The sequence below is a fragment of the Procambarus clarkii genome, chromosome 37, assembly GCF_040958095.1.
Source record: "Procambarus clarkii isolate CNS0578487 chromosome 37, FALCON_Pclarkii_2.0, whole genome shotgun sequence".
Lineage (NCBI taxonomy): Eukaryota > Metazoa > Arthropoda > Malacostraca > Decapoda > Cambaridae > Procambarus > Procambarus clarkii.
In genome coordinates, this window is record NC_091186.1 from 28,138,890 (window position 1) to 28,210,978 (window position 72,089).

At 50.5% G+C, this 72,089-nt stretch overlaps 1 protein-coding gene across 1 annotated transcript; it reads right to left on the bottom strand.

Annotated features, from left to right (window-relative positions):
- Positions 1–2,025: 2,025 nt before the first annotated feature.
- Positions 2,026–41,945, bottom strand: LOC123765996 (peptidyl-prolyl cis-trans isomerase-like). Its single transcript, XM_045754859.2, has 3 exons — positions 41,803–41,945; positions 5,856–6,035; positions 2,026–5,751 (listed from the first exon to the last, which is right to left on the bottom strand). The coding sequence occupies exons 1-3, from the start codon at positions 41,917–41,919 to the stop codon at positions 5,239–5,241; spliced, it is 810 nt and encodes a 269-aa protein (XP_045610815.1). The 5' UTR covers positions 41,920–41,945; the 3' UTR covers positions 2,026–5,238.
- Between the last annotated feature and the right edge of the window lie 30,144 nt (positions 41,946–72,089).

Below are 72,089 nucleotides of genomic sequence, written 5' to 3' on the forward strand. Positions count from 1 at the left end.
ACAATATAAAGTGTAAATATATACATGTGTATCAAAACTATGTCTATGTGGTATACATCTCACAATGCCAAAATCTAATTTAATGTTAGAGGACAATGTAATGAACAATAATGAAAGGGAAATTACACAGTATACATGACAGTAATACATCCGAGACCTAAATTTATACATTCTCCATCATAGTTCACATAATATTTCCTATACAGCATTATGTAACATTCCATAATATAAGCATACACGGATGTTTTTCAAGCTACATGACATTAGGCTACTGCTATTCACTAGACTTCTAATATATATCCACAAATACATGGCAAGGACTTATAGTACAGATATATAATATACATAGATATATGTGAAATACATTGGCAATACACATTTAATATTAGTGTGTTGTCGAAAAAAGAATAACTACATAAATTAATATTAATGATACTAGGCTAATCAGTCAAGATATCAGTATACAGTTTGAGCACATCATACACCAGCTACAGTATGATCATATTGGTGTATGTGTGGTCATAACACCACCTCACACCCATATGGTAATATCACAACACACCATGGTCCAGTATGGTAATATCACAACACACCATGGTCCAGTATGGTAATATCACAACACACCATGGTCCAGTATGGTAATATCACAACACACCATGGTCCAGTATGGTAATATCACAACACACCATGGTCCAGTATGGTAATATCACAACACACCATGGTCCAGTATGGTAATATCACAACACACCATGGTCCAGTATAGTAATATCACAACACACCATGGACCAGTATGGTAATATCACAACACACCATGGACCAGTATGGTAATACCACAACACACCATGGTCCAGTATGGTAATATCACAACACACCATGGACCAGTATGGTAATATCACAACACACCATGGACCAGTATGGTAATATCACAACACACTATGGTCCAGTATGGTAATATCACAACACACCATGGACCAGTATGGTAATACCACAACACACCATGGTCCAGTATGGTAATATCACAACACACTATGGTCCAGTATGGTAATATCACAACATACCATGGACCAGTATGGTGATATTACAACACACCATGGACCAGTATGGTAATATCACAACACACCATGGTCCAGTATGGTAATATCACAACACACCATGGTCCAGTATGGTAATATCACAACACACCATGGACCAGTATGGTGATATCACAACACACCATGGTCCAGTATGGTAATATCACAACACACCATGGACCAGTATGGTAATATCACAACACACCATGGTCCAGTATGGTAATATCACAACACACCATGGACCAGTATGGTAATATCACAACACACCATGGACCAGTATGGTAATATCACAACACACCATGGTCCAGTATGGTAATATCACAACACACCATGGACCAGTATGGTGATATCACAACACACCATGGACCAGTATGGTGATATCACAACACACCATGGTCCAGTATGGTAATATCACAACACACCATGGACCAGTATGGTGATATCACAACACACCATGGTCCAGTATGGTAATATCACAACACACCATGGACCAGTATGGTAATATCACAACACACCATGGACCAGTATGGTAATATCACAACACACCATGGTCCAGTATGGTAATATCACAACACACCATGGACCAGTATGGTAATATCACAACACACCATGGACCAGTATGGTAATATCACAACACACCATGGTCCAGTATGGTAATATCACAACACACCATGGACCAGTATGGTAATATCACAACACACCATGGACCAGTATGGTAATATCACAACACACCATGGTCCAGTATGGTAATATTACAACACACCATGGACCAGTATGGTGATATCACAACACACCATGGACCAGTATGGTGATATCACAACACACCATGGTCCAGTATGGTAATATCACAACACACCATGGACCAGTATGGTGATATCACAACACACCATGGTCCAGTATGGTAATATCACAACACACCATGGACCAGTATGGTAATATCACAACACACCATGGACCAGTATGGTAATATCACAACACACCATGGTCCAGTATGGTAATATCACAACACACCTGAGTGATTGTGAGGTGATGGTGATATAGCAGTGATAACAATATAATACAGATAGTGTGATAGTGATACTGAGGTGATGATATGACAGTGATAGTGAGATGATGGTAATATAGCTGTGATAGTGAGGTGATATAGCAGTGATAGTATAGTGGTGATATAGCAGTGATAGTATAGTGGTGATATAGCAGTGACACTGAGGTGATTGTGATATGACGGAGTGATGGTGGGGAGATGGTGATATAGCAGTGATGGTGAGGTAGTGGTGCTGTAGCAGTAATATTGATATATCAGTAAATGTAAGGAGGAAAAATATCAGTGAGGTGATAATGCAATGAAAGTGAAATGATATTGGTGTAGCAATGATAGTGTTATGTGATAGTGAACTATTGGTGATATAACAGTGACAACAGCTGTCATATGGTGACACCAACAATTTGTTACTCAACATGGTCAGTATATTTATTTATTTATTTATTTATTTATTTATTTATATATATACAAGAAGGTACATTGGGTTTGTGAGAATACATTGGATAGTACAGTATTTACATTCTTGTAAAGCCACTAGTACGCGCAGCGTTTCGGGCAGGTCCTTAATCTAGCAGATAATTTTAAGTAGGTAATTTCTATCAGAATTGATAAATGATAAAGACACATTACAAGAGAAAAATGAGATGAGAGAGATAAGTATATTAAATCACATTGTTATATTAAAGCTCTGATTGATTACATTGACAGCTTGATTAGTAATTTAAACAAGATTAATAGACCCCATACAGCAGATTGACAGCACATATAAGACAGCAATGATCACAATGGTAAAGATGTTCAGAATGGGTACATAAAGATTGGGAGACTGGGTAGCAAAAGATACAGATAAACAAGATTTATAAACACCATACAACAGATTGGCAGCACATATAAGAAAACAGCAATGATCACAATGGTAAAGATGTTCAAATTGGGAACATAAAGGTTGGGAGATTGGGTAGCAATTGATAGAGTGCAATTTTAAGGCAAAAAGTGAAAAACTATGAAGATGAAATTAGGTACTTTTTAGTATTGATTTTGAATGATGTAAAAGTTGGACAGCTTTTCAATTCAGTAGGGAGTGAGTTCCATAAACTGGGTCCCTTTATTTGCATAGAGTGTTTACACAGATTAAGTTTAACTCTGGGGATATCAAAGAGATATTTATTTCTGGTGTGGTGATAATGGGTCCTATTACATCTGTCCAGGAAGAGTTTCAGACAAGGATTTGCATTTAAGAACAGGGTTTTGTAAATGTAGTTGACACAAGAGAATTTGTGGAGTGAGATTATGTTTAGCATGTTTAGGGAGTTAAACAAGGGGGCTGTGTGTTGTCTGAAAGCAGAATTTGATATTATTCTGATAGCAGATTTTTGCTGGGTGATGATGGACTTGAGGTGGTTTGCAGTGGTTGAACCTCATGCACAGATACCATAGTTGAGATAGGGATAGATTAGTGCATAATATAGAGAGATGAGAGCAGAGTTAGGAACATAATATCTGATTTTGGAGAGTATACCAACTGTTTTAGAGACTTTCTTAGTTATGTGTTGTATGTGGGTACTGAAGTTGAGTCTCTTGTCTAGGAATATGCCAAGAAACTTTCCATCATTTTTATTGCTAATGTTTACATTGTCAATCTGAAGCTGAATTGCATTTGTAGATTTGCTTCCAAATAGGATGTAGTAGGTCTTTTCTATGTTAAGTGTTAGTTTGTTGGTTGACATCCATAAGTGGACTTTTTTTAGTTCATTATTAACAACATCATTTAGTGTATGTGGGTTGGGATTGGAGTAGATGAGGGTAGTATCATCAGCAAACAATATGACCCTAAGTGTAGGACCTGAGGTGATGGTGATATATAGAGGTGATAGTGAAGCTATAGTGATACAGCAATGATAGGTTACAGTACTGAGAAGATATAGCATTGATGGTGATACAGCCATGTTTGTCAGGTATATGATACCAAGGTGTTAAATACCAAAGATAGTGAAGTTATGACGATATAGTGATAAAAGTCTGTCCTTAAATTGCTTTGGCATCAAAGCACGCTGTCCATGGTGATGCAGGAGTGATGGTGATGGTGGTGGTACAGTGAACTAGAGTGGCAGCACAACACCACAGTAGTGATGGTGGTAGTACAGTGAACAAGAGTGGCAGCACAACACCACAGTATTGATGGTGATGGTACAGTGAACTAGAGTGGCAGCACAACACCACAGTAGTGATGGTGATGGTACAGTGAACTAGAGTGGCAGCACAACATCACAGTAGTGATGGTACAGTGAACTAGAGTGGCAGCACAACACCACAGTAGTGATGTGATGGTACAGTGAACAAGAGTGGCAGCACAACACCACAGTATTGATGGTGATGGTACAGTGAACTAGAGTGGCAGCACAACACCACAGTAGTGATGGTGGTGGTACAGTGAACTAGAGTGGCAGCACAACACCACAGTAGTGATGGTGGTGGTACAGTGAACTAGAGTGGCAGCACAACACCACAGTAGTGATGGTGATGGTACAGTGAACTAGAGTGGCAGCACAACACCATAGTAGTGAGGGGCCTCGTAGCCTGGTGGATAGCGCGCAGGACTCGTAATTCTGTGGCGCGGGTTCGATTCCCGCACGAGGCAGAAACAAATGGGCAAATGTTTCTTTCACCCTGAATGCCCCTGTTACCTAGCAGTAAATAGGTACCTGGGAGTTAGTCAGCTGTCACGGGCTACTTCCTGGGGGTGGAGGCCTGGTCGAGGACCGGGCCGCGGGGACACTAAAGCCCCGAAATCATCTCAAGAGAACCTCAAGATAAGATGGTGGTGGTACAGTGAACTAGAGTGGCAGCACAACACCACAGTAGTGACGGTGATGGTACAGTGAACTAGAGTGTCAGCACAACACCACAGTAGTGATGGTGATGGTACAATGAACTAGAGTAGCAGCACAACACACAGTAGTGATGGTGGTGGTACAGTGAACTAGAGTGGCAGCACAACACCACAGTAGTGATGGTGGTGGTACAGTGAACTAGAGTGGCAGCACAACACCACAGTAGTGATGTGATGGTACAGTGAATAAGAGTGGCAGCACAACACCACAGTAGTGATGGTGATGGTACAGTGAACTAGAGTGGCAGCACAACACCACAGTCCACCACAGTCACCTCTGTAATGTCACTGTGGTTGACTGCTGCCCTCACCACATCCAGGCCGCTCACCACATCACCAAACACATCTGGCCACTGGCGACCATCCTGGCGGTCCCTGGTGGCGATGACGAACTGGGCACTCCTGGGACCCCCCAGCCCCCACCAGGACAACACAGCTCCTGCCTGGCCTGACTCCCGGTACTGCCCCTGGAGGTCAGGCAGCAGTGGGGCTCCTCCCTTACCATCATTAGTCTCGTAGTCTCCGCCCACCACACGCTCCCCCTGCCGACCCTTGTTCCACATCTGCAACAGTTTAGTGTTGCGGTAGGTGTGGCCCCGCTGGCCCGTACACAACAACACAAACTGTCTGGCCAGCGGAGTGTCAGGGATCAGCCGGATGGTGACCCGCCCTCTTGTTGACCCCGCCCACCCGAGGTCAAGGAACGCCAGGGTGCAGGAGGGCTCCAGCATGCCCACAACCTCACTCTCCTGCAGGAAATGAAATAAATCATGCTGACAACTGTATAACAAAATGTTATCATAACTCACTAAGTCAGTAATGTCAGTAAGACTAGTGGGTGTAATAAAGTAACCTGGAGGGTGTGGGCGTGGGCGGGCGTGGGCTGACGCAGGAGTGAGTAGAGGTACAGCTGTCCGTCTTGTAGAGTTATCCTGGCGGAGCGGCGGCCATCTTGGTCTTCCTGGACGGCCACCACCCGACCAGCCTGCACCAGCCTCTTGACGGGCTCCCTCATCCTGCGGAGGTCCTCAACCTGTGGACAGTGTCAGCCCCATTATCACCTGTGGTCAGTGTCAGCCCCATTATCACCTGTGGACAGTGTCAGCCCCATTATCACCTGTGGTCAGTGTCAGCCCCATTATCACCTGTGGACAGTGTCAGCCCCATTATCACCTGTGGTTAGTGTCAGCCCCATTATCACCTGTGGTCAGTGTCAGCCCCATTATCACCTGTGGTCAGTGTCAGCCTCATTATCCAGCCCCCCTTTACTGGCAGGCGATTGTTGCTGAACCTGTAGCTCCAGCCCCCCTCTACTGGCAGGGAATTGGTGCTGGACCTGTAGCTCCAGCCCCCCTCTACTGGCAGGGGGTTGGTGCAGGACCTGTAGCTCCAACCCCCTTTACTTGCAGGGGGGTGGTGATGGACCTGTAACTCCAGCCCCTCCCTCTACTGGCAGGGAGTTGGTTCTGGACCTGTAGCTCCAGCCCCCTTCTACTGGCAGGGGGATGGTTCTGGACCTGTAGCTCCTGCCCCCTCTCTACTGGCAGGGGGTTGGAGTTGGACCTGTAGCTCCAGCCCCCTCTACTGGCAGGGGGTTGGTGCTGGACCTGTAGCTCCAGCCCCCCTCTACTGGCAGGGGTAAGGTGAGGTAATTATCAAAAGAAGGCACCAAACCGGGAAGGCTATGTAGCACCATCAAAGTGCAAAATAATCAGAAGGCGCTAAATATCACCAAGAATGCCAATACGATTACAAAAATGCATAAGGCGAACGATATCAAAAGTATCCGATAAACCTAGAATTCTATCGAGGGACAAGTGACCGCGAGGGACGGTCGGAAAGCAAGACACGCTCGTCCTGGAAGTCAGGACATTCAACAAGTATATGCACAACTGTAAGAGGGACAACGCAGTTCGGACAATAAGGAGCAGGGCGGCGCTCCATTAAGTGACTGTGGGTTAAGCGGGTATGACCAACCCGCAGCCGTACCAAAGCAGTTTCCCATCGCCGGCTACGGTGGTAGGAGGAAGGCCACGGGGACACACTATGTTTGAGAGTACGCAGCTTGTTACCAACCACAGAGGACCAACAACCCTGCCAACGGGCAAGAATGGAAGAATGAATAACAGGATAAAAGTCGGAATAAGGAATACTTTTACGGGAGATGGGACAAGAACGGATTGCTTCCTTAGCGGCAGCATCCGCACGCTCATTGAAAGAAACACCAATATGGTTGGGAACCCAGCAAAACTCTACTGATTTAAATTTACTAGAAATAAGAAACAGCAATGTTGAATCTCGATGACCATCGGATGGACAGGATTAAAGGACCCTAGAGCCATGAGGGCACTACGAGAATCAACTACAACCACAAAGGAGGAATGAGAAAGCAAGAAACGAAGAGCATAGAGAATAGCATAAAGTTCTGCCGTAAAGACGCTAGCCTCTGAAGGGAGGCGACACATATAAGTACGGTCAGGAAAAACAACAGAGTAGCCCACACCGTCCGCAGACTTAGACCCATCAGTGAAGATGGAAATAGAGTGGGAGTGCAAAGAAAAGTGCTCAAGGAAGAGGCTTTTCAGAATAGTAGGAGGGGTAAAGGCTTTAGTAATACAAGTCAAGGACATACAAAACTTGGGAAGGGGAACTCTCCACGGAGGTAAGGAAGGAACAATACGAGGAGAAACATTAGAAATATGAACAGAAAGAGAATCTTGTAAGCGAGATAACCGGACAGATAGTGGGAGACAATGAAGAGGAACAGGAACCACAGGAGGAGGAAAAGTCAATGCACGACAGAGGCGAGAGGAAGGATGTTGGAAGGACCGCGCAAGATAGCGAAGACAGTAGCGATCACGGCGGTCCTGAAGAGAGAGAAAGCCAGTGTCAACATACAAAACTAAGGGCGGGAGTCGAACAAAAGGCACCAGAGCTGAGACGCAACCCAGTATGGTGCAAAGTATCAAGACGGCGAAGAGTAGAAGGAGAAGCAGAAGAGTATGCAGGGCAACCATAATCGAGTTTAGACAGGACGAGAGAGGAGTGCAAATAGAGGAGCGTGCGCCTATCCGCTCCCCAAGAAGTATGGGACAAAACCTTAAGGAGGTTAAGGGCCTTAGAGCATTCAACTCGGAGGTAAGAGATATGGGCTGACCAAGACAAACAAGTGTCAAAGACTAACCCCAAAAGCTTCGCGGAATCCCTGTACACAAGGGGATGACCATAAAGCGAAAGAGGAACAAAGAACGACATGCTTCCAAGTAAAAGTCATAGCACAAGTCTTAGACGCAGAGAACTTGAAGCCATGATCGATGGCCCAAGACGACACAGCATCAATCGCAAGTTGAAGCCGCTGTTGAAGGAGAGGGGAATCATCACCCCGACAGCAAAGGGTAAGATCATCAACATAGAGAGCAGAGAAGACACCAGAAGGAAGAGAGGATAGAAGACCGTTGAGGGCGTGGGGCCCTCTCACACCCAAAAATCGTGTTTTGGGTGTGAGAGGGGAAGGGCCACGCGGTGCGAGCTCCGCGGAAAACAATATATATCTAGGGACATTTCAGTGATACAGGAACTAAACACAGTCAGATAACTTTTAAAGTGTGTCTCAACATATTAAGCAATATATCATAGTGATTACCATCCGACCGTTTGTGTTAAAGGAAAAATAAGTGAACTTCGTGTGTAGTCAAGGCCTGCCCTCGTGGTGCCAGGAGGCCTTAGGCGATAGTTGCCAAGTCGTCAATAAATCACATCTCTCGCTATTGAAACATCAAGTAATCAGTGCCCATAGTGCAAAGCTCTCTATGCAAAACCTGTGTCTATTATAACAAATTAAGATAACATAGTCTAATATCAAGTGAACAAATTACACACAAAATAAGTCCGTCGTGTGTGTGTAAACAAGGGCCACTTGGAGGTAGGCCCACCCCAGTACCCTCTTGTGTGTGTATTCTTTCAAATAGTGTAACGTACTCAGGTAACTAGTGCCCAGACACAGAAACTAGATGCCTCTACTGTATGATAACTAGTGGGAAAATGCAAGTAATGTAATCTAACAAGTGAACAAAACAAATTAAGAGTGCGACACGTGGTAGCAACAGTGGCCGTCCATACAGCCTCTTCCAGGCCTATCTCAAGTTGGTAAACACCCACGGTCAACACCCACGGCCAGCTCCCACGGCCAGCACCCGCGGTCAACTTCCCCCACCGGTCAACACCCCACCTTGTAAGACCATCACCACTGAACAGAAGTGTTCAAAAAAATGGCTTTGATAAAAACGTGCATAGAATGCAACATGAAGGTAGATTACCAACAGAGCTTTCAATGCCAACTCTGTTCAGCAGCCATACACAAAAAATGTGCCAACATGACTAACAATTCAAGGAGAAATGGTCCCAGTGACCACTCTGTGTACTGGCTCTGCAAAAAGGATGATGTAACTTTTTTGAAATTGATGGAAATCCTGGATAAAACTCCCGCCGAAAACAGAGAATTACTAATTAATGCCTGCATAGCAATTTCTAATGTCTTCAAACAAACTGTACATGACACCAAGGTACAACCAGCTGTAGCACAGAGCTCTGTGGCAGCGGCGCCTGAGCAGGGCGCGGAGTCGGGGATGCCTGAGCAGGGCACGGAGTCGGGGATGCCTGAGCAGGGCGCGGAGTCGGGGATGCCTGAGCAGGGCGCGGAGTCGGGGATGCCTGAGCAGGGCGCGGAGTCGGGGATGCCTGAGCAGGGCACGGAGTCGGGGATGCCTGAGCAGGGCGCGGAGTCGGGGATGCCTGAGCAGGGCACGGAGTCGGGGACCCCTGAGCAGTGCGCGGTGTCGCAGGCACCGGAGCAGAGCGCGGTGTCACAGGCACCGGAGCAGAGCACAGTGTCGGGGGCGCCGCAGCAGAGTGCGGTCCCTGGCAGAGGGAAACAAACAAAACAAGGCCCCAAAATCTGTTGGTATTACAGATGGGCTACCTGTAAGCATGGGGAATCGGGAAGAATAAATGGAACATGTACACACAATCACCCTAGAAAGTGCAGAAACCTCCTCAATACAGGTAAATGTAGCAAAAGCTGTGAATTCTTTCACCCAGAAATTTGCAAGAACTCTTTGGACAGGAAAGAGTGCTTCAATGCTGAATGCCCAGCTTTTCATATAAGAGGTACCAGGCGAATAAAACCGACAGACTACCACTATGAAAACAGCCACTACTCCATCAACCGGGATAATTTTTTAGCAAGAGGAGGAGGAGAAGAATGGCTAAAAATGACCAGACTCTACCACCAACTCGGTCAAATGCTAGAGAGGACGCAAACACAGTGGCCTCCTTACCAGAGCCTCAGATATTAACACCAATTAAAGCATCCAGCACTTCCACTAACACGATAACATCATTTATATTTGCCAACATCCAGGGTATAAAAACACGCAAATCCAACAAAGTTCATTTTATAGATGGTCTCCTTCATGAGGCAAATGCAGTGTTTGCAGCCCTAACGGAAACTCACACAAAGGACTACCTTGATGGTGAAATATGGATCCCAGAATACAATCTCTTCAGATGTGATAGGAAACACCGGCTTCAGGGTGGGGTCAGCCTCTACATCAAAGACACACTCATCTGTACTGAGCTGCTAAACACCTCAAATGATATGGTGGAAGTGCTGATAGTCAAAATAGAGATCCTAAATGTAGTTGTTGTCCTTGTATATAAGTCACCGGAGGCAAACCCTCAGCAGTTTAAAGACCAACTAATGAAAATAGAGCACTGCTTGGAAAACCTCACAAATCCAGCTCCGAACATCATCCTGCTTGGGGACTTCAACCTACGGCACCTGAAATGGAAGCACCTGGCTAATACAGTAATATCAGAAAGAATACCAGGAAGTAGCCTAAATGAGCAGGCACATGCAAATGACCTGCTACGGATGTGCGATAGGTTTGCCTTAAACCAGCAAATAGTAGAACCAACTAGGAAGGAGAACACGCTGGACCTCATTTTCACTAATAATGATGAGTTGATCGGGAACATAATGATTACAAATACCTGTTACTCAGATCACAACTTAATTGAGGTACTGACAACCATGGGGAATGGACCTCCAAAACCAGTCCAGATTCCCGGTGGAGGAGATTTCAGCAAATTCAACTTCAATAATAAACGGATAAACTGGGAGCAAATAAACCAGGACTTCACAGAAATAAACTGGGAAGAACAGCTAGGAAATGCAAACTTGAACCAGTGCCTGGAAAAAATAAGCTCAGTAGCACTAGAAATATGTTCAAACCGCATACCCCTAAGAAAAAAGAGAAAGAGATGCAGATTGGAACGGGAACGTCGTTCCTTATATAGGCGAAGAAAACGAATCGCGGAACAACTTGAGAGTCGCACCCTATCTCAAGAACGGCGAAGAAGGTTAGGTAGAGAAATAGAAACAATTGAACTCAAGCTACAAGAATTATACAAAACCCAGGAGAGGCAAAGAGAGCAAAAGGCCATCAGTGAAATAGAGAGAAATCCGAAATATTTTTTCTCCTATGCAAAATCAAGATCAAAAACCACATCTAGTATCGGGCCCCTGCGAAAGGGAGATGGAACTTTCACAGATGACAACAAAGAAATGAGCGAGTTACTGAGGAAGCAGTACGACTCTGTTTTCAGTGAGCCATTAAATGCACTAAAGATTGATAACCCAAATGAATTTTTCATGGATATGATACCAACATCAAATCACATATCAGACGTCGCCCTATCCCCACTAGATTTTGAAGAAGCCATAAACAGTATGCCTATGCACTCTGCACCAGGCCCGGATTCTTGGAACTCCATATTCATCAAGAACTGTAAAAAACCACTATCGCAGGCCCTTCACATTCTGTGGAGACAAAGCCTAGATACTGGCGTTATCCCTGACATACTAAAAACAGCAGAGATAGCACCACTCCATAAAGGAGGAAATAAGGCAGAGGCAAAAAATTACAGACCGATAGCACTAACATCGCACATCATAAAAATTTTTGAGAGAGTGCTAAGAAGTAAGATCACAAAATACATGGAATCACAGCATCTCCATAACCCCGGACAACATGGTTTCAGAACAGGGCGCTCTTGCCTGTCGCAGTTGCTGGACCACTTATGATATGGCATTAGATGCTATGGAAGACAAACAAAATGCTGATGTAATTTACACAGATTTCGCAAAAGCTTTTGATAAATGTGACCATGGTGTTATTGCACATAAAATGCGTTCAAAAGGAATTACCGGGAAAATAGGCAGATGGATCTACAATTTCCTGACTGACAGAACCCAATGTGTAATAGTCAACAAAATAAAATCCAGCCCATCAACCGTGAAGAGCTCAGTCCCCCAGGGTACTGTGCTTGCTCCAGTACTTTTTCTCATCCTCATATCGGACATAGACCAGAACACAACCTATAGCACTGTATCATCCTTTGCAGATGACACTAGGATTTTCATGAGAGTTGGCAACATAGAGGACACGGCAAACCTCCAATCAGATGTAGATCAGGTCTTTCTATGGGCTACAGAAAATAATATGGTATTCAACGAGGATAAGTTTCAGCTCATGCGCTACGGAAAAATTGAAAACATAAAAACAGGAACCACGTACAAAACGCAGGCAAATCATAACATAGAACGAAAAGGCAATGTAAAGGACCTGGGTGTACTCATGTCGGAAGACCTTACCTTTAAAGAACACAATAAAGTAGCCGTCACAACTGCAAGAAAAATGACAGGTTGGATAACAAGAACTTTTCACACTATAGATGCTATACCGATGATGATACTTTTCAAAACGCTTGTGCTATCTAGAGTGGAGTACTGCTGCACAATGACAGCCCTTTCAAAGCTGGAGAAATTGCTGACCTAGAGAGCGTGCAGAGATCCTTTACTGCTAGAATCCACTCAGTAAAACATCTAAATTACTGGGACCGACTAAAGAGCCTAAATCTGTACTCCCTTGAGCGCAGGCGGGAGAGATACATAATAATTTACACGTGGAAAATAATTGAGGGGCTGGTCCCAAACCTGCACACAGAAATAACACCACATGAGACCAGAAGACATGGCAGGATGTGCAGAATACCCCCGTTGAAAAGCAGAGGTGCAACAGGTACTCTGAGAGAGAACTCTATCAACATCAGAGGCCCGAGACTGTTCAACACGCTTCCACTACACATAAGGGGCATAACTGGCAAACCCCTCACAGTGTTCAAGAGAGAACTGGATAAGCACCTCCAAAGGATACCTGATCAACCAGGCTGTGACTCATACGTCAGGCTGCGAGCAGCCGCGTCTAACAGCCTGGTTGATCAGTCCAGCAACCAGGAGGCCTGGTCGACGACCGGGCCGCGGGGACACTAAGCCCCGGAAGCACCTCAAGGTAGGTAGGTAGGGCAACTAGAAAAAGAGTAGTGCTCAGAACACTACCCTGGGGTACACCTTTATACTGCTGAAAAGGAGCAGAGAGAGCAGTACCAAGCCACACACGAAAGGAACGACGAGAGAGGAAGCTCCAGAGGAAGAGAGGGAGGTTCCCACGAAGGCCAAAAGAATGAAGTTGAGACTGAATATGATACTGCCAGGTAGTGTCGTAAGCCTTTTCCAGGTCAAAAAGGACAGCAACAACGGAGGTCATCGCAGCAAAAGCAGTACGGATATAGACCTCCAAGTTCACCAGGACATCTGTTGTGCTGCGGCACTTGCGAAAACCAAATTGAGAAGGGGAGAGGTGGCGATAGTGCTCTAAGAACCACATCAAACGAACGTTGACCATACGTTCAAAGAGCTTGCAGATACAACTCGTGAGAGCAATAGGGCGGAAGTCCTTGGGGGATGACCCGAGAGATCCTGGTTTCTGAACAGGGAGGACAACAGCATCGAGTCAGTCTTCAGGGACTGACGACGACTCCCAGACCCGATTGTACAGACTCAGTAAATACCGAGACATGCACGGAGGGAGATGGCAAAGCATTTCATAATGAATGCCATCGGAGCCTGCTGCCGTAGAACCATAAAGGGCTAGGGCAGACTGAAGTTCAGAGAGAGAGAAGGGATCATTATAGGGAAGGTGAAGATAAGTACAGAAATTTAAAGGACGAGATTCAAGGAGAGGCTTACGAAGAAGGAAGGATTGGGGGAGATGAGAACCAGAACTAACAGAGGAGAAATGGGAACCCAGTTCGGTCGCAACCTCCAACGGGTCCGCCACAAGAGTACCATGAAGGCGAAGGACCGGTGAGACATCGGGAACGAACTTACCCGCAATCTTGTGGATACGCTTCCAGACCAGTGGAAGAGGAGTTTCGGACGTAACGGTGGAGACATAAGACTCCCAGCAAGCACGTTTAGCCGCACGGATGGTCCTACGGGCCACCGCACTCGCCTTCCGAAACAAAAGAAAAGACTCAATCGTCTGCCGGCGGCGATGTCTCTTCCAGGCTGCACGCTTACAGCGGACAGCCCGAGCACAGTCCATACTCCACCAGGGAACACACTTCCGCGTTCCCCGAGAGGAAAAGCGAGGAATAGAGCGGAGGGTAGCATCAAAGACAGCGTCATGAAAAAGAAGGAGGGCGCGAGGGAGAGGTAAAACGGAGAGGTCGGAAATAGTAGCACGGAGAGTAAAGAGGCGCCAGTCAGCCTCGGCAAACCGCCACCTAGGGAAGGAAAGAGGAGGGCGAAAGGAGAAAAAAGTGACAAGGAAAGGAAAATGGTCACTGCCATGGAGGTCCTTGATGACCATGGCAGTGACCATTTTCCTACTGGCTGGGGGTTGGTGCTTGACCTGTAGCTCCAGACCCCCTCTACTGGCAGGGGGTTAGTGCTGGACCTGTAGCTCCAGCCCCCTCTACTGGCAGGGAGAATGGTGCTAGACCTGTAGCTCCAGTCCCGCTCTACTGGCAGGGGGTTGGTGCCAGACCTGCACCTGCAGCCCCCTCTCTACTGGCAGGGAGAATGGTGCTAGACCTGTAGCTCCAGCCCCCCCCCCCTCTACTGGCAAGGGGATGGTACTGGACCAGTAGCTTCAGAACCCCTCTACTGGTAGGGGTTGGTGCTAGACCTGTAGCTCCAGCCCCCCTCTACTGGCAGAGGGTGGTGATGGACCTGTAGCTCCAGCCCCCCTGTACTAGCAGGGGGTTGGTGCTGGACCTGTAGTTCCAGCCCCCCTCTACAGGCAGGGGGTTGGTTCCGGACCTGTATCTCCAGCCCCCCTCTACCAGCAGGGGGTTGTTGCTGAACCTGTAGCTGAGCCCCCCTCTACTGGCAGGGGTTTGGTGCTGGACTTTTTGTAGCTCCAGCCCCCCTCTACTGGCTGGGGGTTGGTATTGGACCTGTAGCTCCAGCCCCCCCTCTGCTGGCAATGGGTTGGTGCTGAACCTGTAGGTCCAGCCCCCCTCTACTGGCAGGGGGTTGGTGCTGGACCTGTAGCTCCAGCCCCCCCTCTACTGGCAGGGGGTTGGTGCAGGATCTGCGGCTCCAACCCCCCCACTCTACTGGCCAGGGGTTGGTGCTGGTCTTATAGCTCCAGCCCCCCTCAACTGGCAAGGGGTTGGTACTGAACCTGTATCTACAGCCTCCCTTCTACTGGCAGGGGGTTAGTGCTGGACCTGTAGGTCCAGCCCCCTCTACTGGCAGGGGGTTGATGCTGGACCTGTAGCTCCAGCCCTCCTCTACTGGCAGGGGGTTGGTACTGAACCTGTATGTACAGCCTCCCTTCTACTGGCAGGGGGTTAGTGCTGGACCTGTAGGTCCAGCCCCCTCTACTGGCAGGGGGTTGATGCTGGACCTGTAGCTCCAGGCCCCCTCTACTGGCAGGGGGGGGGGTGCTGGACCTGTAGCTCCAGCCCCCCTCTACTGGCAGGGGGCTTGTGCTGGACCTGTAGCTCCAACCCCTTTGTACTGGAAGGGGGGTTGGTGCTGGACCTGTAGTTCTAGGCCCCCTCTACTGGCAGGGGGTTGGTTCTGGACTTGTAGCTCCAGCCCCCCTCTACTGGCAGGGGGTTGGTGCTAGACCTGTAGCTCCAGCCCCCTCTCTACTGGCAGGGAGAATGGTACTGGACCTGTAGCTCCAGCCCCGTCTACTGGCATGGGGGTTGTGATGGACCTGTAGCTCCAGCCCCCCTCTACTGGCAGGGGGTTGGTTCTGGACCTGTACCTCCAGCCCCCTCTACCAGCAGGGGGTTAGTGCTGGACTCTCAGTTAGTGCAAACTCTCAGTTAATGAGAGGAAATGCTACGATCTTCATTGCCCCGATTTCCACGTCAGAGGTACACAGCGCTATATAAGAGAAGAGGTTCAATTTAATAGTCCTGAAAATTTGTTAGAGGCAGGTACAAACAGAGGGAGAAACAGACAGGCAGAAACGTGGCAGGAGTACGGATGGAGAAGGGGAAATGCCCAAGACTAGACTACGGTTCGTCATCAAGCCCACACATACTACACCCCCCAACTACACAGAGACTACCACACTCCCTAGTATCACTTCCAAAACTGGACAAACCATTGCCAAAACAACACACCCTGGGTCAGGGTAGAGAGGAGGGAGAACTACCAAAACCTTCCAGAAGTGACACACAATATGGACAATCATTCATATTTGCAAACATTCAAGGTTTAAAGCCAAAGTCAATAAATAAAGTAAAGTTCATAAATGGCCTCCTATTAGAGTCAAACTCAATATTTGGGGCATTCACGGAAACTCATACAAAAGATTACATGGATGGTGAAATCTGGATTCCAAATTATAATTTATATAGATGTGATAGAAAAACTAGGTCAAATGGAGGAGTAGGCCTGTATATTAAAGAAGACCTGGTATGCACAGAACTACTAAATTCAACTAATGAGGTGGTAGAGGTACTCGGAAAAAAAGGTAGAGAAACTAAACCTAATTATTATTCTAATATATAAACCGCCAGATACAACGATTGAGGAATTCACAGAGCAGATGCACAAAATAGAGAACATACTTGACAACCTAGCAAACCCAGCTCCAGATATTATCTTCCATGGAAATTTCAATTTACAGAGTCTAAGATGGAGAATGGCAAACACAAATATCATAGCAGGGAATGACCCGGGAAATAACCAACCACAGGTCAGAGAACTTTTGAGATTCTGTGACAAATTCTTGCTCAATCAACAGATTACAGAACCAACTAGGAACGAAAACACACTAGACTTGTTACTCTACAAACAATGTTGAACTAATCAGAGATATCACAATCTCAGATACTTCATACTCAGACCATAAGCTCATTGAAGTGCGAACTAGCATAAATAACGGTAATAGGTCTAAGAGACCCAACAAGCGAGAAGGAATATTCAATCAATTCAATTTCAACAATAAGAAGATTGACTGAGAAAAAATAAATGTAGACCTTGCAACCATTCAATGGGAGACGGTCTTAAGCGACAAAACTCCCACACAGGGAATAGCTCAACTGACAGCTGAAGCTTACAAGGTCTGCTTGAAGCACGTGCCTGTGAGGAGGGGCAGAAAGAGGACCACTCTAGAAAGAGAACGCAGACGACTGTACAGGAGAAGGAAAAAAATAACGGAAATGCTTCGGCAGACACAACTATCACAAGCAAGGAAAACAAGCCTAAGCAGGGAGATTGAGGAAATAGAACAAACGTTGAAGCAATCATATGAGTCTGAGGAAATGGAATTGGAACAGAAAGCTATACAAGAGATAAGGAAAAATCCTAAATATTTTTTCACATACGCAAAATAAAAATCCAAAACCTCGACCAGTATTGGACCGTTAATTACAAATGAAGGTACGTACACAGAGGACAACAAAGAGATTAGTGAAATTCTAAGAAGCCAGTATGAGGCTATGTTTAGCACACCAATAAACAACATGAAAGTTGATGACCCAGACAGCTTCTTTGTGAATGACATTCAAGCTGCAGATAATATAACGGATATTACCACAAACTCGGAAGACTTTGAAATAGAAATTGACAATATGCCTATGCACTCAGCTCCTGGGCCTGGCTCATGGAATTCAATATTCATAAAGAAATGTAAAGTACCAGTAGCGAGAGCACTCAGCGTAATATGGAGAAAGAACCTGGATACAGGGAAGATACCAGCAGCACTTAAATCTGCAGATATAGTTGCACAAGGGGGGGGAGTAAAGCCTTGGCAAAAAATTATAGGCCAGTTGCACTAACATCACACATAATAAAAGTGTTTGAAAGAGTGATTAGGAATCAAATTTCTAGTTTTATGGAAAACAATGAACTGCACAATCCAGGACAACATGGATTTGGAGCGGGAAGATCCTGTCTGTCACAGTTACTCAACCACTATGACAAAATCACAGAAGCCCTAGAAGAAAAGCAAAATGCAGATGTTGTATACACAGACTTTGCAAAGGCGTTCGACAAATGTGACCATGGGGTGATAACTCACAAAATGAGGTCAATGGGAATAACTGGAAAAGTAGGATGCTGGATACTCAATTTCCTGCCGAACAGAACACAAAGAGTAACAGTCAATCAGATAAAATCGAGTCCAAGCAATGTTAAAAGCTCTGTACCTCAAGGTACAGTCCTGGCACCGCTACTGTTCCTTATTCTCATATCTGATATAGACAAAAATACACGCCACAGCTTCGTGTCGTCCTTTGCAGATGACACAAAAGTCAGCATGAAAATTACCTCTGCTGAAGACATTGAAAAACTACAAGCAGATGTCAACAAAGTTTTCGATTGGGCAGGAGAAAATAACATGATGTTTAACAGGGATAAATTTCAGGTACTCAGGTACGGCAAAAATGAGGATCTGAAACATAATACAGGGTACAAAACACAATCGAATCTTCCCATATTAGGAAAACAGCATGTCAAGGATTTGGGAATAATGATGTCCGACGATCTAACGTTTAGGGAGCATAACCAAGCAAATATTGCGTCAGCCAGAAAAATGATCGGATGGATTACGAGAACTTTCAAATCCAGGGATCCCATCACAATGGTTGTACTCTTCAAGTCACTTCTGTTGTCCCGTCTCGAGTACTGCTCAGTACTCACTTCCCCCTTCAGAGCAGGAGAGATTGCTGAAAGAGAGGGAATACAGAGAACATATACAGCACGCATAGACGAGATAAAACACCTAAATTATTGGGATCGTCTCAAAGCTCTCCAAATGTACTCTCTAGAAAGGAGACGAGAGAGATACCAAATAATATACACATGGAAAATACTGGAGGGTCAGGTCCCAAATCTACACAGTAAAATAACAACGTACTGAAGTGAACGATACGGAAGAAAATGCAAGATTGAACCAGTGAAGAGCAGAGGTGCCATAGGCACAATCAGAGAGCACTGTATAAACATCAAATGTCCGCGGTTCTTCAACGTCCTCCCAGCGACTATAAGAAATATTGCCGGAACAACCGTGGACATCTTCAGGAGAAAACTGGACGGTTTTCTAAGAGAAGTTCCGGATCAGCCGGGCTGTGGTGGGTACGTGGCCCCGCAGGCCGCTCCAAGCAACAGCCTGGTGGACCAAACTCTCACAAGTCGAGCCTGGCCTCGGGCCGGGCTTGGGGAGTAGAAGAACGCAGTCTCTTTGCAGTCTCCGTGGTGTAGTAGTAAGACACTCGCCTGGCGTTCCGCGAGCGCTATGTCATGGGTTCGTATCCTGGCCGGGGAGGATTTACTGGGAGCAATTCCTTAACTGTAGCCTCTGTTTAACGCAACAGTAAAATGTGTACTTGGATGAAAAAACGATTCTTCGCGGCAGGGGACCGTATTCCAGGGTCCATAGGATTAAGGACTTGCCCGAAACGCTACGCGTACTAGTGGATGTACAAGAATGTAACAACTCTTGTATATATCTCAAAAAAAAAAAAAAGAACTCCCAGAACCCCATCAACCAGGTATCAACCAGGTATCAACCTGGACTTGAAGCTCCAGCCCCCTCTACTGGCATGGTGGTTGTGATGGACCTGTAGCTCCAGCCCGCCTCTACTGACAGGGGGTTGGTGCTGGACCTGCAGCTCCAGCCCCTCTCTACTGTCAGGGGGTTAGTGCTGGACCTGCAGCTCCAGCCCTCCCTCTACTGGCAGGGGGGTGGTGCTGGACCTGTAGCTCCAGCCCCCTATACTGGCTGGGGGTTGGTGCTGGACCTGCAGCTCCAGCCCCTCTCTACTGTCAGGGGGTTGGTGCTGGACCTGCAGCTCCAGCCCTCCCTCTACTGGCAGGGGGTTGGTGCTGGATTTGTAGCTCCAGCCCCCTTCTACCTGCAGGCGGTTGGTGTTGAACCTGAAGCTCCAGCCCCCCTCTACTGGCAGGGGGTTGGTGCTGGACCTGAAGCTCAGGGCCCCCCTCTACTGGCAGGGGGTTGGTACTGGACCTGTAGCTCCAGCCGCTTTCTACTGGAAGGGGGGTTGGTGCTGGACCTGTAGTTTTAGGCCCCCCCTCTACTGGCAGAGGGTTGGTGATGGACCTGTAACTCCAGCCCCCCTCTACTGGCAGGGGGTTGGTTCGGGATCTGTAGCTCCAGCCCCCCTCTACTGCCAGGGGGTTGGTTCTGGACCTGTAGTTCCAGCCCCCCCTCTACTGGCAGGGGGTTGGTGCTGGACCTGTAGCTCCAGCCCCCCTCTACTGGCAGGGGGTTGGTGTTGGACCTGTAGCTCCAGGCCCCCTCTACTGACAGGGAGTTGGTTCTGGTCCTGCTCCAGCCCTCCCTTTACTGGCAGAGGATGGTGCTGGACTTGTAGCTCCAGCCCCCCCCTTGTGGCAGCGGGTTGGTGCTGGACCTGAAGCTCCAGTCCCCCCTTCTACTGGCAGGAGGTTGGTTCTGGACCTGTAGCTCCAGTCCCCCCCTCTACTGGAAGGGGGTTGGTGCTGGACCAATAGCTCCAGCCCCCCTCTACTGGCAGGGGGTTGGTTCTGGTCCTGCTCCAGCCCTCCCTCTACTGGCAGAGGATGGTGCTGGACTTGTAGCTCCAGCCCCCCTCTACTGGCAGGGAGTTGGTTCTAGACCTGTAGCTTCAGCACCCTCTCTACTGGCAGTGGGTTGGTGCTGGTCTTGTAGCTCCAGCCCCCCTCTACTGGCCGAAGGTTGGTGCTGGACCTGTAGCTCCAGGCCCCCCTCTACTGGCAAGGGGTTGGTGCTGGACCTGTAGTTCCAGCCCCCCTCTACTGGCAGGGGGTTGGTGCTGGACCTGTAGCTCCAGGCCCCCTCTACTGGAAGAACGTTGGTGCTGGACCTGTAGCTCCAGCCTCCCTCTACTGGCAGGGGGGTGGTGCTGGACCTGTAGCTCCAGCCCACCTCTACTGGCAGGGGGTTGGTGCTAGACCTGTAGCTCCCTCCCGCCTCTACTGACAGGGGGTTGGTGCTGGACCTGTAGCTCCAGCCCCCTCTACTAGCAGGGGGTTGGTGCTGGACCTGTAGCTCCCTCCCTCCTCCACTGGCAGGGGGTTGGTGCTGGACCTGTAGCTCCGGCCCCCCTCTACTGGCCACGTGGGGATGGTGTTGGACCTGTAGCTCCAGCCCCCCTCTACTGGCAAGGGGTTGGTGCTGGACGTGTAGCTCCCTCGCTCCTCTACTGGCAGGGGGTTGGTGCTGGCCCTAAAGCTCCAGCCCCCCTCTACTAGCTACGTGGGGTTGGTGTTGGTGTTACGAACCCGGATCCAGCGTTCGAGCCTGGAGCAGTGACAAACACGCCATCTGTGAGTCAGCTCCCGAAACCCCCGCCAAACGAACGACGACACCTAGTGAGGACAGCGTGTACTGGCCTCGAGGACCAGTTTCCAGTCTGGTTCAGCGCTCAACACCGCCGCTCCTGACCTCTGGTGAGGTGGTGCTCCGAAGACAGCGCCATCTATGGAGTGGATATGTCGGGCGTTTGTATCTGAGCCTGTGAGTGAGGAGTATTAGTGTCCCGGTTATTAATGACGTGTCTGCTTACAGAGCCGACCTGGGACCACTGTGTTGAAGGTGGAGTCAGTCTACCCGAGGCAGCCAGTCTCCATACAGTGAAGTTTGCTGCAGCTGTCGTGACGTCGTCCCCCCGGAAGAACACTGTGGTGTGTTAAGCCTGCCAGTGGAGTGGCAGTGGAAGGATTTACCCGGGACCGACGGTTGGAGACGATAATCCACTGGGGTATTGAGGACAGGAGGGTGATTGGTGATATCACACGAGACTCCTGTCTAGGGCGTACCCCTTTTATCGCTCGTGGAGTGGCCGTACCAGCCTTGGTGGCTCAGTACCTGCCAGCAGACCTGCTGGACGTGTGGTTGACGGCCTCCACGACGGTGCCCCCAGTGGACCTGTGTTTTGGCTGACCTGTGGCCAGGGTAGACTCGGCGTTCTCAGAGGACACGTCTTGAGGCCACGAAGAAAGCACCGCGGACTCAGCACCTAGCTTCGAGGATCCATAGTCTCCAGCAGAAGACTACAGTGTTGATCCCCTCTGTAAAGTGTTAATACCCCTCCCCCTTGTGTACTCTTTTATTATATATATTAAACGGTGAAGGTGAACATTATATTATATTAAGTTCTTAGCTTTCTTTCCCTACTCCCTTTAAGTTACTTGCGTCACGGATCGCATCCCTTGAAAGCCTCTACTGGCTTGGGGTCGGATATATATCTTCCTCTAACGACATCAGAGTAAGAACCCCGTTGCGTCCCGAGAGGGCCGTAACATAATTGGCATCCCCAGCGGGATCCGTCCCCTTGTTAAGTATGTTTGACAGGGGTGGTGAAGTGGCGTAATCCCTGTATATAATTCCCCCTGTGTGACGATTGTGACGTTATACGTCCTGTGCGGTGCTCAGAGTGACTAAGTGCGATATTGTGCAGTGCGGTGCTCGCTGTGATTAAGCGATTAAGTGCAATATTGACTAGTGCGGTGCTCAGTGATTTAGTGCAATATTGTAGAGCGAAGTGTTCGCTTGGACTCAGTGCAATATTGGGTAGTGTGGTGCCCGAAGTGATTACGTGCAATATTGGCAAGTGCAGTGTTTGGTGCGATAAAGTGCAATATTGGCGTAGAACAGTGCTCGGTGTGTTAAGTGCTAACGTGTAAGCAGTGTGTTAAGCGCAAAGTGTTCCATCTGTGACAATGGCAGACAAAGCTACCATCGATGATCTGGACGAGGTTCAGGCTTTTCTGAACAGAGAGGATTGTCTTGCCAGATTGAAATATTTGAGCAAACCAGAGCTTGTACTAGTGAGCGCCTACCTGGAGATCAAGATCCGTGCCAGTGATTCCCGTGTGGAGATCTTGTCCAAGGTACACCGGCACCTGAAGGCAGAAGAGAAACAGGAAGGCGAGACTCCTAGTACAAAGGAAAGTGCAGACATAGCTTCCACGGAAAAGGAAGATAAGGGCAGCGACGTTGACAGTGATGCAGGCGAGCTTAATATCAGCTTCCTAACAGTCAAGATGCGTGCCCTAGAGATCAATCGGGAAATAGAATGGAAGAAATTAGAAATGGAACGAGAGAGACAAGATAAAGAATTGGAGATGAGACGTTTAGAATTAGAACGAGAAAGAGAAAGAGAAGAACGAGAAAAAGAAAAAGAAGAACGAGAAAGAGAAGAGAGACGAGAGAGAGAAGAACGAGAACGAGAGAGAGAAGAACGAGAAAGAGAAGAGAAACGAGAGAGAGAAGAACGAGAAAGAGAAGAGAAACGAGAGAGAGAAGAAAGAGAAAGAGAAGAGAAACGAGAGAGAGAAGAACGAGAAAGAGAAGAGAGACGAGAGAGAGAAGAACGAGAACGAGAGAGAGAAGAACGAGAGCGAGAAAGAGAGGAAAGAGAGAGACAACATGAACTAGAAGTTTTGCGATTAGGCGGTGGTCGGAGGCAAACAACGGACACCAGTAGCTTCGATCCGGTACGCAACATCAAAATGGTCCCCAAATTCCATGAGAAGGAGGTGTCAAAATTCTTTGCAGCCTTCGAGAAAGTCGCTGCCTCTTTGGAGTGGCCAAGGGAGAATTGGGCCATCATGATACAGTCAGTCTTGACTGGGAAGGCCCAAATCGCCTACTCTACGTTATCCCTTGACGACTCCAGCGATTACGATATGGTGAAGAAAGTGGTGCTCATGGCGTACCAATTGGTACCTGAGGCATATAGGCAAAAGTTCAGAAACCTGAAGAAGACCTCAGAGCACACTTTCACCGAATTCGCCACCATCAAGGAGCGACTTTTTCAAGAATGGTGTGCCTCTCGGAAGGTGGAGACCAAGGAAGACCTCGAGCAGCTGATTCTGCTCGAGGACTTCAAGGATTGTTTGTCTGGAGACCTCAAGACGTACTTAGAGGAACAACAGGTGGAGACCTTGAGTGCAGCAGCCACCATGGCTGAAGAGTATATCCTGACTCATAGGCCGTCTGCTAAGTACGTCCCGAGGAATTACCAGCGCCGGTTTGACAGACCTCACGACGAAGAAGAAGAAAGACCCGTCCCACGAAGCGCTAAGAAGACGCCCCCAAGTAGCCCCCGAAGAACAAGTCCCAGTAGTCCGAAACACCGTAGTCCAAGGAGGAATATGGTGTGCTGGACTTGTGGGCAGAAAGGGCACATAGCTGCTAGGGCCGAGGTAGAAGAGGTGGCAGCGCACAAAGGGAGGTGATGTTGGTGAGCTGTGTTACATCACCAGTAGGAAACCAGTCTACGACGACGCAGGAAGGACCAAGTTTGTTGGCCCCTCACACTTCAACCGGGTATGTAACGAGTGATCATACTGGTAGATCAATTGTAGTGCTCAGAGATAGTGGAGCAGCCCAGTCCCTGATCGTGAAGAGCTCGTTACCCGAGGGAGTAAGTGTGGATGGGAGACCAGAGGTGATCCTGGTTGGGTTTCCTAGGACGCAGTACATCGCCCCCTTAGTGCCAGTACATCTTGATTCGCCATATTTCAGCGGCACATGTGAGTTGGCAGTAGTCGATACCCTCCCTGTGGCTGGGATTGACGTGGTACTAGCCAACGACTTGGTGACCGATTGGAGCACCAATCGTCCCAAGGTTGCGAACGAGTCTACCAGAACAGCAAGGTCGGAGGTGACAACAGGCAATGGTAATGTCCAGGTAAAGACAGACCCGGATTTGAACATGTCTAATTTGTCCTCTCACCCGCAGATCGATGATATTCTAGCAGTATCCCCTGATTCTCTCGACGAGGAACATGAAGTTAAGAAGGCAGAGGTACCTGAGCAAGAAGAGAGGCCTTGTGGGCGGGCACCCACGGATACCAACGAGTCTGGAGCGAAGGCGGATGTGTGCTTGCGGTATGGCAAGGTACAGCATGTAGTGAACCAGCCAGAAATTCCCCAGACGTCAGAGGTATGTGCGGTGTGTTCAAAAGGTCTAGTGCCCTCTTCGGTCCAAGCCAGGCGTGTGGATGTGGCCGGCTATGGACATGACTGGCTAGGGAAGCTTATCCCTCAATTGGCCTCGTGTTTCTTAGCGATACTTTGTTTGATTCTCGTATGTGTTCTCGTTTGTGCTCTCAGTGAGGACCGGTGGACGACCCGACGAATGATGGCTCCCATGAACATCGCGAAGAGGTCCCAGGGATTGGAGATTTGTACTGCAAGTGTTGCAGTTGAAGAAGGGACCTGGGAGGTAATAGATGATACAGGAGGTACGATATGTGATAATGTGAGTGACTGTTTCCGACAGGTTGACACCCCCCGCGTGACTGCTGAGCCTCAACACAGCGTTATACGGAACGTTGGTCGACCTGACGGGGGCAGAGCGAATGCCATCTTCGGTGAGCAAGCAGCCCTGTTGGAACTAGGTGTGGGCCTAGTAGAAGAGTGTATAGTAAGTACTGACTTGCCCATTGTCGCTATCACTCTGAATTATCAGACCCCTGTATTCCAGGTTCCTGTCTCCCTGAAGGACCATCAGACTGGCACCAGAAATGCCGTCTGTGGTCAGCCATCATCGGTGCTACGACATAGGGAAGTGTCGAGTCACCCCGCATCGTGTCTACACAGATTCTTACTCGAGGGAGGTGAGATGATGCCCCTGCTTGACATCGCAGTGGAGACGTGGAAGATTACGTCAGGCAGGTCATCGCCTGCCATTTTCAAGCTCCCTTTGTGCCAGGGTTTCTCAGTAGAAAAGTTCTGTGGACAAGACAGCCTCATCTCTCCAGTTCATAGTATAAGTAAGTCCATTTGGAGTTGTGTCGTCGTACTAATTTGGTTTGTGTTTCTTTTTATAGAACCCCAAACCAAATTCTTTTTGGTGGGGAGGTGTTACGAACCCGGATCCAGCGTTCGAGCCTGGAGCAGTGACAAACACGCCATCTGTGAGTCAGCTCCCGAAACCCCCGCCAAACGAACGACGACACCTAGTGAGGACAGCGTGTACTGGCCTCGAGGACCAGTTTCCAGTCTGGTTCAGCGCTCAACACCGCCGCTCCTGACCTCTGGTGAGGTGGTGCTCCGAAGACAGCGCCATCTATGGAGTGGATATGTCGGGCGTTTGTATCTGAGCCTGTGAGTGAGGAGTATTAGTGTCCCGGTTATTAATGACGTGTCTGCTTACAGAGCCGACCTGGGACCACTGTGTTGAAGGTGGAGTCAGTCTACCCGAGGCAGCCAGTCTCCATACAGTGAAGTTTGCTGCAGCTGTCGTGACGTCGTCCCCCCGGAAGAACACTGTGGTGTGTTAAGCCTGCCAGTGGAGTGGCAGTGGAAGGATTTACCCGGGACCGACGGTTGGAGACGATAATCCACTGGGGTATTGAGGACAGGAGGGTGATTGGTGATATCACACGAGACTCCTGTCTAGGGCGTACCCCTTTTATCGCTCGTGGAGTGGCCGTACCAGCCTTGGTGGCTCAGTACCTGCCAGCAGACCTGCTGGACGTGTGGTTGACGGCCTCCACGACGGTGCCCCCAGTGGACCTGTGTTTTGGCTGACCTGTGGCCAGGGTAGACTCGGCGTTCTCAGAGGACACGTCTTGAGGCCACGAAGAAAGCACCGCGGACTCAGCACCTAGCTTCGAGGATCCATAGTCTCCAGCAGAAGACTACAGTGTTGATCCCCTCTGTAAAGTGTTAATACCCCTCCCCCTTGTGTACTCTTTTATTATATATATTAAACGGTGAAGGTGAACATTATATTATATTAAGTTCTTAGCTTTCTTTCCCTACTCCCTTTAAGTTACTTGCGTCACGGATCGCATCCCTTGAAAGCCTCTACTGGCTTGGGGTCGGATATATATCTTCCTCTAACGACATCAGAGTAAGAACCCCGTTGCGTCCCGAGAGGGCCGTAACAGTTGGACCTGTAGCTCCTGCACCCTCTACTGGCAGAGGGTTGGTGTTGAACCTGTAGCTCCAGCCCCCCTCTACTGGCAGCGGGGTTAGTGCTCGACCTGTAGCTTCAGCCCCCTCTCTACTGGCAGGGGGTTGATTCTGTACCTGTAGCTTCAGCCCCCCTCTTTTGGCTACGTGAGGTTGTGATGGACCTGTAGCTCCAGCCCCCCTCTACTGGCAGGGGGATGGTGCTGAGCCTGAAGCTCCAGCCTCCCTCTACTGGCAAGGGGTTGGTGATGGACCTGTAGCTCCTGCCCCATTCTACTGGAAGGGGGATTGGTCCCGAACCTGTAGCTCCAGCCCCCCTCTGCTGGCCGGGGGTTGGTGCTGGACCTGAAGCTCCAGCCCCCCTCTAGTGGCAGGGGGTTGATTCTGGACCTGTAGCTCCAGCCCCTCTCTACTGGCAGGGGGTTGGTGCTGGACCTGTAGCTCCAGCACCCTCTCTACTGGCAGTGGGTTGGTGCTGGACGTGTAGCTCCAGGCCCCCCTCTACTGGCAGGGGGTTGGTGCTAGACTTGTAGCTCCAGCCCCCCTCTAATGGCAGGGGGTTGGTGCTGGACCTGTAGCTCCAGCCCCCCTCTACTGGCAGCGGGTTGGTGCTGGACCTGAAGCTCCAGCCCGCCTCTACTGGAAGGAGGTTGGTGCTGGACCTGTAGCTCCAGCCCCCTCTACTGGCAGGGGGTTGGTGCAGGACCTGTAGCTCCTGCCCGTCTCTACTGGCAAAGGGTTGGTGCTGGACTTGTAGCTCCAGCCCCCTCTCTACTGTCCGAAGGTTAGTGCTGGACCTGTAGCTCAAGGCGCCCCTCTACTGGCAGGGGGTTGGTGCTGGACCTGTAGCTCCAGGCCCCCTCTATTGGAAGAACGTTGGTGCTGGACCTGTAGCTCCAGCCTCCCTCTACTGGCAGGGGGGTGGTGCTGGACCTGTAGCTCCAGCCCACCTCTACTGGCAGGGGGTTGGTGCTGGACCTGTAGCTCCCTCCCGCCTCTACTGACAGGGGGTTGGTGCTGGACCTGTAGCTCCCTCCCTCCTCCACTGGCAGGGGGTTGGTGCTGGACCTGTAGCTCCAGCCCCCCTCTACTGGCCACGTGGGGATGGAGTTGGACCTGTAGCTCCAGCCCCCCTCTACTGACAGGGGGTTGGTGCTGGACCTGTAGCTCCAGCCCCCCTCTACTGGCAAGGGGTTGGTGCTGGACGTGTAGCTCCCTCGCTCCTCTACTGGCAGGGGGTTGGTGCTGGACCTCTATCTCCAGCCCGCCTCTACTGGAAGCTGGTTGGTGCGGGACCTGTATCTCCAGCCCCCCTGTACTGGCAGGGGGTTGGTGTTGGACCTATAGCTCCAGCCGCCCTATGCTGGCAGGGGGTTGGTGCTGGAGCTCCAGCCCCCCTTTACTTGCAGGGGGTTAGTTCTGGACCTGTATCTCCAGCCCCCTCTACCGGCAGGGGTTAGGGCTACACTTATAGCTCCAGCCTCCCTCTACTGGCAGTGGGTTGGTGCTGAACCTGAAGCTCCAGCCTCCCTCTACTGGCAAGGGGTTGGTGATGGACGTGTAGCTCCAGCCCCATTCTACTGGAAGGGGGATTGGTCCAGAACCTGTAGCTCCAGCCCCCCTCTACTCGCCGGGGGTTAGTGCTGGACCTGAAGCTCCAGCCCCCCTCTACTGGAAGGGGGTTGATTCTGGACCTGTAGCTCCAGCCCCTCTCTACTGGCAGGGGGTTGGTGCTTGACCTGTAGCTCCAGAACCCTCTCTACTGGCAGTGGGTTGGTGCTGGACCTGTAGCTTCAGCCCCACCTCTACTGGCAGGGGGTTGGTGCTGGACCTGTAGCTCCAGCCTTTCTCTACTGGCAGGGGGGTGGTGCTGGACCTGTAGCTCCAGCTCACCTCTACTGGCAGGAGGTTGGTGCTGGACCTGTAGCTCCCTCCCGCCTCTACTGACAGGGGGTTGGTGCTGGACCTGTTGCTCCAGCCCCCTCTACTGGCAGGGGGTTGGTGCTGGACCTGTAGCTCCCTCCCTCCTCCACTGGCAGGGGGTAGGTGCTGGACCTATAGCTCCAGCCCCCCCTCTACTGGCTACGTGGGGATGGTGTTGGACCTGTAGCTCCAGCCCCCCTCTACTGGTAGGGGGTTGGTGCTGGACCTGCAGCTTCAGCCCCCCTCTCTACTCGCAGGGGGTTAGTTCTGGACCTGTAGCTCCAGCCCCCCCTCTACTAGCAGGGGGTTAGTTCTGGACCTGTAGCTCCAGCCCCCCCCCTCTACTAGCAGGGGGTTGGTGCTGGACCTGTAGCTCCAGCCCCCCCTCTACTGACAGGGGGTTGGTGCTGGACCTGTTGCTCCAGCCCCCTCTACTGGCAGGGGGTTGGTGCTGGACCTGTAGCTCCAGCCCCCTCTACTGGCTGGGGGTTGGTGCTGGACCTGTAGCTCCAGCCCTCTCCCCTCTACTGGCAGAGGGTTGGTGCTGGACCTGTAACTCCAGCCCCCTCTACTGGCAGAGGTTGGTGCTGGACCTGTAGATCCAGCCCTCCTCTACCGGCCAGGGGTTGGTGCTGGACCTGTAGATTCAGCCCTCCTCTACTAGCAGGAGGTTGGTGCTGGACCTGTAGCTCCAGCACCCTCTACTGGCAGGGGGTTGGTGCAGGACCTGTAGCTCCTGCCCGCCTCTACTGGCTGGGGGGTGGTGCTGGACCTGTAGCTCCCTCGCTCCTCTACTGGCAGGGGGGTTGGTGCTTGACATGTAGCTCCAGCCCTCCTCAACTGGCAGGGGGTTGGTGCTGGACCTGTAGCTCCAGCCCCCCTCTACTGGCATGGGGGTTGGTGGTAGACCTGTAGCTCCAGCGCCCTCTACTGGCAGAGAGTTGGTGCTGGACCTGTAGCTCCAGCCCCCCTCTACTGGCAGGGGGTTGGTGCTGGACCTGTAGCTTCAGCCCCCTCTCTACTGGAAGGGAGTTGATTCTGGACCTGTAGCTCCAGCCCCATTCTACTGGCAGGGGGTTGGTTCTGGACTTGTATCTCCAGCCCCCCTTCTACTGGCAAGGGGTTGGTGCTGGACCTGTAGCTCCAGCCCCCCCTCTACTGGCAAGGGGTTGGTGCTGGACCTGTAGCTTCAGCCCCCTCTCTACTGGCAGGGGGTTGGTTCTGGACCTGAAGTTCCAGCCCCCCCTCAACTGGCAAAGGGTTGGTGCTGGACCTGTAGCTCCAGCCCCCCCCCCCCCTCGACTGGCAGGGAGTTGGTGTTGGAACTGAAGCTCCAGCCCCCCTCTACTGGCAGGAGATTGGTACTGGACCTGTAGCTCCCGCCATCCTCTACTGGCAGGGGGTTGGTGCTGGACCTCTAGCTCCAGCCCGCCTCTACTGGCAGCTAGTTGGTGTGGGACCTGTATCTCCAGCTTCCCTCTACTGGCAGGGGGTTGGTGTTGGACCTATAGCTCCAGCCGCCCTATGCTGGCAGGGGGTTGGTGCTGGAGCTCCAGCCCCCTCTACTTGCAGGGGGTTGGTTCTGGACCTGTATCTCCAGCCCCCTCTACCGGCAGGGAGTTAGGGCTGGACTTGTAGCTCCAACCCCCCACTACTGGCAGGGGGTTGGTGATGGACCTGTAGCTCCAGCCCCATTCTACTGGAAAGGGAATTGGTCCCGAACCTGTAGCTCCAGCCCCCCTCACTGGCCGGGGGTTAGTGCTGGACCTGAAGCTCCATCCTCCCTCTACTGGCAAGGGGTTGGTGATGGACCTGTAGCTCCAGCCCCATTCTACTGGAAAGGGAATTGGTCCCGAACCTGTAGCTCCAGCCCCCCTCACTGGCCGGGGGTTAGTGCTGGACCTGAAGCTCCAGCCCCCCTCTACTGTCAGGTGGTTGATTCTGGACCTGTTGCTCCAGCCCCTCTCTATTGGCAGGGGGTTGGTGCGGGACCTGTAGCTCCAGCACCCTCTCTACTGGCAGTGGGTTGGTGCTGGACTTGTAGCTCCAGCCCCCCTCTACTGGCCGAAGGTTGGTGCTGGACCTGTAGCTCCAGGCCCCTCTACTGGAAGGGGGTTGATTCTGGACCTGTAGCTCCAGCCCCCCTCTACTGACAGGGGGTTGGTGCTGGACCTGTAGCTTCAGCCCCCTCTCTACTCGAAGGGGGTTGATTCTGGACCTGTAGCTCCAGCCCCCCTCTACTGGCAGAGGGTTGGTGCTGGACTTGTAGCTCCAGCCCCCCTCTACTGGCAGGGGGTTGGTGCTGGACCTGTAGCTCCAGCCCCCCCTCTACAGGCAGGGGGTTGGTGCTGGACCTGTAGCTCCAGGCCCCCCTCTACTGGCAGGGGGTTGGTGCTGGACCTGTAGCTCCAGCCTTTCTCTACTGGCAGGGGGGTGGTGCTGGACCTGTAGCTCCAGCCCACCTCTACTGGCAGGGGGTTGGTGCTGGACCTGTAGCTCCCTCCCGCCTCTACTGACAGGGGGTTGGTGCTGGACCTTTTGCTTCAGCCCCCTCTACTGGCATGGGGTTGGTGCTGGACCTGTAGCTCCAGCCACCCTCTACTGGTAGGGGGTAGGTGCTGGACCTGTAGTTCCAGCCCCCCTCTACTGGCAAGGGGTTGGTGCTGGACCTGCAGCTTCAGCCCCCTCTCTACTCGCAGGGGGTTAGTTCTGGACCTGTAGCTCCAGCGCCCCTCTACTGGCAGGGGGTTGGTGCTTGACCTGTAGCTCAAGCCCCCCCCCCCTCTACTGGCAGGGGGTTGGTGCTGGACCTGTAGCTCCCGCCGTCCTCTACTGGCAGGGGGTTGGTGCTGGACCTCTAGCTCCAGCGCGACTCTACTGGCAGCTGGTTGGTGCGGGACCTGTATCTCCAGCCCCCCTCTACTGTCAGGGAATTGGTGCTGGACCTGCAGCTCCCTCCCCCCTCAACTGGCAGGGGGTTGGTGCTGGACCTGTAGCTCCAGCCCCCCGTCTACTGACGGGGGGTTGGTGCTGGACCTGTAGCTCCAGCCCCCCTCTACTGGCAGGGGGTTGGTGCTAGACCTGTAGCTCCAGTCCCACTCTACTGGCTGGGAGTTGGTGCTGGACCTGTAGCTCCAGCCCCCTCTACTGGCAGGGGGTTGGTGCTGGACCTGTAGCTCCAGCCCTTCCCCCTCTACTGGCAGAGGGTTGGTGCTGGACCTGTAACTCCAGCCCCCTCTACTGGCAGAGGTTGGTGCTGGACCTGTAGCTCCAGCTCGCCTCTACTGGCAGGAGGTTGGTGCTGGACCTGTAGCTCCAGCCCCCCATCTACTGGCTACGTGGGGTTGGTGTTGGACCTGTAGCTCCAGCACCCCTCTACTGGCAGGGGGGTTGGTGCTGGATCTGTAGCTCCAGCGCCCTCTACTGGCAGAGGGTTGGTGCTGGACCTGTAGCTCCAGCCCCCCTCTACTGTCAGGGGGTTGGTGCTGGACCTGTAGCTCCCTCCCTCCAGAACTGGCAGGGGGTTGGTTCTGGACCTGTAGCTCCAGCCCCCCTCTACTGGCAGGGGGTTGGTGCTGAACCTGAAGCTCCAGCCTCCCTCTACTGGCAAGGGGTTGGTGATGGACCTGTAGCTCCAGCATCCCCCCTCTACTGGCAGGAGGTTGGTGTTGGAACTGAAGGTCCAGCCCCCCTCTACTGGCAGGAGATTGGTGCTGGACCTGTAGCTCCCGCCGTCCTCTACTGGCAGGGGGTTGGTGCTGGACCTGTAGCTCCCTCCTGCCTCTACTGACAGCGGGTTGGTGCTGGACCTGTAGCTCCAGCCCCCTCTACTAGCAGGGGGTTGGTGCTGGACCTGTAGCTCCCTCCCTCCAGAACTGGCAGGGGGTTGGTTCTGGACCTGTAGCTCCAGCCCCCCTCTACTGGAAGGGGGGTTGGTGCTGGACCTGTAGCTCCAGCCCCCCCCCCTCTACTGGCAGGGGGTTGGTGTTGGAACTGAAGGTCCAGCCCCCCTCTACTGGCAGGAGATTGGTGCTGGACCTGTAGCTCCTGCCGTCCTCTACTGGCAGAGGGATGGTGCTGGACCTCTAGCTCCAGCCCGCCTCTACTGGAAGCAGGTTGGTGCGGGACCTGTATCTCCAGCCCCCCTGTACTGGCAGGGGGTTGGTGTTGGACCTATAGCTCCAGCCGCCCTATGCTGGCAGGGGGTTGGTGCTGGAGCTCCAGCCCCCCTCTACTTGCAGGGGGTTAGTTCTGGACCTGTATCTCCTGCCCCCTCTACTGGCAGGGGTTAGGGCTACACTTATAGCTCCAGCCCCCCTCTACTGGCAGGGGGTTGGTGCTGAACCTGAAGCTCCAGCCTCCCTCTACTGGCAAGGGGTTGGTGATGGACCTGTAGCTCCAGCCCCATTCTACTGGAAGGGGGTTGATTCTGGACCTGTAGCTCCAGCCCCTCTCTACTGGCAGGGGGGTTGGTGCTTGACCTGTAGCTCCAGAACCCTCTCTACTGGCAGTGGGTTGGTGCTGGACTTGTAGCTCCAGCCCCCCCTCTACTGGCCAAAGGTTGGTGCTGGACCTGTAGCTTCAGCCCCACCTCTACTGGCAGGGGGTTGGTGCTGGACCTGTAGCTCCAGCCTTTCTCTACTGGCAGGGGGGTGGTGCTGGACCTGTAGCTCCAGCTCACCTCTACTGGCAGGAGGTTGGTGCTGGACCTGTAGCTCCCTCCCGCCTCTACTGACAGGGGGTTGGTGCTGGACCTGTTGCTCCAGCCCCTCTACTGGCAGGGGGTTGGTGCTGGACCTGTAGCTCCCTCCCTCCTCCACTGGCAGGGGGTTGGTGCTGGACCTATAGCTCCAGCCCCCCCTCTACTGGCTACGTGGGGATGGTGTTGGACCTGTAGCTCCAGCCCCCCTCTACTGGTAGGGGGTTGGTGCTGGACCTGCAGCTTCAGCCCCCCTCTCTACTCGCAGGGGGTTAGTTCTGGACCTGTAGCTCCAGCCCCCCCTCCACTAGCAGGGGGTTAGTTCTGGACCTGTAGCTCCAGCCCCCCCCTCCTCTACTAGCAGGGGGTTGGTGCTGGACCTGTAGCTCCAGCCCCCCCTATACTGACAGGGGGTTGGTGCTGGACCTGTTGCTCCAGCCCCCTCTACTGGCAGGGGGTTGGTGCTGGACCTATAGCTCCAGCCCCCTCTACTGGCTGGGGGTTGGTGCTGGACCTGTAGCTCCAGCCCTCTCCCCTCTACTGGCAGAGGGTTGGTGCTGGACCTGTAACTCCAGCCCCCTCTACTGGCAGAGGTTGGTGCTGGACCTGTAGATCCAGCCCTCCTCTACTGGCAGGGGGTTGGTGCTGGACCTGTAGATCCAGCCCTCCTCTACTGGCAGGGGGTTGGTGCAGGACCTGTAGCTCCTGCCCCCCCCCTCTACTTGCAGGGGGGGTTGGTGCTGGACCTGTAGCTCCCGCCGTCCTCTACTGGCAGAGGGATGGTGCTGGACCTCTAGCTCCAGCCCGCCTCTACTGGAAGCAGGTTGGTGCGGGACCTGTATCTCCAGCCCCCCTGTACTGGCAGGGGGTTGGTGTTGGACCTATAGCTCCAGCCGCCCTATGCTGGCAGGGGGTTGGTGCTGGAGCTCCAGCCCCCCTCTACTTGCAGGGGGTTAGTTCTGGACCTGTATCTCCTGCCCCCTCTACTGGCAGGGGTTAGGGCTACACTTATAGCTCCAGCCCCCCTCTACTGGCAGGGGGTTGGTGCTGAACCTGAAGCTCCAGCCTCCCTCTACTGGCAAGGGGTTGGTGATGGACCTGTAGCTCCAGCCCCCCTCTACTGGAAGGGGGTTGATTCTGGACCTGTAGCTCCAGCCCCTCTCTACTGGCAGGGGGGTTGGTGCTTGACCTGTAGCTCCAGAACCCTCTCTACTGGCAGTGGGTTGGTGCTGGACTTGTAGCTCCAGCCCCCCCTCTACTGGCCAAAGGTTGGTGCTGGACCTGTAGCTTCAGCCCCACCTCTACTGGCAGGGGGTTGGTGCTGGACCTGTAGCTCCAGCCTTTCTCTACTGGCAGGGGGGTGGTGCTGGACCTGTAGCTCCAGCTCACCTCTACTGGCAGGAGGTTGGTGCTGGACCTGTAGCTCCCTCCCGCCTCTACTGACAGGGGGTTGGTGCTGGACCTGTTGCTCCAGCCCCTCTACTGGCAGGGGGTTGGTGCTGGACCTGTAGCTCCCTCCCTCCTCCACTGGCAGGGGGTTGGTGCTGGACCTATAGCTCCAGCCCCCCCTCTACTGGCTACGTGGGGATGGTGTTGGACCTGTAGCTCCAGCCCCCCTCTACTGGTAGGGGGTTGGTGCTGGACCTGCAGCTTCAGCCCCCCTCTCTACTCGCAGGGGGTTAGTTCTGGACCTGTAGCTCCAGCCCCCCCTCCACTAGCAGGGGGTTAGTTCTGGACCTGTAGCTCCAGCCCCCCCCCCTCTACTAGCAGGGGGTTGGTGCTGGACCTGTAGCTCCAGCCCCCCCTATACTGACAGGGGGTTGGTGCTGGACCTGTTGCTCCAGCCCCCTCTACTGGCAGGGGGTTGGTGCTGGACCTATAGCTCCAGCCCCCTCTACTGGCTGGGGGTTGGTGCTGGACCTGTAGCTCCAGCCCTCTCCCCTCTACTGGCAGAGGGTTGGTGCTGGACCTGTAACTCCAGCCCCCTCTACTGGCAGAGGTTGGTGCTGGACCTGTAGATCCAGCCCTCCTCTACTGGCAGGGGGTTGGTGCTGGACCTGTAGATCCAGCCCTCCTCTACTGGCAGGGGGGTTGGTGCAGGACCTGTAGCTCCTGCCCCCCCCCTCTACTTGCAGGGGGGGTTGGTGCTGGACCTGTAGCTCCAGCCCCCCTCTACTGGCAGGGGGTTAGTGCTGGACCTGTAGTTCCAGCCCCCCTCTACTGGCAGGGGGTTGGTGCTGGACCTGTAGCTCCACCCCTCCTCTCAACTGGTAAGGGGGTTGGTGCTGGACCTGTACCTCCAGCCCCCTCTCTACTAGCAGGGGGTTAGTGCAGGACCTTTAGCTCCAGCCCCCCTGTACTGGCAGGGGTTGGTGCTAGACTTGTAGCTCTAGCCCACCTCTACTGGCAGGGGGTTGGTGCTGGACCTGTACCTCCAGCTGCCCCTCTACTTGCAGGGGGTTGGTGATGGACCTGTAGCTCCAGCCCCCCTCTATTGGCAGGGGGTTGGTGCAGTACCTGTAGCTCCAGCCCACCTCTACTGGCAGGGGGTTGATGCTGGACCTGTAGCTCCAGCCCACCTCTACTGTCAGGAGGTTGGTGTTGGACCTGTAGCTGCAGCTCCCTCTACTGGCAGGGGGTTGGTGCTGGACCTGTAGCTCCAGTCTCCCTCAACTGGCAGGGGTTTGGTGCTGGACCTGTAGGTCCAGCCCCCCTCTACTGGCAGGAAGTTGGTGCTGGACCTGTAGCTCCAGTCCCCTCTACTGGCAGGGGGTTGGTGCTGGACCTGTAGCTCCAGTCCCCCTCTACTGGCAGGGGTTTGGTGCTGGACCTGTAGGTCCAGCCCCTCTCTACTGGCAGGGAGTTGGTGCTGGACCTGTAGCTCCAGTCCCTTCTACTGGCAGGGGGTTGGTACTGGACCTGTACCTCCAGCTGTCCCTCTACTGGCAGGGGGTTGGTGCTGGCCCTGAAGCTCCAGCCCCCTCTACTGGCAAGGGGTTAGTGCTGGTCTTGTAGCTCCAGCCCCTCTCTACTGGCAGGGGGTTGGTGCTGGACCTGTAGCTCCAGCCCCCCTCTTCTGGCAGGGTGGTGGTGCTGCACCTGTAGCTCCAGCCCCCTCCCCACTCTACTGGGAGGGGGTTGGTGCTGGACCTGTAGCTCCAGCCCCCCCCCTCTACTGGCAGGGTGGTGGTGTTGGACCTGTAGCTCCAGCCCCCTCTACTGGCAGAGGGTTGGTGCTGGACCTGTAGCTCCAGCCCCCCTCTACTGGCAAGGGGTTGGTGCTGGACCTGTAGCTCCAGTCCCCCTCTCCTGGCAGGGGATGGTGCTGGACCTGTAGCTCCAGCCCAACTCTACTGGCAGGGGGTTGGTGCTGGACCTGTAGCTCCAGTCCCCCTCTACTTGCAGGGGGTTGGTGCTCGACCTGTAGCTCCAGCCCCCCCTCTACTGGCAGGGGATGGTGCTGGACCTGTAGCTCCAGCCCAACTCTACTGGCAGGGGGTTGGTGCTGGACCTGTTGCTCCAGCCAACCTCTACTGGCAGGGTGGTGGTGCTGGACCTTTAGCTCCAGCCCCACTCTACTGGCAGGGGGTTGGTCCTGGACCTGTAGCTCCAGCCCAACTTTACTGGCAGGGGGTTGGTGCTGGACCTGTAGCTCAAGCCCCACTCTACTGGCAGGGGTTTGGTGCGGGACCTGTTGCCCCAGCCCTCCCTCTACTGGCAGGGGGGTTTGTTTTGGACCTGTATCTCCAGTCCCCCCTCTACTGGCAGGGGGGTTGGTTCTGGAACTGTACCTCCAGCCCCCCTCTACTGGCAGGGGGTTGGTGCTGGACCTGTATCTCCAGCCCCCTCTCTACTGGCAGGGGGTTGGTGCTGGACATGTAGATCCAGCACCCCTCTACTGGCAGGGGGTTGGTGCTGGACCTGAAGCTCTAGCCCCCTTCTACTGGCAGGGGGGTTGGTGCTGGACCTGTAGCTCCAGCCCCCCCCTCTCTACTGGCAGTGGAGGTTGGTGCTGGACCTGTAGCTCCAGTTCCCCTCTATTGGCAAGGGGGTTGGTGCTGGACCTGTGGCTCCAGTCCCCCCTCTACTGGCAGGGGGTTGGTGCTGGACCTGTACCTCCAGCTGCCCCTCTACTGGCAGGGGTTTGGAGCTGGACCTGTAGCTCCAGCCCCCCCTCTACTGGCAGGTGGTTGGTGCTGGAGCTGTTGCTCCAGCTCCCTTCTACTGGCAGTGGGTGGGTGCTGGACCTGTAGCTCCAGCCCCCCCTCTACTGGTAGGGGGGTTGGTGCTGGACCTGTAGCTCCAGCCCCCCTGTACTGGCAGGGGGGGTTGGTGCTGGACCTGTAGCTCCAGCCCCCCTCTACTGGCAGGGGGGGTTGGTGCTGGACCTGTAGCTCCAGCCCCCCTCTACTGGCAGAGGGTGTTGGTGCTGGACGTGTAGCTCCAGCCCCCCCCCCTCTACTGGTAGGGAGCTTTGTGCTGGACTTGTAGCTCCAGTCCCATCTACTGGCAGGGGGTTGGTGCTGGACCTGTAGCTCCAGTCCTATCTACTGGCAGGGGGTTGGTGCTGGACCTACAGTTCCAACCCCCCCTCTACTGGCAGAAGGTTGGTGCTGGACCTGTAGCTCCAGCTTCCCCCCCCCCCCACTTCTACTGGCAGGGGATTAGTCCTGGACCTTGTGATGGTGTTCCCTACAGTTTCTCCCATATGCCAGGTTTAAGAGTCATATCAGCTTACCTGCAGGTTCTCTGAGGCGCAGGGAATCTTTTGAGGTATGAGGCTTCCAGAATGGTTGTTAATTTGGGGAGAAATTTGCATTTGTAAATTTGCAGAGAAGTGGAAAATTCGCGCCCTGGGTACAACAAAATGGCGCCGCCTGGCTTGCAAATCCATCATTTTGTGTACGACGCCCTCTGATTCGGTGGCTGAGGTCACATGACTTCATTGACCCATCAGAGCCCGCCCCTGGGTCTGTGACGTCACCGAGAGACCTGGCCCGCCTGCAGAGCACCAGGCGCTCAGAGATACTCGGCGCTTCGTTGAGAGCGGACATGTGCCGATTGAGCTCTCTAGTTCTGAGGTCTAGGAGCCTCCATAAGTGGATATACACAGCCTGACGAGTATATAGTGACTAACAAGGACTGCAGAACTTCAGGGAAGTGCGAGGAAGCCTAATCCAGCGGTGAAAGGGCGCCGAGGACCGTGTGCTAATAGTTTTGGAGAAGTTGAGAGAGTTACGACGGCTGGAGGAGTGAGTGACTCACTGTCAGTGGAACTCCAAAGCATTCAGAGCTGTTGTGATTAGATCACGCCTACTAGGAACTGAGAAGGAAGAAAGTGCATCCTGATCCTTGAGTGTGGTCTCGGTGAAGGAATGCTTGAGGGAACGATGCATGCAGTGACGAATGGATGAGCCAACGCCCAGGAACATCACTCGGGGAATGAGCACGGAGATGCCGAGGATCTTCACACCTATGGACTGGTGATGCTTCTGGAACACTGGGAACAACGCGAGAAACGGAGTACCCAACGGGCGACTGGAGCCTAGGCGTCTGAGGACGGGATATGTTAAGGTAGATCATATTTCCCTTGATTGTTAGGCAAGATAGGCCTATTATTATGCGTAGGCATTTATTAGAGTGCATATAAGTCATAGGAGTAGATTAGGCTGTGGGACAGCACGTATATATTATTCTACTGAGTGGTGAAGACAGCGTGTGGCCGGCCCGTGGAGGAGTGAGGAGCGACGCTGACGGAGCCGCCCCAGTGAGGAGGGGCCAGTGATCCCTTTAATTCATCAGCTGATGCGAGCTGCTGGCGGCCACCAGAGGAGCCCTGCTGTCATCATTATTATTATTATTTCCATAAATTCATACATGTATCTTGTGTGTTGTAGTTTACTTTGAGTAAACTTTTACTATTTTATCACTGCTTTTGGTATAACCTCCATCTCATTGAGCTTTGTGGTTAATAACATGATTATACTGTACTGTTACTGGAATGACAGAGAGAGACCCTGTGTTGGCAACATGACATGAGATTTGAACACTGGTACTGGCATTCCCTAATGAGTGACCCTGAGATGGCAACATGACTGTACATTTGAATTCTAGTATTGGCAGCACACAGTATGGTCCTAGGCTGCTGTAAATATATTATATTTGAACTAACGGCGTTGCTGGGACGCAGAGAGAATTGCCCAGCTGGCGACCAGGAAGGAAGAGGTGGACTTGAGGCTACGGCCGGAAGTCCGGCAAATTCTCTGCACGCATAAGTGGGCAGGCCCGGTGGTGGAGTTCACATACTGCAGGATTGAGTTTAGTAGTGTGGGCTGGGCCTTCTCCTCTCCTCCTTGGGTCCAAGGTCAAGTGATGACCGGTCTTGAGGCACAACTAGGAGAGCTCCCTGGGGTAAATGTGATACCCTAGTGGAAGGAGTGAAGTCCCACGGCGTGAGGTTATAGGATCAGTAGCACGATCCCCCGCTATTTAACTGTAACCTCATGAAACACAAGGCCAAAGTGAGTGGCGCGTGACAACCTGTAGCTCCAGCCTCTATATACTGGCAGAGGGTTGGTGCTGGACCTGTAGCTCCAGCCCCCCTCTACTGGCAGGGGGTTGGTGCTGGGCCTGTAGCTCCAGCCCCCCCCCCCCCTCTACTGGCAGAGGGTTGGTGCTGGACCTGTAGCTCCAGCCCCCCTCTACTGGCAGGGGGTTGGTGCTGGGCCTGTAGCTCCAGCCCCCCCCTCTACTGACAGGGGGTTGGTGCTGGGCCTATAGCTCCAGCCCCCTCTACTGGCAGGGGGTTGGTGCTGGGCCTGTAGCTCCAGCCCCCCCTCTACTGGCAGAGGGTTGGTGCTGGACCTCCAGCCCTCCCTCAACTGGCAAGGGGTTGGTGCTGGACCTGTAGCTCCAGCCCCCTCAACTGGCAGGTGGTTGGTGCTGGACCTGTAGCTCTAGACCCCCCCCCCTTTACTGGCAGGGGGTTGGTGTTGGACCTGTAGCTCCAGACCCACCCCCCCCCCTCTACTGGCAGGGGGTTGGTGCTGGACCTCCAGCCTCCTTCTACTGGCAGGGGGGTTGGTGCTGGACCTGTAGCTCCTGCCCCCTCCACTGGCAGAGGGTTGGTGCTGGACCTGTAGCTCCAGCCCCCTCTACTGGCAGGGGGTTGGTGCTGGACCTGTAGCTCCAGGCCCCTCTCTACTGGCAGGGGGTTGGTGCTGGACCTGTAGCTCCAGCCCCTCTACTGGCAGGGGGTTGGTGCTGGACCTGTAGCTCCAGCCCCTCTACTGGTAGGGGGATGGTGCTGGACCTGTAGCTCCAGGCCCCCTCTACTGGCAGGGGGTTGGTGCCGAACCTGTAGCTCCCGCCCCCCTTTACTGGCAGGGGGTTGGTGCTGGACCTGTAGCTCCAGCCCCCCTTTACTGGCAGGGGGTTGGTGCTGGCATTGTTTGAGAGTTTGTTGGCAGTTTCAAGGCTTCAGTCTCTTCGAACCCAGCAGTGGTCTGTTTTGGTTCACTGTCTTCCTGGATGCTTTCCCGGTAGGTTGGTGGAGTGTCACCCGCTCTCTGCGCCTCTGTGAGGGGGCCAGGATCGGGGTTCAATAGAGGATCACAGGTTCAATCTTTATGCAGGACGGAAATGATTCACATATTTCTTTTCACCTGTTTCTGTTGTTCACCTACCAGTAAATGTTTACCAGGAGTTAGGCAACTATTGTGTATTGTATGTTAAAGAAAGTCAGTTGTTGACCTTGGGGAACCCCAATAAACCTAAGAACAGGCTTCCTCTCCTCAAAACGCAACTCAATATTTTGTGATATGAACCATGAGAGAAAATATAAAACTTACCGTTAATTGCTTCTGGGGGATCTCTCCAGTGATTTCCTGAACTTTATTCATGATGCTGGAGGCTGAGTCTCCCAGGTGTATGGGGTCAGCTGTGGCACCTGTCTCTGTGGTCATCATCTCCAGGGCCTCCCTTATGGTCTCCTGCACCTGTCATTACCAACACAAACATTAATGGTGGAGGCTGAGTCTCCCAGGTGTACGGGGTCAGCTGTGGCACCTGTCTCTGTGGTCGTCATCTCCAGGGCCTCCCTGGTGGTCTCCTGCACCTGTCATTACCAACACAAACATTAATGGTGGAGGCTGAGTCTCCCAGGTGTATGGGGTCAGCTGTGGCACCTGTCTCTGTGGTCATCATCTCCAGGGCCTCCCTTATGGTCTCCTGCACCTGTCATTACCAACACAAACATTAATGGTGGAGGCTGAGTCTCCCAGGTGTACGGGGTCAGCTGTGGCACCTGTCTCTGTGGTCGTCATCTCCAGGGCCTCCCTGGTGGTCTCCTGCACCTGTCATTACCAACACAAACATTAATGGTGGAGGCTGAGTCTCCCAGGTGTACGGGGTCAGCTGTGGCACCTGTCTCTGTGGTCGTCGTCTCCAGGGCCTCCCTGATGGTCTCCTGCACCTGTCATTACCAACACAAACATTAATGGTGGAACCTGAACTATAATGAAGCATCAGGCTCTGAGTAAAGTAACTGGACTATAATGAAGCATCAGGCTCTGAGTAAAGTAACAGGACTATAATGAAGCATCAGGCTCTGAGTAAAGTAACTGTACTACAATGTAACATCAGGCTCTGAGTAAAGTAACAGGACTATAATGAAGCATCAGGCTCTGAGTAAAGTAACTGGACTATAATGAAGCATCAGGCTGTGAGTAAAATACAGTGGAACCTCTATTAACGAGTTTAATCCGTTCTGGCACCGAGCTCATTACCTGGAAAACTCGTCTTTGGAAACAAATTTCCCCATTTAAAATAAAGGAAATAAATTTAATCCGTTCCACTCCCAAAAACATCCATACTTGTATGACTTTTTTTATGTAAATATAATATTGCACATGTAAATATAAATGTTTTGTTGTAGTGTTTTAATATTTACTTTACCTTATGAAGAGTAGTTGCTGGCTTGAGGGAGACGATGGAGAGGTGGGAAGGATGAGAGGGGTTATGGTGTGGAAGGAGAATCCACCTCTGAGTCAGGCGGACTCTCTCTTCTTGGGAATTTCACCCAAATTTCATTTCAAATGTCACACAAGGATGCGTTAGACCAGCACCAAATAAAAAACTACGTTGATTACACTCGTTGTGTCAACAATATAATAGTCTTCCCACGAAGATACAATACAATGCCGTTTTCTCAAATAGGCAATGTGGTTATTAAAGAAAACGGAAATTTCATGGCAAACATGTATACAATCCCCAAGTCGATCGGATAAGAATTTGATTTTATAGAAATATTTGCTCAAATGACGCTTGAGCGCGGTGTTTGGGTGCATTCAATAGAAAAAAAAGTGTGTTACGTTCAAGCGACATATACCTGCGAAAGTGATAACACTTTCATAAAGTGTTATCACAAAGTGATAAATTAATTAAACATTTTCACACACCGGGTTGTCACTGCTTTATCAGGGCAGCTTTTCCAAGAATGCGTTCACCTTTTCAAACATTCCAAACACTTCCCTGATCTCAGTGGAAGAGGCAGCATCCTCCCTTACCTCCTCATTCCCTTACTAATGGTGTAAATTGTTGATGAGGACCTGCCATACTTCCTTGTGAGATCAATCACACAGACACCACACTCATGCTTTGCTATAATTTCCTTCTTTAAATCCACAGTAAGTGTGTCTTTCTTCCTCTTGACAACACTATCTTTAGCAAGCAGCTTCTTTGGAGACATCGTGTGTTACAAATTGTAGTCGCAAAACCACTAAAAACTCAAAGAAAAGCTCAAATAAATCCAGAGGGATGCTTGTCGTGTGAGATACAACAACAACACTGGCGTCGGAGGCGTCCGAGAATTTGCGAGAACCCGCGAGACGCTAGGAAGCGCCATGTGGTTTCACTCGTTAATAGAGGCGAGCTCGTCAATAGAGACAAATTTGCTGCGAGTGGCTTGCTCGTTACTGGAAAAACTCGTTAATAGAGCCACTCGTTAATAGAGGTTCGACTGTAACTGAAAAATATAAGTAATAGTGTTTCTCTACACTGACCACAGTGTAGAGAAACACCAAGATGACAGTTGACTTTATTAATAAAAATGTTTCAGGTGTTAGAGCAAAAAGTTTCCTATATATAGTCAACTCTGATCTTGATGTGTCTCCATGTCAAAAGTGTTTATATAGAGGCAATACTACACTCAGTTGGGTGAGAACAATGTGACCTTCAGCAGCGTACCTTCACTGAGGTGTGGACAGTCTTGACATCTGGGAAGAGTTCCTGGCACTTCTCCAGCCAATCTTTTATTTTCGTGCTGCACTCATCAGCTGTGTCTATGGTTGTGCCAACCTCCTGTGGGGTGTTGACTGTGTCGAGGTTCCCCAACATGGCCTGCAGCTGAGTCTTCCCTTCCTCTCCTTGTGTTGTCATATCCACCACACTGGTATCCTCCAGTTCCAAGAGCTTCATTGCTGACTTGTTCTGCTCTACCAGAGCATAAAGTCTGTCCTGGAGCTGGAGGTGGCAAGTCTTCCAGTCCCCCAGCTGCCCCCGGTACTCCCCCAGCTGGGACAGTACCTCTTCACAGCTAATAATGAGGCGGCTGATGCTGCTCATCTGCTCCTGCACCATGGAACGTAATGTCTTACTGATGCCTCTGGCGGGACCTTCATAAGGTTTTGCTGGCACTACTTCCTCAGTTGTTAGCTGGATATTTTTTAGTTTCCTAACAAAAGCCTCCACAGCATAATTAATTGGGAACTGAATAGAGGCTGTGGCAGCGTGCTCGGCACGGCAGCTGGGGCAGGTCAGCTTACCATTCTTGATAGCATTGTCAATACACTGGCAGCAGAATGTGTGGCCACATGGCAGTGTGCGAGGTCGTAGCCGATTCTCGTCATAATCGTTAAAACACACTGAACATTCTTCTGGCTTGTTATCCTGTGGAAAAGAATATTTAGTTATGCTAGATGTATTTACAACTAAAACTAATATTACAGTACTTATTTACTAATACAAATTACATAATACTTTTATACATTCTTTGCATTAGCTATTTCAAAGCAGGGTTAATATTACTGACAGATTAACACATTCACAGCAAGGCCAATATTTTTTATAAACATATCCCGGAGTATGGGATAATATATTTTGGTAACATATTGCAGTAGGGCTGTTTGTAAGCCATACCTGAGACTACAGACTAACAAAACACTTCCTTACTTTATTATGAATAATGGAAGGAAATGTATGTATCGTATGTGACAATGGGGGAAGGATCAAGTATTCTTAGTTTAAGTTGAACAATAAGTACACTGTGGGTTACATCTTAACACATGGGTTTTATTGAACAACTCTGGATTATTTTACACTTACTATGGGAACACACAATTACGTTACAGGACTGTTGAGATTGAGTGATACTCTTCACCAAACATAACCATGATGGATAAATTGACTACTGGTCTCACACAAATCTGGGCTTAGTTGATTTGGTGGTGATAAGACCACCAAATCTTATCTATTTGATTTATAAACTAAGTACAGTATATATACATATATATATATATATATATATATATATATATATATATATATATATATATATATATATATATATATATATATACAGTACAACCTCGATTCAACGTACCCCGATTCAACGAATCTCCGGCTAGTTCGCACACTTTTCAGGCCGAATTTACTCACCCGGTTCGACGAACAATGGTTCGCCGAAGCGAGGGATGTTCGGATTTGCTTACGATGTCCAGACAGAGTTCACAGACTGGTGGAAAACTTTCCCATTCTATAACAGATTACAATTAATAATTCTCTCATATGACAAGTTGGATCACACAAGTGGACCACACATGTGGACCACAAGTGGTCCACAAGCTTACGATTTTGGGACAGAGTTCACAGAGTGGTGGAAAACTTTCTCATTCTATCACAGATTACAATTAATAATTCCTTCATAAGAAGTTGGATCACACAAGTGAACCATATGAACCAAACACCAGCCAAAATGGTCCACACAAACACCAGCCAAAATGGTCCACACAAACATCAGCCAAAATGGTCCACACAAACATCAGCCAGAGTGATCCACACAAGTGAACAACTGAGTTTCCATGATTTTCGTTCACTGATTTGGGGCACACGTATCTTTGTACATTAATTTAAAGGATGAAGCGTGATTACCTAGCTACATGTGGTAAAATCTCCTTATAGACATTTTCTGTGATGAAACAAGATGAGTGAGGGTGGACAGATAAGAGAATACTGTACTGTAAACCTCACTTTACAGTGAGGTTTCACTCACTTTCGTCTGTGTGTCGTCATCGTTCAGTGACCCATGACTTTTGAAAGTTTCATATTAATAAATAATTTCTAAAACCAGTGTTTTAATAGTTTTTTATTATCCTAATTAAACTAAACTAAATAAAACCGAAAATATGCTGTAACATGATAGACATCTGCTCTTTGAGAAATTACTGTATGTTATTGGAACAACTCTAGCGTGAGTGGACGGGTCTAATCCCTGTACACACACCATGCTTGTTTCATCCCGCCCTCCCTCTCTCCCCTCTCTCTCTCTCTCTCTCTCTCTCTCTCTCTCTCTCTCTCTCTCTCTCTCTCTCTCTCTCTCTCTCTCTCTCTCTCCATCCATCCATCCCCCTCCCTCCATCCATCCCCTCCATCCATCCATCCCCCTCCCTCCATCCATCCATCCCCTCCCTCCATCCATCCATCCCCTCCATCCATCCATCCATCCCCTCCCTCCATCCATCCATCCCCTCCATCCATCCATCCCCTCCCTCCATCTATCCATCCATCCCCTCCCTCCATCCATCCATCCATCCATCCATCCCCTCCCTCCATCCATCCATCCCCTCCATCCATCCATCCATCCCCTCCCTCCCTCCATCCATCCATCCATCCATCCATCCATCCCCTCCCTCCATCCATCCATCCATCCCCTCCATCCATCCATCCATCCCCTCCCTCCATCCATCCATCCCCTCCCTCCATCCATCCATCCATCCATCCCCTCCCTCCATCCATCCATCCATCCATCCATCCATCCATCCCCTCCCTCCATCCATCCATCCATCCATCCATCCCCTCCCTCCCTCCATCCATCCATCCATCCCTCCATCCATCCATCTCCTCCATCCATCCCCTCCCTCCCTCCATCCATCCCCTCCCTCCATCCATCCATCCATCCATCCCCTCCCTCCATCCATCCATCCATCCATCCCCTCCCTCCATCCATCCATCCATCCATCCCCTCCATCCATCCATCCATCCCCTCCATCCATCCATCCATCCCCTCCATCCATCCATCCATCCATCCCCTCCCTCCATCCATCCATCCCCTCCCTCCCACCATCCATCCATCCATCCCCTTCCTCCATCCATCCATCCCCTTCCTCCATCCATCCATCCATCCCCTCCCTCCATCCATCCATCCCCTCCCTCCATCCATCCATCCACCCATCCCCTCCATCCATCCATCCATCCATCCCCTCCCTCCATCCATCCATCCATCCCCTCCCTCCATCCATCCATCCCCTCCATCCATCCATCCATCCCCTCCCTCCATCCATCCATCCATCCATCCATCCCCTCCATCCATCCATCCATCCCCTCCCTCCATCCATCCATCCATCCCCTCCCTCCATCCATCCATCCCCCCTCCATCCATCCATCCATCCCCCCTCCATCCATCCATCCATCCCCTCCCTCCATCCCCTTTCTCCCTCCATCCATCCAGAATTGAAGAAACAAATCAAGTTAAACAAAAAAAGTTAACTGGGTCAGAGTTAGGGTTATCAGCGAGTCGGTCCCTTCACCACCACCGACACACCTCCCCCCCCCCACCCCTACAGCCCATACACACACACACACCCTCAAATCATCCATCCCTCCCTCCATCCTACCATCAATCCATCTCCATCCTCTCCTTCCCTGCCTCCCTCCCAAGCTCTGCCTGCCTCCCTCCGTGCCTGTCTCCCTCCTTCCCTGCCTCCCTCCCAAGCTCTGCCTGCCTCCCTCCGTGCCTGTCTCCCTCCTTCCCTGCCTCCCTCCCTCCGTGCCTGCCTCCCTCCGTGCCTGTCTCCCTCCGTGCCTGCCTCCCTCCCTGCCTCTCCCTTACAAGCTCTGCCTGCCCACCTCCCTCCCAACCTCCCACTGATTTGTGGCAGACGTATCTTTGTAAATTAATTTAAAGGCTGAAGCGTGATTAGCTAGCTACATGTCGTAAAATCTCCTTATAGACATTTTCTGTGATAAAACAAGGTGAGTGAGGGTGGACAGATAAGGGAATACTGTTCTGTAAACCTCACTTGGTTTTCCTTTGTCTGTGTCGTTATAGTTCAGTGACCCATGACTTTGAAAGTTTCAGACTAATAAATCATTTCTAAAACCAATGCTTTAATAGCTTTTTATTATCCTAATTAAACTAAACTAAATAAAACCGAAAATATACTGTAATATGATAGACATCTGCTATTTGAGAAATTATTTGTTATTGGAACAACTCCAGCGTGAGCGAGTGGACGGGTCTAATCCCTGTACACACACACCATGCGTTTCTCGTTTCAATTCGTCGCCACAGTTCAGTGACTACGGCTTCGAAATAATAAAATTAATAAATCATTTAATCAATGGTCATTTAACAGATGATGAGATTATACAAAATGTTACTGGCACTGTTGACGTTCCCAGCACCAGCACAGCCGTACCCAGCACCAGCACAGCCGTACCAAGCACCAGCACAGCTGTACCCAGCACCAGCACAGCCGTACCCAGCACCAGCACAGCTGTACCCAGCACCAGCACAGCTGTACCCAGCACCAGCACAGCCGTACCCAGCACCAGCACAGCCGTACCCAGCACCAGCACAGCCGTACCCAGCACCAGCACAGCCGTACCCAGCACCAGCACAGCCGTACCCAGCACCAGCACAGCCGTACCCAGCACCAGCACAGCCGTACCCAGCACCAGCACAGCCGTACCCAGCACCAGCACAGCCGTACCCAGCACCAGCACAGCTGTACCCAGCACCAGCACAGCTGTACCCAGCACCAGCACAAAAGCAGCTGAAGCCAACACAGCAGCAGCGAGCACCAGCAAAGCTGATGCAAACATCTAAAAACATCGTGTGTGAAGTGAACAATTAGAATAAGTGTTAAATTCAAGTGTGTACATAGTGTTAAAATTAAAGTTGCAATAATTCTAATGTACAATAGTTTTCAAGAACTGTATTGTAGTACTCAACATACAGCAAAACCACTTTTAATAATACAGTGCTAACGGCTTAATGCACTGCAGTACCTATGTACTGTAGAGCATTCACAACTTCACAAAACTTCAAGATGGACATAACTCCAACAATAAGGTAAATACATGAATTACAGAATTTTTAGTAGAGTAGTAAAATATAGGTACAGTAGGTAATATGATACAATGCATTTTTATTGTGTACAAGAAAAAAAAAAGACACTGACGCAAACGCCTCTTGAAGGTCACCTCTTGCAACGAATCCAACGCTCCAACGAACTGGGGGTGGTCCCATATAGTACATTGAATCGAGGTTGTAGTGTATATATATATATATATATATACAGTGCTTCCTCAGACTAACGAACCCCGCTCTATCGAATTCCCGGAAGAGCCGAACAAATTGAATTCGGTACCAAATGTTCAGTGGAACATACAAATGTTCGATTAAGTGAGGAATGTTCGTCCAAGCGGTCACCGAGGCCGAGCGTCAGAGCTGGCTGCCATCAACTATGATTCGCCAGAGTGTAAACAGTTATTCATCTATAGTGTTTTATTATCCCTACCCATTGTTTCTAGGGAGAAATGGTGATAAAAATGGTGATAAAATGGTGTCAGGGGGGCATTGGTGAGAGAGTTGTTGTCAGGAGGCAACACGTGCTCCCCCGCCCCCACCCTCCTTCCTCCACCTGACCACAGAGACCACTCACTCTCCTTTCGTCGTCAGATGCCAAGAGTCAATTTAATGATAATTATCGCATTATCTACACTGAAAATAGCCTTTTTATTAGAAAAATGTCATATTGGAGCAATAATAATGGTGAAAATTGTAATATATACAGTACATATTTTAAACAGTTTGAACACATTTCCTTTTCACAGAATTTTTAATACAATTGGGGTGTAGATAACAGCTGGCATTGTGTGGCCGGCCGGTCGCTCCCTGAGCCATTGGGGGGGGGTGGGAGGTGGGAGGTGGGAGGGGGGGGGTTGTTTCCTGGATCCCTCCCTCCCTCCTCTAACAGCCTACGTACTGTACTAATACCTATTTAGAATAAATTTTGAGGAGGCTAATAAAACAAGCACAGGTCGTGTGAACGTTAGGCCTTGGTGAGGTGGCTGGCATCATTTGTGGTGGTGTCAGGGGAGGCAGGTGGTGTCAGGGGAGGCAGGCAGTGTCAGGGGAGGCAGGCGGTGTCAGGGGAGGCAGGTGGTGTCAGGGGAGGCAGGTGGTGTCAGGGGAGGCAGGTGGTGTCAGGGGAGGCAGGCAGTGTCAGGGGAGGCAGGCGGTGTCAGGGGAGGCAGGCGGTGTCAGGGGAGGCAAGCGGTGTCAGGGGAGGCAGGTGGGGTCAGGGGAGGCAGGTGGTGTCAGGGGAGGCAGGCAGTGTCAGGGGAGGCAGGCGGTGTCAGGGGAGGCAGGCGGTGTCAGGGGAGGCAGGCGGTGTCAGGGGAGGCAGGTGGTGTCAGGGGAGGCAGGCAGTGTCTGGGAGGCAGTGGGTGGTGTGGGGGATGGTGTGGGTGGTGTGGGGGATGGTGTGGGTGGTGTGGGGGATGGTGTGGGTGGTGTGGGGGATGGTGTGGGTGGTGTGGGTGGTGTGGGGGATGGTGTGGGTGGTGTGGGGGATGGTGTGGGTGGTGTGGGGGATGGTGTGGGTGGTGTGGGGGATGGTGTGGGTGGTGTGGAGGATGGTGTGGATAGTGTGGAGGATGGTGTGGGTAGTGTGGAGGATGGTGTGGGTGGTGTGGAGGATGGTGTGGGTGGTGTGGGGGATGGTGTGGGTGGTGTGGGTGGTGTGGGGGATGGTGTGGGGGATGGTGTGGGTGGTGTGGAGGATGGTGTGGGTGGTGTGGAGGATGGTGTGGGTGGTGTGGAGGATGGTGTGGGTGGTGTGGAGGATGGTGTGGGTGGTGTGGAGGATGGTGTGGGTGGTGTGGGGGATGGTGTGGGTGGTGTGGAGGATGGTGTGGGTGGTGTGGAGGATGGTGTGGGTGGTGTGGAGGATGGTGTGGGTGGTGTGGGGGATGGTGTGGGTGGTGTGGAGGATGGTGTGGGTGGTGTGGAGGATGGTGTGGGTGGTGTGGAGGATGGTGTGGGTGGTGTGGAGGATGGTGTGGGGGATGGTGTGGGTGGTGTGGGGGATGGTGTGGGTGGTGTGGGGGATGGTGTGGGTGGTGTGGGGGATGGTGTGGGTGGTGTGGGGGATGGTGTGGGTGGTGTGGGGGATGGTGTGGGTGGTGTGGGGGATGGTGTGGGTGGTGTGGGGGATGGTGTGGGTGGTGTGGGGGATGGTGATTCTCGCATCTCAGATTATTATTGACACCAAAAGAGCATGAAAGATATTATAATGAAGCACCACACAACAAAGAAACAAACTAATGTGTCCTGGCATATGTTTAAAAAAAAAAATAAGAAGGTTGTTGGGGCCGGACGTATGGAACGAATTCCGCACTGGAACGAATCGGCTTTGCCCCATATAGTTCGTTCAAGTGAGGACACACTGTATATATATATACACACACACAATGGGGCCTCGACTTCCGATGCTAATCCGTTCCCAGAGACGGTTCGTAAGTTGAAATATCGTAAGTCGAAGCGATTTTTCCCATAAGAAATAAAGGGAATTGAATTAATCCGTTCCCCACCCTAAAAATATTAACATACAAATACATTTTATATTGAATACAATGTTTTTTCTAACTACAATACAGTACCAAAATGTCTCTTACCTTTATGGAGGGGTCTTGATGGCGTATGGAAGATGGTGATGAGGAGGGAGGAAGAGTTGTTCCTGTTTGGAAGGGGAGTCCCCTTCTATTATCACATAAGGCAGTGATGTTTTCTCTAGGGTACTCTCTTTCCTACGTTTTGCCTGAATACCACTAGAACCTGGTTATGATTCAGTGCTTGTCTCACTACAAATTTGTCAAGAGGCATTTGTTGTTCCCTTAATTTTAACATTTGTCTGTAATGATGCATCAGTGTCATTGAATAGGTTAAGGCAACGACCTACTGCAGCTTGATTTGGGCGAGTCGTTTCAGCAAAGGTTTGCAATTCTTCCCATGCTGCACACATTTTCTTAATTGTTGAGGAAGAGACATTCTGTACTCTTGTATCTGCTATATGCTCATCCTTACATGGGTTTTCATATGTTGAGCCTTACCACTGACTTCCCTGGGACTCATGGCAAGGTATATAATAATTACTTTAATGTTCAAAATGCAAAAAATCACCACAAAAGCGGAATTTCTTATAGGCGCGATCGTCACTAAGCGAGCAGCTGTAGTAAACTGAGGCAGGTCGGCCGCGTGACTGGGAACCACGCGCTCGGTCGACCTGAACGTGTACCAACAAATATCGTAAGTCAACGACACCATCGGATGTCGAGTCGCATTTTTCGATGAAATTTACATCGTAACTCGAAATTATCGCAAGTAGGGGCAATCGTATGTTGAGGTGCCACTGTATATTATATATATATATATATATATACAGTGGAACCTCTATTAACGAGTTTAATCCGTTCTGGCACTGAGCTCGTTACCTGGAAAACTTGTCTTTGGAAACAAATTTCCCCATTTAAAATAAAGGAAATAAATTTAATCCGTTCCACTCCCAAAAACATCCATACTTGTATGACTTTTTTTTATGTAAATATAATATTGCACATGTAAATATAAATGTTTTGTTGTAGTGTTTTAATATTTACTTTACCTTATGAAGAGTAGTTGCTGGCTTGAGGGAGACGATGGGGAGGTGGGAAGGATGAGAGGGGTTATGGTGTGGAAGGGGAATCCACCTCTGAGTCAGGCGGACTCTCTCTTCTTGGGAATTTCACCCAAATTTCATTTCAAATGTCACACAAGGATGCGTTAGACCAGCACCAAATAAAAAACTACGTTGATTACACTCGTTGTGTCAACAATATAATAGCCTTACCACGAAGATACAATACAATGCCGTTTTCTCAAATAGGCAATGTGGTTATTAAAGAAAACGGAAATTTCATGGCAAACATGTATACAATCCCACAGTCGATCGGATAAGAATTGGATTTTATAGAAATATTTGCTCAAATGACGCTTGAGCGCGGTGTTTGGGTGCATTCAAGAGAAAAAAAGTGTGTCGCGTTCAAGTGACATATATCTGCGAAAGTGATAACACTTTCATAAAGTGTTATCACAAAGTGATAAATTAATTAAACATTTTCACACACCTGGTTGTCACTGCTTTATCAGGGCAGCTTTTCCACAAATGAGTTCACCTTTTCAAACATTCCAAACACTTCCCTGATCTCAGTGGAAGAGGCAGCATCCTCCCTTACCTCCTCATTCCCTTACTAATGGTGTAAATTGTTGATGAGGACCTGCCATACTCCCTTGTGAGATCAATCACACAGACACCACACTCATGCTTTGCTATAATTTCCTTCTTTAAATCCACAGTAATTGTGTCTTTCTTCCTCTTGACAACACTATCTTTAGCAAGCAGCTTCTTTGGAGACATCGTGTGTTACAAATTGTAGTCGCAAAACCACTAAAAACCCAAAGAAAAGCTCAAATAAATCCAGAGGGATGCTTGTCGTGTGAGATACAACAACAACACTGGCGTCGGAGGCGTCCGAGAATTTGCGAGAACCCACGAGACGCTAGGAAGCTCCATGTGGTTTCACTCGTTAATAGAGGCGAGCTCGTCAATAGAGACAAATTTGCTGCGAGTGGCTTGCTCGTTACTGGAAAAACTCGTTAATAGAGGTTCCACTGTATATATATATATATATATACAGGCATACCTCAGTTTAAGAGTTTAACTGGTTCCTGGAGACGCCTCATATTCCAAAAACTCGCATTCCGAAGCTAATTTCCCCATAAGAAATAAAGGGAAATGAATTAATCCGTTCCTGTCTACCCCAAAAAAACCACATCAAACTAAATTTTTATACCTAATTCATCTAAATAAACCTACAAAACTATGTTCCAGTTATTACTTACCTTGCTGTTGAGTGCTGTAGGTGTATGGAAGATGGTGAGGAGGGGGGAGGAGGAGAGGAGTTACTGTTTGGAAGGGGAGTCCCCTTCCATAATCACATCAGGCAGTGAGGACCTTTCTGGTGTGCTCTCCCTGGGACGTTTTATCTGAGTGCCACTAGGTCCTGGTTGAGGCTCACTGCTCGATTTCCTCACCACAAATCTGTCCATGGAAGCTTGCTTTTCCCTTCTTCGCAACTTCTCTCTGTAGTAAGGCATCACATTGTCATTGAAAAGATTAAGACAACGGCCTACTACAGCTTTCTCTGGGTGAGTCTTTTCAACAATTGTTTGAATCTCTTCCCACATCTGACACACCTTCTTAATTACTGCAGAAGGGACATTCGCTGCTGCTGCTGCCACATCCTCCTCCACTGCAGAATCATCCGCTTCTGCGTTGGCTTGCTGTTCCTGTTGAAGGGCTTGGAGTTCTTCGATGGTCAGTTCTTCATTGTGTTCTTCCACCAACTCCTCCACATCATCACCATCCAATTCCAAGCCCATTTGCTGGCCTAGAGTAACAATTTCCTCAACAATAGGCGCATCATTTATAGGCTCAAACCCCTCAAAGTCTAGTTCTCTCACACATTCAGGCCACAATTTTCTCCAGCCAGAGATCAGGGTTCTTTGAGTCACTTCTTGCCAGGCTTTGTCAACGAGTTTTAAAGCACTACAAATGTTAAAATGCTGTCTCCAGAACTCTTTGAGGGTGAGGTTTGTGGCTTCAGTCACTTCAAAACATTTCCGGAAAAGTGCCCTTTCATAAAGTTTCTTAAAATTCGCTATGATTTTCTGGTCCATAGGCTGAATTAGAGGAGTGGTGTTAGGTGAAAGGAATTTAACTGTGAGGAATTTACTGTATCTGGGCAACAAATCATCTTCCAAGCCTGTAGGATGAGCAGGAGCATTGTCGGGGAGAAGCAGGGCCTTGAGTGGCAAATGCTTCTCCTGCAGATATTTTTCTATGGCAGGGCTCAACACTTCATTCACCCACTCCGAAAAAATAAGCCTAGTCACCCATGCTTTTTTGTGTGTGTGACTTCCACATCACACACAAATGGGTTTTCTGCACTTTATACTGTTTGAAAACCCTCAGATTTTCAGAATGATACACTAGCAAGGGTTTAATTTTCAAATCGTCACTCGCATTTGAACACAGCACAAGCGTAAACCTATCTTTCATAGGCTTGTGTCCGGGCAAGGATTTTTCCTCCTTGGTAATGTAAGTCCTCTTAGGCATTCTTTTCCAAAACAGTCCTGTTTCGTCACAATTAAACAATTGTTGCGGTAGGTATCCCTCAGCCTCTGCAAACTCTTTAAATTCGTCAATAAATCGTCCAGCGGCTGGTTTGTCTGAGCTGGCTGCCTCCCCATGCCTTGTAACACTATGGATACCACTTCTCTTTCTAAATTTTTCAAACCAGCCCCTGCTTGCCTTAAACTCTTTCGTATCTGCATCACTCGTTGCAGGGGTATTCTTTAGAAGGTCTTCGTGCAACACCCTGGCTTTCTCACAAATGATGGCCTCCGAAACACTATCACCCCTTAACTCTTTGTCGTGTATCCAAATTAATAACAACTTTTCCACTTCTTCAAGTATTTGTGGTCTTTGTTTCGTTATTGTTCTTACTCCTTTTGCCACTTTAGCACCCATAATCTCATTTTTCTTCTTAAGTATAGTGCATATTGTTGATGTGGCTTTGTTGCACGGCCTACAAAGTTCAACAACACATGTACTGTTCTCATGCTTCCGAATGATCTCTTGTTTCTCCTCTATTGTCATCCTCACATGAGCTTTCTGGCCTTTATCCTTACCACTGGCTTTCTTGGGACCCATGGTGAGATAAATAATAACAAATTGTATAAACAAATCGCCAAAAATCCAACAAAACACTGAAAATCCGCGAGAAGAATTGATGTGGGGGTAGTCAATGAGCGCGAGACAATGGTAAACTGAGGGGCAGCGGGGCAGAGGGGCGACGATCGCCGAACCACCACGCGCTAGGTCGGCCTGTACGCGTATCAACAAACTCGCGTCCCGAGGCAACACTCGCCTTCCGAGACATATTTTTGGAGGAAATCCTGCTCGTCTTCCGAAAAACTCGCATACAGGGACACTCGCATTCCGAGGTACCACTGTATATATATATATATATATATATATATATATATATATATATATATATATATATATATATATATATATACATATATATATATATATATATAGCGGGCAGAGTGTATCGTGATCTGGCCTGTACTCCTCTTGACATACCAGAAAACATTCTAAGGAAACTACTCCAAGCTTGTACTAAAAAGGCACCCTTCTTGAGCCTGGATGGGCACATGTATAAGCAAGTAGATGGGGTCGCTATGGGTTCTCCCCTAGGTGTTCTGTTTGCGAACTTCTACATGGGTACCATCGAACAAAAGGTCTTAGTCGACATGAACTTGAAACTGGCCATATACTGCAGGTATGTTGATGACATTTTTACTCAGGTACCTGAGGTCAGACATCTGCAGGAGCTGAAGGACGCATTTGAGCGGAATTCTGTGTTGCGTTTCACCTACGAGATGGAGAAGGATGGGAAGCTGGCCTTTCTAGATGTAACAGTCATGGAAAGGAGCAGAGGTTTCCACACTGCAGTCTACACTAAGGAAACAAACATAGGAATGTGCCTCAATGCCAATAGTGACTGCCCAGACAGGTACAAGAGGAGTGTTATTAACGCTTATGTTGACCGTGCTCTCAGCCACAGCTCAGGATGGAAGCAAGTCGATAAAGAACTTTGTAGGGTAAGGCAGGTCCTAGTCAACAACGGCTTCTCCAATGGTTTCGTTGAAGACATCATAAGAAGGAAGGTGAAACGCCATGCAACCTCTGAAGAGACAACTAACACAACACCTGTACCCCCTATTAGACTATTTTACAGGAACTTCTTTTCCACAGCTCATAAAATGCAGGAAAGGGTCCTTAAAGATATTGTTAATAGAAACGTTATCCCTACAGACAAAAATCAGAAGATACAATTGACGATTTACTATAAAACCAAGAAAACTGCCAACCTACTCATGAGAAACTCTCCAGACACAAAGCAGAACGGTTTGAAAGAGACCAATGTCGTCTATGCCTTCAAATGCCCACTTGGGGACTGTAAGCCTCAAAGAACTCAGTATATAGGCAAGACAACAACATCTCTTTCCAGGCGATTAACGATACATAAGCAACAGGGCTCCATTAAGGAACATATAATCTCTTCCCACAACCATACCATCACCAGAGAAGTCTTAACAAAAAACACGGAAATCATCGATAGATACACCGATAGCAGGCGGCTTGATATCTGCGAGGCACTACACATTATGAAGTCAACACCAGCAATCAACAGCCAATTAATGCACAACTATATTCTACCCACTTCAAGACTCCGCACCAATATAGAAGCATCAAGAAATATGGGCCAATAGGCCCTGTGCATTTACTTCCATTCTTCCCCTTTAACTTTACCCAATATTTCGTGTTCTATCTTGTGTTGAAAGTTTGTTTTCACCTCATCCAAAACGGTTGTAACATATCACCTCACCCAAATGCAGGTATATAAAATGAAAAGCCATTTGAATTATAGCATAGTAAGAAATCTGTTTAGAGTTTGCAGGTTATAGTTGTTTGTGTGTAAACTAAAGTCTTTGAAAATGTAATAAGGTTTTACGAAAAGCGTTCAAGTGTGGCGTCAGACTAGAAATAAAAATGAATTTTGTTCAACTGATTTTTCAATTACCATCGACAGTGAAAAGAAACATAAGAAATATTGAGAAAATTCGTGTTAGAATTATTAATCTTACTTTTTCGGTCATATTTAATAATATATGTCTACAGGAAAGAATGCTACCAAAATATACTAATATATATATATATATATATATATATATATATATATATATATATATATATATATAGTGGTACCTAGCATAACGAATTTAATCGGTTCCATGTTCGTCATGTGAAACGGACGTCATACAAAACGAGTGTCCCCCCATGTAACCAGTGTGATGCACTGTGTTTATTGTGAAATTCCCCCAGAGTGCATGACATCAAATGTTCCCCAAAATATAATTTTTCTTTGCAAAATGATAAATTACCGTCCCTGAACATGTCTATGTAAAAATAATTACCAAATTCCACTTACTTTGGGTGTGAGGGCGTGGACAAGGTGCGCTGTGACGTCATCAGGGCCTGGTCGCCCGTGTGTGAAGCTCCCAGACACGGTCGCGCAGGCCATTCAAGCACTGCGTGTTGCCACAAATATATTTTCAAATATTTTTTCTATGCATTTCCAATGTGGTTTTATTTGTTTCTTTTATCGAATATGATGCATATTTGTGACCTTTACAATATGTATACAGTAGAATGTTCATAATGTTCCATGAAACTGTGATACATGTGTCAGTAATGTGTCCACAATAAATGTTTATTGTCACAATATTACGTGGTAAAAAATCACTAAAATTACAATATGTACAGTTTCACATACTATTTACACAGTAACACACAGTATTACACACTCAGTACTTTGGAGGTGCGTAATAGTCAACGAAGTAGTCCATGGTACACAGCGCGACTTTGCTCTCCTTGCACCAGCTACAGATAGATTTTCGTTTCCTGTTTCATCGTTTTGTGTGCTTGCAAATAACGCACTCGTGTGCACCCTTGGCTTTAGTACTTGTAGGTGGTATGTAGCCAAGCTTGTAAAGCATAAGGTAGTATTGAAACGATTATAGGAAAAGCTCAATTTGTAAGGTAGTCTTGAAAAGATTGCTTTGTAAGGTCCCACACAGGAAGAGATTCAGCTAGCCTCAAAGAGTGTCCATCAGTCAGGAAGAGATTCAGCTAGCCTCAAAGAGTGTCCATCAGTCAGGAAGAGATTCAGCTAGCCTCAAAGAGTGTCCATCAGTCAGGAAGAGATTCAGGTATTCTTGAAAATATCAATGAACACCACCACCATGGAAGCCGCTAACACTATTCATCTATGCTACTTGTATCAGATGCGTCATCATTGAATGCAGAAAACGATTCATCTATGTATCATCTATATAAATTGGAGATGGCAAGGGTGGGGCTCAGAGCTACAACTGGATACGCTCGCTGTATCATCCTCATAGGTGCTGCATCACTGGCATCCGACCGTTGTGTTAAGCCCTTATTGCGCCTAGCTTCACCAATGTTATGACCCTTATGTTCTTCAAACAATAGGGGTCTGAATTGCACCGACTGAGCGTAGTCTTTAAACACCGTGTGGGACAGGTGTTTGAGAGCCAGAGGCACGTGTGCTACAAATGGTTGGTCACGCAGTACTAACCCAGCCAGCAGCCCTTGTCTTTCATATTCGTTATATCAAAAGGTTCGTTCAGTGTTTGTCGGGTAGGCTGCTCCATTATGACAATCTTTCTTTGTTTCAAATGTGTTCCATTTGTTTTGTATTTGTCACTTACGTCTCAATAATGGAGCAGCCTACCCGACAAACGCTGAACGAACCTTTATGGCATTTGTCCATTTTTCAAATTGTTTCAATAGTTCTTTTATTTTTCGTTTTTTTTTTATTTAAGAAACATGGAGCAGCCGACGGGTAGACCACCGAACGAACCTTTTTGACATTTGTACTGGTTTTCAAAATTCTTCATTTTTTTTTATTATTTACGTTTTTTGTATGTAAGAAACATGGAGCAGCCTACCTGCCGACCACCGAACGAACCTTTTGCTATAAGACAAATGAAAAATAAATATTGAACACATTTGAAGAAAGGAAAATGTCATAATGGTTTATTAAGTGTATGTAAGATAGGCTTCTCCATTATTGAGATGTAAATGAAAATTACAAAACAAATGGAACACATTTGAAACAAAGAAAGATTGTTATAATGGAGCAGCCTACATGCCAAACACCGAACGAACCTTTTTGACATTTGTTGTATATCAGACATTTCATTTCTTTTTTCCTACAAAAAACGTCAATGCTTTGCAACATCTCGGCAGTCACCCTTTTATATCCCAGCATCATTAACATCTTTAAACAAGAACAACATAATTTATGTGCATCGTCGGAGGCGTCTAAGAATGTGCAAGAAGCAGCGCGACCCCACCATGTGGTGTTGACGTTACTCAAACCAGCGTTCGTCATACGGGACGATTTGACACTGATCGGGCCGTTCGTTACCCAAAATGTTCATCTTTTGGGGCGATCGTTATGCGAGGTACCACTGTACAGTACAACCTCGATTCAAAGTACCCCGATTCAACGAATCTCCGGCTAGTTCGCACACTTTTCAGGCCGAATTTACTCACCCGGTTCGACGAACAATGGTTCGCCGAAGCGAGGGATGTTCGGATTTGCTTACGATGTCCAGACAGAGTTCACAGACTGGTGGAAAACTTTCCCATTCTATCACAGATTACAATTAATAATTCCTTCATAAGAAGTTGGATCACACAAGTGAACCATATGAACCAAACATCAGCCAAAATTGTCCACACAAACACCAGCCAAAATGGTCCACACAAACATCAGCCAGAGTGATCCACACAAGTGAACAACTGAGTTTCCATTATTTTCGTTCACTGATTTGGGGCACACGTATCTTTGTACATTAATTTAAAGGATGAAGCGTGATTACCTAGCTACATGTGGTAAAATCTCCTTATAGACATTTTCTGTGATGAAACAAGATGAGTGAGGGTGGACAGATAAGAGAATACTGTACTGTAAACCTCACTTTACAGTGAGGTTTCACTCACTTTCGTCTGTGTGTCGTCATAGTTCAGTGACCCATGACTTTTGAAAGTTTCATATTAATAAATAATTTCTAAAACCAGTGTTTTAATAGCTTTTTATTATCCTAATTAAACTAAACTAAATAAAACCGAAAATATGCTGTAACATGATAGATATCTGCTCTTTGAGAAATTACTGTATGTTATTGGAACAACTCTAGCGTGAGTGGACGGGTCTAATCCCTGTACACACACCATGCTTGTTTCATCCCGCCCTCCCTCCCTCCCTCCCTCCCTCTCTCCCTCCCTCCCTCTCCCCTTCTCTCTCTCTCTCTCTCTCTCTCTCTCTCTCCCTTTAACTCTCTCTCTCTCTCCCCCTCTATCTCTCTCTCTCTCTCTCTCCCCCTCTCTCTCTCTCTCTCTCTCTCCCCCTCTCTCTCTCTCTCTCTCCCCCCCCCTCTCTCTCTCTCTCTCTCTCTCTCTCTCTCTCTCTCTCTCTCTCTCTCTCTCTCTCTCTCTCTCTCTCTCTCTCTCTCTCTCTCTCTCTCCATCCATCCCCCTCCCTCCATCCATCCATCCCCTCCCTCCATCCATCCATCCCCTCCATCCATCCATCCATCCATCCATCCCCTCCCTCCCTCCCTCCATCCATCCATCCCCTCCCTCCCTCCATCCATCCCCTCCCTCCCTCCATCCATTCCCTCCCTCCATCCATCCATCCATCCATCCCCTCCCTCCATCCATCCATCCATCCATCCATCCCCTCCCTCCATCCATCCATCCATCCATCCCCTCCCTCCCTCCATCCATCCATCCCCTCCCTCCCACCATCCATCCATCCATCCCCTCCCTCCATCCATCCATCCATCCCCTCCCTCTATCCATCCATCCATCCCCTCCCTCCATCCATCCATCCCCTCCATCCATCCATCCATCCCCTCCCTCCATCCATCCATCCCCTCCCTCCATCCATCCCCTCCCTCCATCCATCCCCTCCCTCCCTCCATCCATCCCCTCCCTCCATCCATCCATCCATCCCCTCCCTCCCTCCATCCATCCATCCATCCCCTCCCTCTATCCATCCATCCATCCATCCCCTCCCTCCCTCCATCCATCCATCCATCCCCTCCCTCCATCCATCCAGAATTGAAGAAACAAATCAAGTTAAAAAAAAAAAAGTTAACTGGGTCAGAGTTAGGGTTATCATCGAGTCGGTCCCTTCACCACCACCGACACATCTCCCCCCCCCCACCCCTACAGCCCATACACACACACACACCCTCAAATCATCCATCCCTCCCTCCATCCTACCATCAATCCATCTCCATCCTCTCCTTCCCTGCCTCCCTCCCAAGCTCTGCCTGCCTCCCTCCGTGCCTGTCTCCCTCCGTGCCTGCCTCCCTCCCTGCCTCTCCCTTACAAGCTCTGCCTGCCCACCTCCCTCCCAACCTCCCACTGATTTGTGGCAGACGTATCTTTGTAAATTAATTTAAAGGCTGAAGCTTGATTAGCTAGCTACATGTCGTAAAATCTCCTTATAGACATTTTCTGTGATAAAACAAGGTGAGTGAGGGTGGACAGATAATGGAATGCTGTTCTGTAAACCTCACTTGGTTTTCCTTTGTCTGTGTCGTTATAGTTCAGTGACCCATGTCTTTGAAAGTTTCAGACTAATAAATCATTTCTAAAACCAATGCTTTAATAGCTTTTTATTATCCTAATTAAACTAAACTAAATAAAACCGAAAATATACTGTAATATGATAGACATCTGCTATTTGAGAAATTATTTGTTATTGGAACAACTCCAGGTGAGCGAGTGGACGGGTCTAATCCCTGTACACACCATGCGTTTCTCGTTTCAATTCGTCGCCACAGTTCAGTGACTACGGCTTCGAAATAATAAAATTAATAAATCATTTAATCAATGGTCATTTAACAGATGATGAGATTATACAAAATGTTACTGGCACTGTTGACGTTCCCAGCACCAGCACAGCCGTACCCAGCACCAGCACAGCCGTACCCAGCACCAGCACAGCTGTACCCAGCACCAGCACAGCCGTACCCAGCACCAGCACAGCCGTACCCAGCACCAGCACAGCTGTACCCAGCACCAGCACAGCCGTACCCAGCACCAGCACAGCCGTACCCAGCACCAGCACAACCGTACCCAGCACCAGCACAGCCGTACCCAGCACCAGCACAGCCGTACCCAGCACCAGCACAGCTGTACCCAGCACCAGCACAAAAGCAGCTGAAGCCAACACAGCAGCAGCGAGCACCAGCAAAGCTGATGCAAACATCTAAAAACATCGTGTGTGAAGTGAACAATTAGAATAAGTGTTAAATTCAAGTGTGTACATAGTGTTAAAATTAAAGTTGCAATAATTCTAATGTACAATAGTTTTCAAGAACTGTATTGTAGTACTCAACATACAGCAAAACCACTTTTAATAATACAGTGCTAACGGCTTAATGCACTGCAGTACATATTTACTGTAGAGCATTCACAACTTCACAAAACTTCAAGATGGACATAACTCCAACAATAAGGTAAATACATGAACTACAGAATTTTTAGTAGAGTAGTAAAATATAGGTACAGTAAGTAATATGATACAATGCATTTTTATTGTGTACAAGAAAAAAAAAAGACACTGACGCAAACGCCTCTTGAAGGTCACCTCTTGCAACGAATCCAACGCTCCAACGAACTGGGGGTGGTCTCATATAGTACGTTGAATCGAGGTTGTACTGTATATATATATATATATATATATATATATATATATATATATATATATATATATATATTAGTATATTTTGGTAGCAGTCTTTCCTGTAAACATATATTATTAAATATGACCGAAAAAACCAGCGTTGAATGTAATGAAACGCCATTTTCTGGGTGAGTCCCGGAGGCTCCCCGGAGCTATCCCAGGCTGATATGCTAATGTCAGACTTTGGCATCAGTCATGTGTATGGAGTTCTTAGGCCTACCGGGGACCACGGCCAGAACCGGGCCCCCTCAGAGAGGCAAGGGGAGCAATGGCCTATAGAAGCCCCCGTGTAGTTGGAAGCATTCTATGTCTGCCATCGACCGGAACAGGCACCCAGAAAGGTAAGCGCCCCAAAACAAACCCCTATTCTGGTTAAAATTGCTACCTAATACCGAACTAGTGGATAGAACTCCCCAACCGAAAACAAGCAAATTAGTGTGACGTCACACACTGCCGCGCCACTGTCTGCGCAGCTCCCCCCTCCCCGGGAGGGGGAAGGGGGAGCCCCAGACCCCCCGCGCCGGCTACCCACACCTCAGTTCTTGAGGCTGGATGTCAAAAACGCGAAAAAACCGCCGACCGGAGGGAGGGAGGGATGCCGGGGAGCCTCCGGGACTCACCCAGAAAATGGCGTTTCATTACATTCAACGCTGGTTTTCTGGGGGGAGCCCCGTCGGCTCCCCGGAGCTAACTACCCACAGACAGAAAAAGAGGGACTTACCCGGGAGGCGGTCGTCGCTCACCCCTCAACTCGAAGCCGAGACAACTGGCTGCAACCGCCGACCCAAAGCAACACAGGCCCGACGAGGGCCAGGGACATTCACAAGGTAACGAGCAGCCAGGACCCTGTTCGACCGCCAAAATCCCCGCGCCCGAATATCAGACCAAGACATATTCCCAAAGACGGCAGCAAGAGCCGCGAACTTACGAACGTCATGGGCACGGGGATAGACCGCAGGCTTTCTAGACCTAATAACCCTGCGGACGACCTGAGAGACCCGAACCCGCGAACAGGGAAGAAGGGAAACCGGATCAACCCACAGCGCGTCCCCGGACACAGAAGCTGTGGCGCGCAAATAACGGCGAAGCGCCGCAACCGGACACAAAACATGATGCACCCCCGGCCTGACCAACCAAGCATCAACCACCCATGGACCCCTCCGGAACGCAGCAGTCTCATTCTTCGCCAGAAAAGAAGGAGACGGCTGCAAACGAACAAAACTATCACCACGACCAAAAGAGCAGAAACCCCTGCGCCGGAGGAGAGCATGAAGCTCCCCTACCCGACCCCCAGAGGCCAAAGCCAACAAGAAAAGTGCCTTGGAAAAACAATCCTGGACCGAAGGGGCCACAACGAAACGAGGAGATGAAAGGAAAGCGAGCACTCTGCCCAAAGACCAGGACGGCTCAGGCGACGCATGAGCAGGCCGGAGGTGAAACAATGCACGAGACAGCTTGCGAAACGGCGCATACGTAACATCGATACCGAAAGCAAGCTGAAGCGGCTCCGCCAGCGCCGCACGATACGAAGCGACAGTGTTAGGCATAAGATGACGGTCCTGAAACAACCACGAGAGGAAGGACAAGACCACCCGAACAGACAAGGAGCTAACACGAAGACGCAAAAAGAAACGGAAGGACCGCCAGGAAACTTCATACTGCCGCCGAGAAGAAGCCCTCAGGTGGGACACCAACAAGGAGGCCACCTGATCACCATAGAGATGATGATAGACTCGAGTCAAAAAAACCATACGCGAAGACTCGAGGAGAAGATCGAACCAGCCACGTGACGTACCGGCCCGATCTGCTGAAAGAGGCGGAGCCGCGGGAAAACCCTCGGGTTCGGACACCGAGCAACCAGCGCCTGAAACCAAGGCTGGGCCGGCCACCAAGGGGCCAGAAGGACAACTCTCCCCCGGTAAGTCTCTAAGCGAGTCAGGACCTGGAGCAACAGCTGAACTGGGGGAAAGAGGTACAGGAACCCCCACCTCGACCAGTCGAGCCGAAAGGCATCGACCCCGACGGCCTCGCAATCGGGGAAGGGCGCCGCATAAACGGGAAGACGCCGCGACCACGCCGACGCGAAGAGGTCCACTTCGGGGCGCCCGAACGTCTGGCAAAGCCAACGGAAGGACTCGTCGTCGACCGTCCACTCCGTGGAGAGGGGAACGAAGCGAGACAGGGCGTCAGCCAAGATGTTGGACACGCCCCGTACGTGAACCGCCAGGAGAGCCAAACCCCGAGAACTCAGCAGACGAGTCACCCGAAGCGACCAACCCCAAAGAGACAAGGACCGCATCGAACCCCCGCGGTTCAGGCAATGAACCACCGGAGAGCAGTCCGAATGGAGCCGAATCGTCGATCCGCGGGCCACCCGAATCCTCCCCAGAGCAAACCACACTGCCGCGAACTCCCGCACCGTACTGTGAGCTCGACGGAAGGACGGATCCCAACGCCCCTGGCCGGCCTGGTGAGCACTGGTCACAAAACCCCAGCCGAGAGACGACGCATCCGTGTACACATCGAGCGAGGGCTCGGGTAGGCGCCAAGGCACTGAACCCCGAAAAACCCGAAGAGGAAGCCGGTGACGCAGCAACCGACGCAAGGCCCCCGGGGGTCGAACTCTGCGATCGCGAGAGAGGCGGAAGGGGGAACCCCGAAGGAACCAGAACAGCCGTCGAAGCCAAACCCGACCCGGCGGGTAGACCACCATCGCGAAGTTCAGGCTCCCGCACAGCCCCTCGAGCAACCGCCGGGTGACCCGAGGGCCCTCCAGAAACAGACGAAGGCGGGACCGCAGCCGCAGGAGAGACTCCGGAGGGAGAGACAAGGAGGCGGTCCGAGAGTCCCACACGAGACCCAGCCAAGTCCGAACCTGAGAGGGAACCAGATGGGACTTCCTCCAGTTCACCAAGAACCCGAACCCGGCGAGCTGGGAAAGAACCAAATCCCTGGCTAGCAAGCAAGCTGACTGGCTGGGAGCCCAAACCAGCCAGTCGTCGAGGTAGGCCAACACCCGAACACCTAGGAGACGCAAACGAGCCACCACAACCCGTGTAAGGCGTGTGAACACGCGAGGTGCCAGGTTCAACCCGAACGGGAGACAACGAAAGCGGTAACTCAGACGCCCCACTACAAAACCGAGCCAGTCCCTGAACCGCGGATGAATCGGGACATGCCAATAAGCGTCCCGGAGGTCCAGGGACACCATCCAAGCACCCGGCTCCAAGAGGAGCCGAACCTGAGACAGCGTAGTCATCCGAAAGGAGGGGCAATGAACCCAGGGGTTCAGACGGGACAAGTCCAGAATGAACCGCAGGTCCGCGCAGTCCCATTTCGGAACCGGAAACAGACGGGAAACCCATCTGAGGGACGACGTCGTTTCGACGACGCCCAAGCGTACCCACTCCAAGACGACTCGACAGAGCGCAGGGGAAGAAGCCTGCCCCGCCAGCCCCGACCCCCCAAAGGGGGGAGGGGCCACCCAACGCCACCGCAGGCCGCGAGACACGACCCGAAAGGCCCACGAATCGTGGGACCAGGCGCGGGCGAACAGCGCAAGCCGCCCCCCCATCGCCCCGTCAAAGGGGCAAACCGCGAAAGGGCCGGCGACCCTTACGAGACCCAGAACCCCGCACAGCGCGAACACCGCGCCGACCAGACGAGGGAGGGTCCGCAGGAGGAGCCAACCCCAAACCTGACACCAGAGGCCTACCACGACGAGAGGAACCCCGAGCCCTGGCACGACCTTTCCGGGAAGACCCACCCCGGGACCCCCGGAAAACCAACAAGTCCGACATCGGACGACAAGCCGCCGACGCAGCCTGAATAAACTGCGCCACGGCCGACTCCCCAAACAGGAGAGGACAAAAAGGGGAAGAACGCCTAAGAGCCAGAGCCCAAGCAGATTCCACGGAGGAACCCAGCACCGCCTGCCGACACGCGAGACGGGAAGCATAGAACAGGGAAACCGCATCCCGCAAAATCGGCGTGAACAGCTTCAACAAGGCAGCCGACGAACGCGCAGCCGAGGACAAGGTGCCGGACCCCGGGACGGACCCAAGCGTCCCCACATCCTCCACGAGCCAATCCGAAGACAGCTCCAGGAGGGAAAAGAACCGTAAGGCCGAACACAAAAGGCCCCGAGCGCGCAAGTCCTCCGCCACGAGCGCCGCCGAAAGGGAGGGAACCTGCACATGGAGCTGAATAACGCCCACATCGCGGGGAAGGGCAGGGGCAAACAAGCACTCATTCAGGTACTCAAGTTCACCCCCCAGGAAAACCTGAAGCACCGTGGAAGCTTCCCGCCACTCCAGCGTGCGGGAACGACAGAAGGAATGCCAGGAATCCAGACCAAACAAGGGGCAGTCTGCTAGCCAGGATGACTCCGGAACCTCGTAACGGAGCCAGAAAGGGAACGAAGTCCCAAACCTGAACGTGGACGGATCCATTTCCGAGGCATAATCCGGGTCACGCAGGAGGTAAGCTGCAAAGGCCGCTCGCACCACACCAGGTTGGATGCGATAAGCCGAAAACCTCCGGAAGGACGGAACCGACGTACCTGGGGGAACACGGAACCGTACCCGGGGAGGGGCCGACACCAAATCCAACTCGTACGCAGAGGGGGGGAAAGAAAACCCCACTCCTTGTAACAATAAGCCCCGCTCAGTGGGAAGAAAAACCCAGGCGGGGTCCAGCGGGGCCCAAGGCCCCCAAGTCAGCCCCTCCCCAGCCTCGAGGTCCGTCACCACAGGACCCGAGGCCGAGTCCTCTCCCCAAGCCCCGACCCCACAAGACAAGGACGGAGCAGCCGGAAAAGCTGGAGGAAGGGGGGCCCACTGGTCAGACCCTGAAGCTTCGGCCGGGAGACAAGACTCGAATGCCTCTGCCGCCCCCCCGGAAGGGGCAACCCCCGAAGCTGCCCGAGTCTCGAGATCAAGTAACCCCTGCTCCGACCCCGAAACCCTCAGACGCTTCGGGGCCGGAAGCAGGGGCGGGGGACCAGAACGAACAGAAGGGGAAGGACGAGGAGGTGCGGACTGAACCAGGATCGAAGCGACCCCCACCCCCAAGTCCGGATCTCGAAAAGCAAAGCGGGGCAGCCCCGGGGCATCCGGGGAAGCAACCAACCGAGCGCGTTGCAACAGACGAAACCTAGACTGCAACGCACGTGCCGCCTGTACCCGAATAGAATCATCAGAGGATTGGGTAAATTGAGTCACAAGCAAGCAGCAACACTCACAGGACTCAGGGTCGAAAGTATCACCGACCCAACAGGCAGCGTGGCAGAGGCAAAAACAATGAGGGTCACCCTGAGACAAGGGGACCGAGCAACCCTCAAACTCGCACACAGCGAGTGGGGACTCCGGGGTCACATCCATCGGACCCACGCGCCCCCTAGGGGATTCCCAGGGTCCTGAGCGTTTACTTTAAGAGGACTCGCGCTCAGGTAGTCCCAGGCAGGGTGCTGCAAACCGGCGCCCAAAACTACCAAGCAAACTTCTAAAGCTGAACCCCAGGGACGTGTACACTCACGGGGACCTAGCAGGGGGCGCCACCGAGGAGAACAGTGGAAGGGCAAAAACAAACTGAATAAAATGACAGAACCCCCCACCAGGCAAAAACAAAAAGAAAAGCAAAACCCCGCAAGAGGACAGCGAACCCCAAGGAACAGAGCCGGCCGCGATGTCGGGAATTACAAGCTGAGCAGCACCCTGCGCCCCTACCAGTGCAAACTGCCTCTTACCTGCCGGTAACAAGGGAGAACAGAACACCCAAGAGCCCAACAGGCGGCCGAAAAACCGAAAGGTAAAACGGACCAGCAGAGGCAGACCCTGAGGAGCCTGTGGAAGGTGGCCCCAAGCCCCAAGGGCAGTACTTACAGGGCACCCAGGGAAGGCAGCCCTAGGCGCATGCAGCCCGAGTACTGAAGATAACTCCTGGCTCTCGCACCCACAAAACTAACACCACACTCAAAGCACAGTGCAGTAGCGACACCGGAGCCAGAGCACACGACCATCGCCCATAGCATCAGCCTCAAGAACTGAGGTGTGGGTAGCCGGCGCGGGGGGTCTGGGGCTCCCCCTTCCCCCTCCCGGGGAGGGGGGAGCTGCGCAGACAGCGGCGCGGCAGTGTGTGACGTCACACTAATTTGCTTGTTTTCGGTTGGGGAGTTCTATCCACTAGTTCGGTATTAGGTAGCAATTTTAACCAGAATAGGGGTTTGTTTTGGGGCGCTTACCTTTCTGGGTGCCTGTTCCGGTCGATGGCAGACATAGAATGCTTCCAACTACACGGGGGCTTCTATAGGCCATTGCTCCCCTTGCCTCTCTGAGGGGGCCCGGTTCTGGCCGTGGTCCCCGGTAGGCCTAAGAACTCCATACACATGACTGATGCCAAAGTCTGACATTAGCATATCAGCCTGGGATAGCTCCGGGGAGCCGACGGGGCTCCCCCCAGAAAGTAAGATTAATAATTCTAACACGAATTTTCTCAATATTTCCTATATTTCTTTTCACTGTTGATGGTAATTGAAAAATAAATTCTCCAAAATTCATTTTTATTTCTAGTTTGACGCGACACTTGAATGCGTTTCGTAATAACCTATTACATTTTCAAAGACTTTAGTTTACACACACACAACTATAACTTGCAAACACTAAACAGAGTTTAACCCTTAAACTGCACATGGTGTATATATACGCCCTGAGTAACATGTCCCATGGTGCGCATGGCGTATATATACGCCATAGGGTGCCAGGCCCGATTCAAATGGCCCGCAGCTACACCGGGTTCACAGAAGCTTCCTCAGGGCTCTTGTAAACAGACGCCATTTTTTAAAAAAATCGTGGGCAATATTCTCAGGTGTAAGAGGCACAGTACTGTTGGAGCAACCAAGGCTGGCGCATGCAGCATGAGCGAACAGCTTTGCTGTTCAGCTTGTGACCACAGCATCGCCGAAAAATGTCAAAATAAATATATAATTGTTATTATTTAGCGATGACAATATTACAGATGACCCATGACTGTGATATAAATAACCAGGGTTGTGATAATAGCAGGATTGTTGTAATAATTAGCGCTGTGGGAGGAGTGATGCTGAAAGACGGAGGGGGACAGCATCGTTTACTGACTGTGTGGCCACCTGTTATTGTTTGCATTCACCATACCAGGTCAGTGGTTCTCTATGGCGAACACAAATGTAGATACTTATATATAATGTGTGTATTAGTGTAATAACAGCAAAAGGATTATGCTGGGAGGAGCCATTTGAGTGACGGAGGTGACGTCGTCTGCACGATTTGTCTAGCTGTTTAGAGGGTGGCCACTATGCTAATGGGCGCACTACAAGCTTAGGTGTACAGTTACGGTGCATAAAACATGTAGATACTTATATATAATATGTGTATATAGGGTAATAACACTGCAAACAGTATTGTTGGGGGAGAAAGTTTAGTGCGTGTGACCTTGAATGAGTGAGGGAGCCGCCAGCCGCCATCTGTGTATAGCGACGACTCTTAGTGCCTGAACTAACTATATCAGCTTAGCTGTACAGTTGTGGTGAACAAAATACATACATACTTATATATAACGTCTGTATATAGTGTAATAACACCACAAATGGTATTGTTGGGAGAAGAAAGTTTAGTGCGTGTGTTGAGGGAGTGGCAGCGAGTGACTGGCTGGTGTGTGGTGGTAACTCTTCGTTGCTTTTCGACTCTCAATACCAACTTAGTGGTTCGTTATGGTGACCAAAACATGCAGATACTTATATATAACCTGTGTATAGAGTGTAATAGCAGCAAAACTATTTGTTTATTGTTTTATAAACATAATAATTGAATCACTAATACCTGTATGCACATCATACTTTTGAGTACTGTATAGCGATTATTCACCACTTTTATTATATAAATATATTACAGTACACACTATTGAATAATATTACTGCAAAAAACTAAGAAAAAATCAATCGAAGACATTGAAACAATTAGGTAATAATATCTTTGTGGCAACTGCCACCTGTCAGCGCGGGTGACGCTGACCGGGTCTGACCGCTCTGTCAACGCCCACTTTTTGCCAGACTTCCTCGGTCAATTGCGCCCAAAATATATCACCTACGATTTTTTTTTTATTTTTCCCGTGCTCAGGGGACACAAATTAACATGTCTAGAAGATGAAAAAAAAATTTAGAATTTTTTTTTTCTTGAGCACAGGGGTGTAAATGTCCCCAGGACCCCTGAGCAGTGTAACGGTTAAACAGTTTTGATTT

What these genes read in the sequence shown, in the direction of transcription:
- LOC123765996 (XM_045754859.2), bottom strand. Translation starts at nt 41,919, where the DNA reads ATGATGACCACAGAGACAGGTGCCACAGCTGACCCCATACACCTGGGA. An exon ending in TCCCCCAGAAGCAATTAACG is followed by an intron (nt 6,036 to 41,802) that starts GTAAGTTTTATA and finishes CACTGTCCACAG; the next exon opens with GTTGAGGACCTCCGCAGGAT. An exon ending in CCCACGCCCACACCCTCCAG is followed by an intron (nt 5,752 to 5,855) that starts GTTACTTTATTA and finishes CATTTCCTGCAG; the next exon opens with GAGAGTGAGGTTGTGGGCAT.